Source organism: Heterocephalus glaber, unplaced genomic scaffold, assembly GCF_053883595.1.
Source record: "Heterocephalus glaber isolate CG9 unplaced genomic scaffold, H.glaber_assembly_v1.0 deba00001466, whole genome shotgun sequence".
Lineage (NCBI taxonomy): Eukaryota > Metazoa > Chordata > Mammalia > Rodentia > Bathyergidae > Heterocephalus > Heterocephalus glaber.
In genome coordinates this window covers 770093-842181 of record NW_028258313.1, presented here as the reverse complement: position 1 = coordinate 842181, position 72089 = coordinate 770093, and the positions used below count along the sequence as shown (strand labels likewise).

The 72089-nt window shown below is 39.3% G+C and overlaps 4 protein-coding genes and 1 pseudogene across 4 annotated transcripts; 4 read left to right on the top strand and 1 right to left on the bottom strand.

Annotated features, from left to right (window-relative positions):
- Positions 1–14263: 14263 nt before the first annotated feature.
- Positions 14264–17487, bottom strand: LOC147826516 (olfactory receptor 2C3-like). Its single transcript, XM_087181053.1, has 2 exons — positions 17443–17487; positions 14264–14788 (listed from the first exon to the last, which is right to left on the bottom strand). Exons 1-2 carry the CDS (start codon positions 17485–17487, stop codon positions 14264–14266), a joined length of 570 nt encoding a protein of 189 aa, XP_087037179.1.
- A 2085-nt stretch (positions 17488–19572) lies between these two features.
- On the top strand, positions 19573–23056 carry LOC106009150 (chromatin remodeler ATRX pseudogene; annotated as a pseudogene).
- Positions 23057–30796: 7740 nt separating this feature from the next.
- On the top strand, positions 30797–31777 carry LOC147826515 (olfactory receptor 14I1-like). Its single transcript, XM_087181052.1, has one exon. The coding sequence runs from the start codon at positions 30797–30799 to the stop codon at positions 31775–31777; it is 981 nt and encodes a 326-aa protein (XP_087037178.1).
- A 26899-nt stretch (positions 31778–58676) lies between these two features.
- LOC147826514 (olfactory receptor 14I1-like) lies at positions 58677–60076 on the top strand. The gene is made up of 2 exons (XM_087181051.1): positions 58677–59273; positions 59942–60076. The coding sequence occupies exons 1-2, from the start codon at positions 58677–58679 to the stop codon at positions 60074–60076; spliced, it is 732 nt and encodes a 243-aa protein (XP_087037177.1).
- A 10376-nt stretch (positions 60077–70452) lies between these two features.
- Positions 70453–71070, top strand: LOC101716106 (olfactory receptor 14I1). The gene has a single exon (XM_004841916.2). It carries the CDS (start codon positions 70453–70455, stop codon positions 71068–71070), a length of 618 nt encoding a protein of 205 aa, XP_004841973.2.
- Positions 71071–72089: the final 1019 nt, after the last annotated feature.

Below are 72089 nucleotides of genomic sequence, written 5' to 3'. Positions count from 1 at the left end.
TTTTACAGTTATCATAAAACTGTAATATTTGGTGAGGAGTTCTATAAGTTTATAGACATATACATTTATGTAATGATCCCCCAGATCAACATTTAGAGCAGTTCCACAACCCTGAAAGTCTCCCTGGTAACAGCCATTTGTTAATACCCTGAAAGTCACTGATTTATTTCCATCACTAGTTCTACCTTTTGGGCAATGACATAAAAGTAGTTGTAAAGTACCACGGTTGATTTAAGGTTGGCAACTGCTTGTGTGATTCAATGAATGGGTGTGTTCATGGTTTGTGCATTAGTTTTGCTGACAGAAGTCCAGGCACGGAAACTGGGCTTGCCCTCTTGTCACTGGTTAAAGATACAGGACTTGGGCTGCTTCCAGTTTGGGTCAACTGTTCACAGGGCTGCTCAAAACATTTCACTACCTGTTTCTGTGGAACGTGAAATTCCATTTTCCCAGGCGCGGGCCCAGGTCCTGCCTCAGGCCCTGCTCACCACAAGGCGGCCAGCCACTTCCGGGAGTGGGTGGCACATCCGGTGTCCACCCTTCAGCTCTCAGGGCCCCGGCCCCTGGACTGTGTCTCTGCAGGGTTCACTGCGTCACTGACAGCTGCGCAGTGGCGTTTCATACTGACCTCAGTTCCCTAGAGTTTAATGCTGTTGGACGTCTTTGCTTCTTTCTGTCCCCACTACATCTTGTTCTTTAAATCTCTACTCAATTTTTTGCACATTATTAAGACTGAGTCTTGCGTGTTCAGCAGGTATAGATACATAACCTGCGAATATTGTACCCCAGCCCTTTATCCCTGTGTTTTAACATGGCTTTCCATTCCTAGCAGTGTCTCTCAGCAAAACTTACTAACTTGTACTAAGCCAAGCTTGTCAGTTGTTCTATTACATGTTAGGTTTTTGGTGTCCTAAGAGCTGTTTGCCAAATCACAGGCCAAACTGAGTTTCTGTTTTCCCTTCTGTTAAGTCTTGTGATTTTACATTTATGATTCATTTTGAATTGATTTTTGTATAAGGTTCAAAGTTTAGTTGAGGGACTTTTTAAATTGCCTGTGGATGCCCAGTTGTTCCAATAATTCATTGAAAATGTTCTTTGAGTTACTTTTGCACCTTGGTCAAAAATCATCTGGCCATAACTTGTGTGTGCATTTCTGTGTTCCCATCTTATTCCATTGGTCCTTATGTCTATACTTTATGTCTATACTTTAATCAGCAGCACACTATTGTAATTACTTCATTTGGTAATATGTCTAAAATCAGACATGATTCTTTCAATTTTAGTCTTATTTAAAATTTCTTTTGAAGTTTCCTATTTGTAATAGAAGGAAGAACTAATTTGTCTGTGTCTCCAAAAGTCTTGCTAGGATTTTGATAGGAATTATATTAAATTAGTAGATAAATTGGGTGGATTAACCTCTTTCTTATTTTGGGTCTTCCAACTCGTGAACATGTTATATCTCTACATTAATTTGCCATCTTTCATTTAATCAATATTTTCAGTTTCCAGCATATACATTTTTTTCAATTTTTAACCAAATAGTTTATTTTTAGCTATTCTAGGTGGTATTGCTCTTAAGAATTTCCTTACTGACATGTAGAAATATGATAGATTTTTATTTGTTGGCATCCTTTGGCTTTGATAAATACACTTAGTCATTCTCTGACTTTTCACTTTCCTTCAGACTTTATATGTTGCTGGACTCTGTATGCTAGTCTTTTGTTAAGAATTTTAAAAAAAATTAATGAGAAATTTTGTTTAGTTTTCTATTTTGTTGTATTGATATTGGGTCTTCATATTTGGGTAATGTCTCACAAACTGAGTCAGAATATGTTTGTTCTCCCACATGCTACAAAAATTTCATGTAGAACTGATATTATTTCTTCTTAAAATATTTAGTAAAATTGGCTAGTCAGGAATTCTGGGCTTGGAGATTCTTTGGAAGGTATTTAAGTAAAATGAATTGTATTATTATTTATAAGATTATTCAAGCATGTACTTAATCATGGTGAGTTTGGTATTTTGTGTCCTTTTTGAAATTTTTGTATTCACCTATAGTTTAGAATTTATGCATGTTGTACAGTTATTTGTAGTAATTACTATTTATCCTTTTAATATCTGTGTGGTACAAATTTATATCCTTGCTATACTGATATGGAGAATTTTTGTCTTTATCTCTCTTTCTTGGTCAGTCTTACTCGACGTTTATCAATTTTTGGTCAGCAGATTTTCTCTTAGATTTTATAGAATTTCTCTCACTTTCCTTTTTAAAATATATTGATTTCTGCTTTGTTATTTAATTCTCCTTGTTTTTGTCTTATTTTCCCAGTTCCCTGATGCATAGTGCTCCACCAGATTTCTTGAATAAGGAAACAAGGCTGACATCAGGTGTTGACTGGCGGCCTGGTTGCATTCCCTGAGACTCGGGTCTGCCTTACACCACTAGGCAGAGCCATTCCTCTGAAACAGGAGCCACAGGTTTGCAGGCGGACTCCAGCCAGTAAACCATGCTCCAGAGTGAGGCCTCCCCATGCATTTCAGAACTGAGAAAGCCTTGGAAACATGGAGCCAGCCGGCTCTTCCTTACCACTGCGGTGGAAGTGCACGGAGGATGAGGGGTTTGTCTGTGTGCCCTCAGCTCATTACAGCCCTGCTGGAGAGGAGGAGAAGACCTAGGTCTGGGCCAGAAGACACACCCGAGCTGTCTGGGTGCTGGCAGCACCATGACTTCTGGCTTTTTCTCCCAGGGGATTTATGTGACTTTGTGTCAATGCTTCATTCTCTTAGAGGAGAAAATGACTTCAACTTGACTTCTTTAAATGTCAGTCTTTGACTTCCAGGGGGTGGATTATGTAAATAATTTTAAAAGAAGTTCAAGGAACTCTGATGAAGATTTGTTTTGTTATTGCTAATGCTTGGTTCCTGTGAATAAGTTTTTAACCTTAGGGAAATTCTCTGATGCAAATGTGACTTTAAACATTTTATTCATTCTCACCAGTAATGAATTAAGTAAGACTTTTTGTTGTTTAACTTGTTTTTTATTCTTCCAAGGAATTTGTGAGTGAAGAGGTTTGATAATCTGAACCCTACAAGGCCCTAGGATTTGATGCAATTTTGATTCCTACAAAGAAGATGGGAGAGAGAGATTAAAGAAAAAGGAGTTCAAAGAAGATATCAGAAAATGGAAAGATATCCCCTGTTCTGGGATAGGTAGAACCAATATAGTGAAAATGGCCATGCTTCTGAAATTGTTATACAGTTATAATGCAACCCCAATCAAAATACCAACAACATACCTCACAGAATTAGAGAAAACATTCTGAAATTCACTTAGAATCAGAAGAGACCTAGAATAGCACAAACAATTCTGAGCAACAAGGGCAAGGCAGGGAGGTATCACAATCTTCAATTTGAAGTTACACTACAAAGCTACCATGATAAAAACAGCATGGTACTGGCAAAGAAACAGACCTGGGGACCAATGGAATAGAATATAAAATGCAGAAACAACTCTAAACATACTCAGCCACCTTATCTTTCACAAAGCACTAAATGCCTTTAGTAGAAGAAAGATAGGCTCTTTAATAAATGGTGCTGGGAAAACTGTCTTTCCACATGCTGAATTTTAAAAATAACTCATAACTTTCACTGTGTACTAAACTAAGATCCAAATGGATCAGAGATCTAAATATTAAAAGAAAAACACTAAATCTGCTGGAAGATAGAATAGGTAGAAATCTTGAAGACATAGGTGTAAGCAAAGACTTCATGAACAAAACCCTGATCACAAAGAAATATAAATAATCAACAACTGTGGTTACATCAAATTAAAAAGCTTTCATAAAACAATAGAAACCACCAGCAGATAGATGAGATAACCCACAAAATAGTAAAAAATTTTTATCAGCTATTCCTCGGACAAAGGTCTAACATCTAGAATGTATAAAGAACTAAAAAAAAAGCATCAAACCTCCCAAATTTAAAGAACCATTCCAAAAATGGGCATCTGAAATAAACAGACAATTCTTAGATGAAGAAGAAGACACAACAAACAAATATGTGAAAAAATGCTGTACATCACAAGTCATTCTTGAAATGCACATTAAAACAACAATGAGATTCCATCTCATTCCAGAAAGAATGGCCATCTTCAAGAAATCAACCAATAGCAAATGCTGGTAAGGCTGTAGGGAGAAAGAATGCTTCTCCATTACTGATAAGAGTGTAAACTGGTAAAATTAATATGGAGATCAGTATGGAGATTCCTCAAAAAACTAAAACTGGAGGTTCCACTGGACCCACCTGTTCCCCTTCTAGGTATCTTCCCAAAAGAGTAAAGTATCATGCCACAGTAAAATATGCACACCCATGTTTATAGCAGCACAATTTATAATTGCTAAATCTTGGAAATAACCTATATGCCCATCAAAAGATCACTGGAATAAGGAAAATGTGCTACTTATATATAATGGAGTAGTAGTCTGCCATAAAGAAGGATAAATGAGTCATTTTTAGGTAAATGGATGCATTACCATTATTATTAAGTTTATGCAAGACAATGAAAAGTGAAATAGATTGAACACACATGTTTGTGTCACATTGTCTCTCTTGTGTAAGAAATACAAAGGGGAAATAAGGAGTGGAATAAGTAATAGAGGGTAGATATTGGGAACCAGGAAGAACATGTTCAAGTGGGAAGGGGAGCAAGGGAGAGGAGAAGGGGAGGGAAAGGGAAGGAAAAAGAGTGGAAAGAAAACAATGGAAGCAAAAGTTTCATAAATAAGGAAGGGAAAAAGGATTGAAAAGAGAGGGGATTGGGAAAAATAATTGAGATGTGATTTGTACAGATATAAATTCCCCATAATGAATGTGATCTTATGCATGGCAAGTGTGTACAAATAAAAAAATAAAGTGAAAAAAGAAACGTAGCTTGTGCATAGTCACAGAGCTCTGGGATCTAATCTGAGTCTGCAGAGATTGGGGCTACTACTGACTGTTCTGCCACTGAAGTGAGGAAATAATGAACTCATTTAGTTAAAATACTTAAAGTAGTGTTTAGAATAAGGAATGCTTTATAAATTTTAGTTAATATGCACACATTAAAATCATGAAATATTACCTCAAACTTCTTAGAATGGCTATAATTGAAAGATAAATTATGCTAAGTGCTGCCAAGCATGTAGAGAAAAGGAAACATCCTATACTGTTGGTGAGAATGTAAATTAGTATGATCATTTTGGAAAATAGTATAATGAGTGTTTCTTCAAAAACCTAAAACTTGAACTACCTTATGGCCCAGCAATCCTCCTATTGTATACACACGCATACACACACACAGACACACACACGCACACACACACGAATTGAGTATGTTGAAGGGGTATCTGCACTTCTATGTTTAGCTCAACTTTATTCACAACAGACACGTTATGGAAGCCATTGCTATGTCCATCAACAAATGAATGGATAAAGAAACAGAATCACATATACACAATTGAATAGTAACATGGATGAACCTAGAGTGGGTTCTGCTAAGTGAAACAGGTCAGGTACACAAACACAACTGGGCTGATCTATATCCTGGCTGTCGTGAGCCGCTCCACCATCTGGATGTCTGAGTGAATATCTCTATCAGATGATGACTTCATTTCCTATGGATCATAGGGAAGATCTAGTTGTAGTTTTCTGAGGAAATGTTGCATAATTTTTACATCAATTGCACTAATTTATTCATTTCCCTGTTCTTTTTTATTCTTTGGTTTTAAAGACTTAATGGAAAAATCATAGTTTATTGCCCATTTTTCCTTAAAATTTACTCAAAAAGTAAAGCAAAAATCTTTGATTATGTTGTAAAAATCAATAAAATTTCAACTACTTCCAGGAAGTACTTGGTCTCTGTGGTAGTTAATTTCATGCCCACTCAGACAGCCCACTGTACCGAGGCACTTGGTCAAACCTCAGTCTGGATGTTGCTGTGAAGGCGCCTTTTGGTTGAGATTGACATTTGGATCAGAAGACTCAGTTCCGTTTTGTTGTATCTGTGGTGCTGAGAATGGGACCCTGGGCCATGCACATCTAGGCAAGTGCTCACCACTGAGCACCACCCAAGCCAGAGCAGAGGACTTCAGGGGAAGCGGAGTGTGGTCTAAACAGCGTGTGGCACCTCCCATTCAGTGGTCAGTCTTAGGAAACAGACAGCAGCCCCCAGGGAGGGCATTCTGTGGTCCACTTTCCACTCAGCTGCTGTCTCACCTCCTCCCTGGGCCTCAACCTGCCCTGTGGGTTTCAGACTTGCCAGCCTCAAACTGAAACACCTCTCTCTCTCCTCTCTCTCTCTCCCTCTCTCTCTTCCCCTCTCTCCTTCTCTCTCTGTCCCTCTTATTTCCATTTCCTCAAAGAACTCAAAGTCTTAATTACTAATATCCAAAAAGGTTACAAGTAATTGGCTTACATCAGTTGTTTGGTTGCAGTGGCAGGGATTGAACCCAGGGTCTTGTGAGTGCCAGGTGAGAGCTCTGCCACTAAGCTATGCCCCCTGCCCTGTATTTGTCTTTTTTAAAATCAAAATCTTCAGATTATGTAGTTTTCATACTTCTTTCCTCAAACAGGATGATCAACCCTTATACATTCAGTTCAGATTTTCGTCATTTGATTGGCTTTAAGAGGTATATATGAAATTCTTTGTATTTCACTAAAAAGTCCTTATTTTCTACTCAATAAATATGGATATTAAAACAAGATACAGAATTATGCATCTAGTTTAATGGTTTATGTAGTTATACTCTAAATACTTCCCTTAAATTTCTAAAGAAAAAATAAACCCTTAGCCCAGTCTTAGTCAGTTTCCCATCACTGAGACAAAATATCTGACACCCATAATTTAAAGAAAGAGAGGTTTATTTGGGTTTGTGGTTTAAGTACATGGCTGGTTGGCTCCAAGGAAGAAACAGCTTCACAGAAGGCCATGGTAGTGGGAAAGCTGCTCATGTCAAGGTGGCCAAGAAGCAAGACAGAGGAGAAGAGAATATACCCTTCCAGGTGATGCTTCCACTGATCCCTTTCTGAATAGATGCACCTCTGAATGCTTTCGGGGGGAACATTTTAGATATGAACTATAACACTCTGCCCATAGTGACTCTTGTCTATCTCATTATACAAAATACACTTAGTCCATCTCTAAAAGTTGCCAAAGGCTTAACAGTTCCAACACTGTTGAAAAGTTCAAGTCAAAAGTCTTCTCTGAGACTCAAGGCAAACTCTTAGCTGTGCAGCCTTGTAAAAATCAAGAAGAATGTTAAACACTGGTGGCATTCAATGGCACAGGGTAAATATTCCCATTCCAAAAGGGAGGTAAAAAGGAATCAGAACAAACCAAGACTGAAACCCAGCAGGACAAACATTAAATCCTATAGCTCCATGTCCAGTACCTAGTGCACAAGTAGTGAGATGTGAGCTCCAAAGGACTTGGGCAGCCCTGTCTCTTGGGGTGACTGCACTCACTCCTGAGGCTTTCCCTGGCAGAGTTTATTTTGGCTCATGATTTCATCCATTGGTTGGTGGCTTCAAGGCAGAAACATCATGGCAGAGGGGCAAGAGCAGAGGAAAATCTGCTCACACACATCTTGAAGGCCAGAAAGCAGAGAGTGAAGGGATGAGTGAGGAGGAAGATGTACCCTTCCAAGTCATGCCCTCAGTGACACACCTCCAACCAGTCTCCACCTCTAAATGTGAGTCTTTTGTGGGTGTCTTACTTTATTTTTTCTTTGGTGATACAAAATACCCAAGACTCACAAGTTAAAAGAGGAAAGTTTTACTTTAGCTCATAGTTTGTTGATGTTTCAGGCCATAGTCAACAGGCTCCAAGGTAGGGTGGCATGAAAGAGGGGCATCACAAAAGAGAAACAGTCCATGCAGGACAGGCAGGATGCAGCAAGCATCAAGCAGAAGCAGCAGCAGCAGCAGCAGCAGCAGGAGTGAGCCTGCCTCCCATCTTTCCCTTTGTATTCCATCCAGGCTACAAGCCTATTGGTTGGTGTCACCTACACCAAGGATGGGTCTTCCATTATTCACACCCAGAATCATGCTACACCAGTTTAGTTATCACACACCTTTAATCCCATTTAATCCCACACACCCTAGATCCAGCCAGCTCTGAAAAGCCCCACCTATGAGTTCTTGGGGCTTTGGGAAACATCTAGATATAAGGCACAACAGGGGGACATTTTGATCTAAACTGTAGCACAGTCTTTTCTGATCCTAGAGGTTTTTGTGTTGATAATCTCCTCAAGATCCTTCACTAAACACAACAGCAGTCTGTGTGTGTGGTACAGAGAGAATTTCAGCTGAGATGTACTTTGATTTTATTCCACATAACTTCTTCACCTTTTGTCTTTATGGTTTCTTATTCATATCATGCACTTACCTAGATAATTTCTAATTTGATGATGACAATTGTAAGAGTGCCAATCTTGGTGATGATGATGACATTGTTGATAGGGATTAATAGTATTTCTTTCATATGTGGAGACACATATTCCTCCTCATCATCATCTTCCTCCTCCTTTAGCTCCTCCTCATCTTTGCTCCTCTTCCTCCTCCTCCTTCCCCTCCTCCTCCTCCTCCTCCTCCTCCTCCTCCTCCTCCTCTTCTTTTTCTTTGTTTACTGGTGCAAATGCAATAACAGTTTTGGGTCTTGAATTAAGGAAACCATGGGTAATGGGAGTAAGAATGGGAGTGCATATGTTATCACATGTTCAGAGCAAGGATGAAGCCACTTTTCTAGGGCCTAAGTGGAAGCTGAGGTGGCCCCATGGCAGTTCACACTATTGCAAGTAAAGTGTTATTTGAAGGTTAATGAATTTGTGCACACTGTGCTTGTCAGTTGTGCTCAGTCTTGCATGGCCTTTGTAAAGCTTGGGGATTGTTTTCCCTTTGTCTATTTATAGTTTAGACATGTATATTCTGGTGTCTGCCTCCTATGGTAGTGGTGCCTCTCAATCTGTGTGAATTTATCCCCTTGAAGTCTGGGAGTTTCTGTCCCTGTTGTAGCAGTGTGGCCCATACTGTAAGTAACAGCTACAGTCTGTGAAGAAAACTGGAAATCTTTTCTGAGGACACAAAAGACCTCAGAGAATACATAACTTAGGCAACAGTCCCAAAACAATATCAGTATTTTAGTTTCATTGCTACCTAGAAACTATACCCTTACCATATTAAAAATTTCATAGATGTAGGAACTTTCAAGGAATATCAGTTCTAGTGCATGGGTATTCACTCACTTATGTCCATGTGTAGCAGACTGGACATGATTTCTAGTGTACTGGGTTTTTCTAATGTGCTGGGTTTTAGGGTGCTATGTGCTGTGCTGTGTACTTTCCCAACTTTCAGCACTTTACTTCTTGAAGCAGCCTTATGAGTCTGGTGTCAGCACCTGCCTTGCAGGTAGAGACAGAGGGTTGCTTGGGGGTGGGGTGGATTGGGGGTGCTTGGTCATGAAGTGAGGGGCCAGGCCTGCAGCAAGCATGGCCTGTGCTGAGGCCAAGGGTCAGTAGCCAAGCTGCTTCTCTTGCCATGGAAAGGAGAGCATGTTTACCCCTGATGTGTGTCCCAGCAGGAGGCACCTCTGGGAGAGCAGGAAGGGAGCTTGTGACTTCACTTCAGTGGAGGAAAACATAGTAATACCCATAAAAATCTAAGTTTGACAAATAGAATAAAGGCAGATGTCGTGCTCTGTTAGATTACAAGGCGAGTTTTATATCCAGAGTTACTGCCAGTGCATTACACATGGCCACGGGTGAGCAAATTTCCATGTGATAGAACTGATGTTCCTCAGAAATTTGTGTGTCAATGAAATTGTGATTATGGCAGAGATATAGTTTCTAGGTAGTAATGAAACTACAAGTAGTGATATTGTTTGGGGGCTAACATGTAAGTATTTGGGAAGTATTGTATAACAGGCTGTGTCTCCTCTTTTCTCTATTTCCCTCCCTCTAATGCTCCCCCCCCCAAATGCAGACACACACACACACATACACACACACGCGTGTGCACATGAGAAAAAATAGATTGAAAACCTAATCCTAAGGTAAAAAGCCATAAAACAACAGGCTAAGAAATCTCAGGCACAGGAGACTTGGTATTTCTATGCATAACTTCACAAATGTACAAGGCATGATCAAAATATAGAGCAAAGATTTAAATTAAAGTTTATTACAGTACATACACATTGCCACAAACTTTTCAAACTCCTCCTTCACCCTGAAAAGCCTTATCACTCTTGCCACTTTCTGAAGCAGTCCTGGAAGTCCTCTTTCTTCAGCATCTTTATCAGGTTTTGTCAAGAATATAGTGAATTCCAGAGCCAAGTGCAAAGATAGCTCCCAAATGCACCATGCTGTGTCCTTGTCCATCTTATTCACCAGATCTGGGACTGTGTGGCTTCTGGTTCTTTTCCAAAGGCAAAATGACCATGAAAGCTAAATGTTTTGAATGGATTCAGCACATGGAGGCAGCTATGAAAGTGTAGCAAAGATACAAAAGAGGATGTCAACAGCTGCTTCTGAAAGTGGCAGGAATGATGGGATGAGCGTGTTCAAGGCAAGGGGGAGGATTTTGAGGAGGATCAATAGCAATGCATCTTTTACTGCAATGAGTATTTCAATCATTATACGTTTAAGTCACATCCTGCAAAGGTATTTCACGAGCTGCTCGTGCTCCTAAATGACCTGAAAACAAAACTCAGCTTCCTCCAGGTGCAACCTCCTCACCTGGAGTGTTGGGCTGAGACCCTGCTTCCTATGTTCAGTCTCTCCTGTTCAGGTGCACAGGCCTCCTCTTCTCAGCTACATGCTGGTGGCTCCCTGCCTAGGGCCAGGGGGCTCCTCCCTCTTCTGTCCCACTCTGTCCAAGACATTGAGTGCACCCTGCTGATAGCTATCATCAAGCCTGTCTGTGACCAGAGGGACCCCCATACCCCTCTCCTCTGGGACCCCACCACAGACCACACACACCATCTGCTTGCTCTGGGTCCCATGGGTGCAGGCTCCCCAGGATCAGTCCCCATATGGGCCCAGTAAGTGCTCTGTACACAGTCTGTGTGGACTTGACCAGGGTCCACCATCCCCAGGGGTTCGCTCCACAGTCATCAGTGATGACTCCAGCAGCACCACCTTCCCATCCATGTGCTCTATGCCTCTCTGCATGGACCAGTGGCACTGCAGGTGGCTGTGACTGGGTCCAGACAATAGGAGCACACATTGAGAGGCAGTGAGGGTGCCTGGAGCCAGCAAGTGTGCCACCCCTACCTTCCATCCTGAGATTTGTGCAGCTAGCATGGTCCTCTCTGAAGATCACAGCCCTGTTGGCATCTCTGCCTGCATAGCCCTTCCACTTTCACTTCTCCTCCCCTCCTTGCCCCGCAGTCCTGATCGTCCCCCTGGATTAGGTAGAGTCCTTGCCTTTGCATCCTCTCTGGCTTTAATTCCAATTTTCGTAATACCTGTGGTAGAGTCCCTAAACCTGCCTATGTCTTTGGAATTTTTCTCTTGACTAAATTATTCAAATGGGACACTTTGATGTCAGCATCATCTTGGGATCCTAATTATTTCACTAGCCCCACAGGTGATGGCAAAGATCAGCCTGGCTCTCCTGGAATCCAGACCCACTTCCTCCGGGGCTCATCATGTCCTCTGTGTGGAACAGCAGAGGGCAGTGGGCGGTGCTGCCCATCTCCTCAGGAGCTCAGGGAAGGAGCAGAGGCCCTGTGCTGCTCGCACACATGGAAGACAACTCTGTGCTCCAGGGCAGAGACTCAGTGCTGTGTGGGTGGTGAGGGCGATATTGGGAAACACGATTGGGTAGAAGTACGGAGGTGCAGTGCAGAGGTGGGAGCTGGCTGCAGTGCAGGCACTGAGGTGAGCAGGCCTGAGGCTTCTTCCTTCTGAAGGGAGGTGCTGAGGCGGTGGTTGCTCCACATCCAGCTTCCCCCTCCCCTGGTGACACCGGGGGAATGGGTCTAAGACAGAGGAAGTGGCTACAACACTTGTGCCAACAATAGACATTCTGAGGGTCATGGTAAGAAAACAATTCAATGAGAGAAAGACACCTATGCACATTCCAGATGGAAAAATAAACTGAAAACACAGCTCAAATGTCCACACACCACGGCAAACCAGGGCCTTCACCAGCTGGAAGGTCCTGCAGTGCTTTTGGGGTCACTCCAGAGACTGAGTCAGTGGGGACCTTCAGATTTTCATGGAGAAAGCACTCAGGAAGGGCATAGTGCTCTGAGCCTGGCATGAGCCTCTGGCAGCCGACACAGCTATATGGACCTCATTTTCCTCAGCTGCAAAATGGGGCTGTGACAGTGCCTAACTCATGCCCTACTGTGACAGTGTGTGAACAGATTCATATGAACTGCCCCAAATGTGCCTGGTGAAACTCAGCAGTGTGTGCAGATAAGTTATTGATATTAGTAAAGGAGATAAAATTATGGCCACTCCTCATCAACCCCACACATGAATAAGCAAATACATGGGAATTGGGCTGAGGAGGATGTGTGACTGGATCAGCATTTTGGCTGAACTTGGATCAGTACTTGATTGCATCAGCTTTTAATGCTGTTTTTATTTTACATCAACTACACACACATGTGAGAGATTGGTTCCCATGTTATACACACCTCCAGAGGCTTTACAAACATCAGAAATGCATATTGCTAAGGAGGGGTTTCACAGTTGCTAGGCTGAGCTCTTATTTGCCCAACACTGTATTTGCAGTTTTATCCAAATCCAAGTCTCCCAATATCTGCTGGTATTGACCAGAAAAGCCCTCTGTGAGCGCCAGTGTGACACTTAGGAATGTGTGCGATCAGAAAACCAGAAGTGTTTTCAGAGTACAGGACTTTGGGTGGGGGGAGGTGGCCTGAAGAATAACCACACACAATATTGTGAGTAGATGATTCCACGCATGCTGTGCTCAAAGATCAGTACCAGCACTACTTTCTCTCTGACCAGGATTTCTGATCTTTACACGGTCAACATCCTCAACTCTCTCAGACTGGTTTGAGCTTTAAATCAGCACAGCCAATGACAGCCCATGAACTTGATTTATCTCTCTCAGGATGGTACTGTGTGCTGAAATAGATTTCTTTCAGCAAGGGCCAGTGGTGTGTGGGTATAACAGAAGGGCAAGCCAAGATAAGAGTGCATAGTTAGACACTTCCTCACATGTCCTGGAAACAGGTCCAGAGCTGCCCTGGAGTGTCTAAGCCGTCACTGAGGAGCTGCAGATAAGCCAGTGCAGAGCATGACCCTGAGCATTCTCACTACTGATGATGCAGTTCTGCTCTGCTCCTGGGACACATGGATCTCCAGGGTGATGTCTCTGACCAAAACCAGTCCAACACCAAGTGCATGGGGCTCTCCCAGCAGTGACTGCATCTTCTGGAAGTTGGGCCCTTTCTGTCATCACTTACGTGGAGCTTGCTTCAGACCCCACAGGTTCCAGGGCTCCATCCTGCCCACCACCCTCCCTCAGAGGGAAGCCCAGCCCAGCAGCTTCTTGTCCTGTGCATGGGCTCTCCATCTGGGCATGTGTGGGAAAGTCTGCAGGGCTCAGGAAGATGCTTCCTGGGTTCAGGGACTTGTTATTCATAAGAGGAGACTCTGTCCCCACTCTTAGGCAGGTACAGGCTTTCAGGAGTTCTGTGTGCAAACTGGGACCAAATATGTGTTTCCCACTACACCTAAGGGGGCTGGGCAAAAATGTACCCACATCCACAGACAGATGTGGACTTACATCTCAGTCCAGGGCTCAGTGCTCCCGCAGTCACCTGATCTGTACAGGGTTGTGAATGTGAATCTCGCGGACTCACTGAGCACATTAGAAAAATATAAAATGCTTCCCACAGCTCAGGCACACTGCATGGCAGAGATTATTATGAACAACTAAGTCATGTAAAATTAACATATATATATATATATATATATATATCTCCCACAGATATGACAGCATTAACAAGATGACAATAACCTATATGTGACATATATAATGATAAAAACTCTTTAGCAAGGTTTGGATAATTAATGAGAAGTGAAAACAAAGCATGTTTTCTGCACCTTGGCCTGACATGATGCATGTACACTGGTGCCAGCTCCCCCTGGACTCCACCATGGCCCTGCTGGTGTCCTGTCTTGTTTGTCCCCTCGGCAGTGGCCAGCATCTCTGCTATTCTCTAGCCCCACATCCTGAGGCCTGCAGGGCCCTAACACCAGGTGGCCCAGCACCTCCTACAAGTCCTCTTCCTCAGGATGAGCAGGTTCAGAGCGGGCATGATCATCATGTAGAAGAGTGTCACAAACTTGCCCTGCTCATGGGAGCTGCTCTTGGCTGGCTGCAGGTACATGGAGATGATGCTCCCATAGAACAGGGATACCACAGCCTCATAGGATGAGCAGGTCTTGAAGGCCTTTTTCCTCCCCTGGGCCAACCTCATGCTCAGCACAGCCCTGGTGATGTGGCCATAGGACAGGAGGATCAGCCCCAGGGGCAGCACCACAAGGACGAAGCTGGCCAGGTACGTCTCCAGCTCATTCAGCCTGGTGTCCATGCAGGCCAGCTTCATGATAAGGGACAACTCGCAGAAGAAGTGGCCAGTGCAGTTGTTCCCACACAGGGCCAGCAGCATGGTGAGCATGGAGCCCACCAGGCTGGTGCTGAGACCACTGAACCAGGAGGTGCAGGCCAGGCCTGCACAGACCCTCAGGTGCATGAGGACTGCGTAATGCACCTGTTGAGATGATCTTGTGATTTTTGTCCTTGCTTTAGTTTATGTAATAGATTACACGTATTGATTTGCTAGTATTTTGTTGAGGAGTTTTGAATCTATGTGCAATAGGGATTGGCCTATGGTTTTCTGTTTAGTCTGCTCCTTGTCTGGTGTTGGAATCAGGGAGTTGCTAGCCCAGGGGATGACTGTGGACCTACTTCTCCTCTGTCACTTTCACTAGAGTGTGAGGAGGACTGGTGTTACATCCTCCCCGCAGGCCTTGTAGGATTCAGCACCGCATCCTGGGCCTTTCTTAGTTGCTAGGGCTGTGATTACAGCCTCAATTTCATCTCCTGTTATTTCCAGTTATTGTTTAGCATCTTTACATCTTCTGGATTCAATTTTGCTAATTCATATGTGTCTAGAAATCTGTCCGTTTGTCAAGATTCTCCAGTTTGTGGGAGTAGTTTTCATACCAGTTGTCAATGATTTTCTGGATTTCAGCGGTGTCTGCTGTGATTTCCCCGTTTTCACTCTAGATGCGTTGAGGTGGGTCTGTTCTAACTTTGGTGATTTGGGCTAAGGGTTTTCTATTTTGTTTATTCTCTGGAATAACCGGCTCTGGGATCTATTCATTCTTTATATTGTCTTTTTAGCTTCAGTTTTACTATTTTCTGCTCTGATCTTTGTTTTCCCTCCTTGGACTAGGTTTGGGTTTGGACTGTTCTCCTTATTCCTGAGGTACCTTCACAGTCACCTAGTTCCAGAACTTTTCATGGCCCCTAATAGAAAAACCTACCTATATGGATTGTGACAGCCACTGCCGTTGGCCTGCTCTCTTCAGCCCCCAGCCACCCCTCTCTGCTTTCTGCCCCTGTGGATCTCCCCACTTTAGATAGTCCACGTAAATGGAACCACACCACATGTGGCTTTGGTGTCTGGTTTCTTTCTCTCCGCACACGTTTTCCAGGTTCCACACAGTGTGGTCCACATCAGGGGTTCGCTCTGACTTTCAGCTGAGCATTTCACACTGGACAGCTCTGCCTCCTTGAGTTTGTTCCCCTCTTTGGGGGCATCATGCTGTTCCCACCTTTCTGCCTCTGTAAATGCAGCGACTCCAAATGCTCCCCCGCCGCCATGGCTTGAGTGCTTCTCTTCAGTGGTCTGGTGCACACCCAGGGCAGGGCAGCTGGGCTGTGCAGTCCTGAGCCCCGTTACTGCCACAGATTCCTCTGCAGCAGCACCATTCACTGCCACAGGCCATGTGTGGTCCCCTTCCCCACACCGCCACCAGCACTTGTGACTTCCTGTTTCAATTTTCTCTCATGGCCATTGCAGCAGGTGTGAAGTGAGTTCTAGGTTAGTTTTGATTCACATTTCCTAAAGACTACTAAGGCTGTGTGTTTCCCGCTGTATGTGGGTCATGTGCTGATCTTCAAAGAAATGTCTACTTAATCCTTTGTCCATTTTTAGTTTTTTATTTCTTTGCTGTTGAGATGTAAGAATTCTTTTTATATTGATTTTCTTTCACACTTTCTAAATATTGTCTTTTTACTCTTGGTGGACAAGAAGATTCAATTTTTTGTTAATGCCCTTATTTGCAGTACATTCTGATCATGTTCATCACTGACTATGGGGAGTTTGTCCAGGCACATAATGCATCTTAATTCTATGTTCCCCTCCCTCCCCCAATCCCTCTTTCCCTCTCCTTGTGAAGGTCATCCATTTGACCCAGCTATTCCCCTGCTAGGCATCTTCCCAAAAGAGTTAAAGTCCTCATACCACAAGGTTTCAATTGTGAGGAAGTTCAACTCATCTATTTCATTTCTTTTGTTGTTTTCTTTTTGCTGTCATGTTTAAGAATCCATTGACTAATCCAAATAATCAGTATCTGCTACTATGTTTTACGTATGAGTTTTGTATAAATTTAGGTCTCTAACCTATTTGAATTAAGTTTTGTATGTGGGTTAATAGAGGGAATCAGTCTTTATTTTCTAGAAGATATACTTCCAGTTATCACTTTTCCCACTGATACTTTGTCAAAATCAATGAAAATAGATGTATAGATTTATCTATGCACCCCAATTCTCTTACATTGATCTAGTTTTATATGACCAGCTTTAGAGTAAGTTTTGAAATTTGGAAGTGTGAGCCATAAAAATTTGTTGTTGTAGTTGGCTTTTAAAATTATGTTGGCTAGTCAGGTTCAAATGAATTTGAGAATTAAATTTTTCATTCATAAAAACAGCCATTGAGAAATCATATATATGCTATACATACTCACTCATAAAGAGAATAAATTAGAGTTATTTGTGGGAAAAAGGATGGATTTTAAGACCATAATGCTAAGTGAAATATGTCCTACACAGGAGGTTAAATATCATATGGCTCTTCTAATATGAGAAATTTAAAATATAAACAATTTTAAGAGCCAAATAAAAGAGAAGTAGCAGGAAACAGGGAGGCAGGCTCAGTGGAGTTGGGAAGGGATCTGGGAGGAAGAAGAGGGGAGGGGAAATGGGGAGAAAAATGTTCAGCATGTGACATAGACACATGCCCATTATTTGATGGCTTTTCTGAACACACTAAGTTCTCCTTGACTAACTGAGGTCTAAAGAAAGCAAGCTGATCTGTACTCCAGGGAGTGGGGTTCTGTGTCCCCTTTCCAGTGTTACTCTTTCCCTGAGAACCTTTCCTTCGAGTTCATCCATACGGATCATCGTCTCATGGCCATCCACAGACACACTGAGAAGCACCCTGTCTCAGCCACATTCCCAGCAGTGGGACAAAATACCTGCCACCTGCTTCTTAAAGGAAGAGGCTTTTTTTGTGCCTCATGGCTTCAGTGGGTTCAATCCATGGTTGGTTGGCTTCAAGGCAGAAATGGCCTGGTGGGAAAAGGCTGCTCCCTTCGGGGTTAGCAGAAATGGAGGGAGAAGTGAGGAGCCATGGTCAGTCCCAGTGACCACTGCAACAGGGCCCCATGCCCTCATGGCTCATTCAGCCAGGAACTCATCCATGGATGCCTCCAGGATGGGTACTGTGCCCGCGAGGATCTTAGGGAACATCTTCGATGGGAATCATGAGAGACCTCCAACTCAGACCCATCATGATGCTGGGTGGGCTGTCTGGAGCGACCCCATGAATCTTGAATCCTGTCTGTGGGGCTCAGCTCAGGGGTTGACCCTCCTGGCCCCAGCTGGGGCGGTGGTGAGTGCCCCACTGGTCAAGCTCCCTGTCTGTGGCCTACTGTCCTTTGCCCTGGGCACCATCACTGTGTTTAATGCTTCCCCAAGGGCAGTGTGAGAGGCACAGGGCCTGGGCTTCCCCGGGGGAGATTGTCTTTGCCGGTGGATGAAGCAGGAAGGAACACAGGCATGTTCACACACACAAGGACATGGTCAAAGTCATGAGCAAGCCCACCACATTCTCCACCTGTCTGGTAAAAGATTCCACATGCTCCCGGCTCGCTTCTCGAGATACACATCACATTGTTGTCGACCACGACGCCAACCTGACAGCACAGACCCGGGACTCCCTCCTGTGTCTAAGGACAGCGCTGCTCCCCTGCCTCACGCTGTGTCCCTGTCTCCTCCATCCTCCCCAGGATCTCTGACCCCCCATCTGTCCTCCCCAGCCGCTGCTGACTGCTTTCCAGTCTCAGCTTCTAGAAGGCCAACTTTCAGTATCGCATGTCAATTAAAGACAACATTAAATTTTAAAAAATAAAGGAGTTTTGCATACTTCTATTGTAAAGAACATGGAAGGGCTGGGTATTCAGCTTAGTGGCACCGTGTCTGCCTTGCAAGTGCACGGTCCTGAGTTCAATCCCCAGTACTGGAAAAAATAGAAAAAAGAACATGGAGACATTGCTGCATGGGAAGTAGGTGGTACTAATGAGGCAGGGTAGTTACAGCACTTTGATTCTGTGTCAAAATTGCCTACTCTTGAAGCCGAGCCAAATGAATAACTGAGGTTGATCCAATCAGAGGTGAAGGCACCCCCAGGCCTTTCTTACAATGTCATGTCCACTTAGTAAATGTCATTTCCTACATCATTTGATTTTCATGTAACACAAGTAGATATTAAGAAAGAAAATATAAAAACCACTATTTATACTTCTATGAAAAATAAAACAAAATTTCGTACCAAAATAATTAAAGAGGAAGTAGTTAATACAGTGACTGCCGATGAGAAGTGAACGCATCCTGGCCGCGCAGCAGTGGAGTACATCCTACTGATGCTCACACGTGTGAAAAACTAAAAGCCAAATACAATTTAACTCAGTTCACATATTTACCTCAAGCCCTTCCTAAGCAGTGGGTATGGAGTACAAAACCACTTCTGAGGCGCAGCCCTGCTGCAGGGAGGGCATCCTGTGAGCCCCAGGGAAGGGCGGGTCCCGGGGTGCCAGGGTGGCCCACTCAGGCTCACAGCTGGAGCCAGGGACTGGAAACGGGGCAGAGGGAAGGGCGTCCTCAGGCCTACCCAGACCCTGTCTTCAGCCAGAAGTGTCCATGCGCACAGAGTGCCCCGGGTCTCTTGCTTGGGCCAGTGCAGGGGATCAAACCCCGGGCCTGGCAAGTGTCCAGCACCGGCCACAGCCCAGGCTTCAGCGTCACGGGGAGCTGGTGGGAAGCGCTCTCCAGCGCACGGGAAGCCTGCGAGCCTGCGGGCCGGGCCGGCGGCCTCTCTCTTAGTTTTTATTTTACATCCGTCCGCTGCGGTCTGGGTCTGGGTGTCCCTCAAAGGCTCCTGTGGTCGCAGGCTGGGTCTGGAGGGTGTGAAGCTGGAATTGATTCGGGATGCGATGCGGGGCCCAAGGCCCTGGGGTTAAGGGTGTGAGTGCTGCCGCCCTAAGCGGTCTGAAGGAGACCGAAGGGCAGCAGAGGCCGGTGACTCCCGCTGCCTCCTGCGCACCGTGCTGTTTCTCCTCTGACGCTCCTTTGCCCTCCCAGCCTGGAGCCGGCTGGTTATGGACTGAAACCTCTGGGAACCGTAAGCTACACAAACCCTTCCCCTTCCCCTTTGGGTGTCCCAGGGCCGGGAGAAAGGTAACAAGACAGTCACCGTCCCGTTCCCGAGGGAGCTGGTGCGCGGACACAGCACTGTCTTCCCTCCTGGTCACCCTCTTCGGTCCTTAGCCCTTCTTATGTGCAAAGGCCTGTCTCCTTGCTTCCTGTTACCTCTCTCGTCCTTTGCTCTTTGTTTATTTACACTCTGGCTTCCCATCTAAGAGAAACCATGTGAGGGCGATGGCGAGGCTTGTGTGTCCGATTTCCCTTCGCATCCTGGTCTCCAGGCGCACGCATCTCCCTGTAAGTGCCCTTCTTTAAGGCACAGGAGTACTCCACGGTGTGGGAATACCACATTCTTCATCCTGTCACCTCCCAGAGGGCACACAGGCCTCCTGCTAGCTCTCACAGCCTTGCTGCTGTCCACGCCGGTGTGCATGTGTCACTGTGATAGGATGCCTCACGCCTCCGGAAGAGTCCCAGAAGGGGAGCAGCTGGCCAGGTGATGGTTTGACTCCAAGATGAGAGTTGGGGGAGGCGGCTGTGAAGCAGATCAAACACTGCAGAGGCCGCTAGGAAACCAGCATCTGCTGTTGCAAAAGTGATGAATTCTATCCGATCAAGGAGGAGGAGGAATATTTTAACAGGAAGACCACTTCAAAATAACTTAATTGAGGATCATTTTATGGTTAACTTTATCAAGGAAAATTTGCTTGAATCCATTAAGGAGTTCAGGAGTAGATTTATAAATCCAATCCAAAATGGTCAGTCTGCAGATTCTACCATGGTAGATGTCAGAGTGATGAAAAAACATGGTCACATTCTCTATGAGATGTTAGCCGGATGTGTTCAGAGGGGAGATTTTACAGCATTAACAAAGTGCTTGCCTCCAAACCATGAACATGTCATAGCTGTGAGAATGAGTCCTACACAGTGCACGCTGTCTCAGTACTACTTAGATCGCTTAACAGGAGTAGGTAAGAGCAGTGAAGGTGGAAGAGGAAAGGCAGGTGCAAAATTTTTCCAAGATTTTCGAATGTTAAGTAGAATCTGGACTCATCCTTGGTGTTTACAGCTGGACCACATTAGCAAAGAAAATAAGGGATATTTTGAGAAGATAGTATGGACAATTTTCTAGCTTCAGTCTGATGAAACCTCCATGAGTTTAAGCTCTGATGATTATACAAAAAAAAAGGAAAAAAGGGCAAAAAGGATAGTAGCTCAAGTGGTAGCGGCAGTGACATTGATGCTGAAGTCATCAAAGTCTGGAATTCAAGATCTCCTGGAGGTGGTGAAGGAAATGTGGATGAAACAGGAAATAACCCTTCAGTTTCCTTAAAGCTGGAAGAAAGTAAAGTCACTTCATCTTCTAATCCAAGCAGCCCACCTCTAGATTGGTACAAAGATTTTGCTACAGATGCTGCTGCTGAAGATTTAGAGCATTCTGGAAAAATGGGACTTCTCTTTGAAATTCTTCAAATGGCAGAAGAAATTGGGGATAAAGTTCTTGTTTTTAGCCAGTCCCTCATATCTCTGGACTTGACTGAAGATTTTTTTAGCATTGGCCAGTAGGGATAAAACAGAAGATAAAGATAAACCTCTTATTTATAAAGGTGAAGGGAAGTGTCTCTGAAATACGGACTACTACCATTTAGATGATTCTACTACTGCATAGTCAAGGAAGAAGTGGGCTGAAGAATTTAATGATGAAACTAATGTGATACTAACGATGATACTAATGTTTATCATTTCTATCAAAGCAGGATCTCTTGGAATTAATCTGGTAGCTGCTAACTTAGTAATCATATTTGATGCTTCTTGGAACCAATCTTATGATATCCAGGGTATATTCAGAGTTTATTCCTTTGGACAACTAAGCCTGTTTATTGGTAGATTTCCCTCCAATTTAGGGTGGCTGCTTGATATAATAGCTACCTTCTTTCCAAAAGGCCTCTACTCCCACCAAAAGAGTAGCCTAATACTTGCTCTCCTCCTAAAAGCTAGTGACGTCACAGGCTCCTCCAGTCCCTAGTCACTATCTCACTCAACCCCACCTCAGCTCCTAAAAGCCCCCCCCCCTCCTATAAAAGGCACTTCCTGTCCTGGCCATATTGCTTTTATCTCTCTTTTGTTCAGAGACAGCCCGACAGATTGTCCCTGCAGTAAAGGGTTGTCGTGGCCTGGTCTGGTCTTGGTTTTTGGGCTTTTACCTGACATTTCTGTGTACAGGTTCTTAGCTCAGGGAACCATGGAAGATAAAATTTATGATTGGCAAGTAATTAAGCAATCACTATCTTTTTTAGTTGTTGATCAACAGCAGGTTGAGTGTCATTTTGCTATGAATGAGCTTACCGAACTTTATACTTTCAGCCAGACTTACTAGATGACCCCAACTCAGAAAAAAAAAGTGGGATTCTCCCATGCTGCCAAAGGATACTGTACTTGCAGAACTTCTTCAGATACATAAAGAACACATTGTAGGATACCATGAACAGGATTCTCTTTTGGACCACAAAGAGGAAGAAAAGTTAACTGAAGAAGAAAGCAAAGCCGCTTGGGCAGAATATGAAGCAGAAAACATGGGACTGACCAGTCATTTCAACAAACCAACTGGGGCCAGTTTAGCTCCTGTCACTTTCAGCTGTCAAACTCCTATATTCCTTTCAATTTGGGAGCCCTGTCAGCAATGAGTAAGCAACAGGTTGAGGATCTCATTAATCAAGGAAGAGAAAAAGTTGTGGAAGCAACAAATACTGTGACAGCAGTGAGGATTCAACCTCTTGATGATATGATTTCAGCTATATGGAAGGAAAACATGAATCTCTCAGAGGCGCAAGTACAGGCATTAGCATTAAATAGGCAAGCCAGTCAGGAGCTTGATGTTAAAGGAAGAGAAGCAATCTACAATGATGTACTGACGAAACAACAGATGTTAATCAGCTGTGTTCAGCAAATACTTATGAACAGAAGGCTCCAGCAGCAGTACAATCAGCAGCAACAGCAACAGCAACACATGACTTACCAACAAGTGACAATGGGTCACCTCATGATGCCAAAGCCTCCAAATTTAAATATGAGTCCTTCTAACTACCAGCAGATTGATATGAAAGCAATGTGTCAGTCAGTGTCTGGCGCTGTGCAGCCACTACCATTACAGCATGCACCACCTCCAATGAGAAGCAAAAGTCAGGACCTTCCCAAGGGAAATCAATGTGCTTTTGCACTAAAAGCTTACAGGATAGTTAAAAATCATAGAAAGATCTTTTATTTTTAGGAATCAATGACAACAAAACTCAACTGTATAAATAGTTTGGTCTCTTAAATGCCAATCTTCCATATTAGTTTTAAATTTTTTTAAATAGAGGATACCTTTTCTCCCTGACATTTGTCAGTGATGTTGCCTAGAATCTTCTTACACACTTGGAGTACAGAAGATATTTCAAATTGTTTTCAGTGAAAACAAATCCTTCTATAACAGTAGCAGCTCACAGATTTCCTCTATAAATTTTTATGCCTGCTTTTAGCAACCATAAAATTGTCATAAAAGTTATGAATTTAGGAAAAATAAAGATTTATATATCCATTCTTCACATATAAAAATACACAGCTGAATTCTTACAGTTGATTCCTCAATTTATGAAATACATTATACTTAATCCATTTCTTGATTAGAGCAATTGAAATGGTCTTTTTTTTGAAATGGTCTTAATGTTCTTTTGACTGAAGTCTGAAATTGGACTGCTCTATTGTCTCTTATGATTGAAAGTCAGAAACTAAGGTTTATCTTTGACACAGAATTGTGTGCAATATTCTTAATCACTACTGCTGTAAAGTTGGAGGAGACTTGCAGTTATCTTAGCATTGTATAAACAGCCTTAAGTACAGCCTAAGAAGAGAATTCCTTTTTCTCCTTTAGTCTGCTGCTTTTTCTGTTTAATTTTCAGTTATATGTGCTGAAATAATTACTGGAGAAATTTCAGGGCTGTGGATCACCTTTACTCTCTCCAGGCACTAATATAAAGCACATCTCTTAACTGCATGGTGCCAGTGCTAATGCTTCATCCTGTTGTTGGCAGTGGGATGTGGGCTAAGAAAATCAAGTTCTAGCATGTTAGGAGGTGAATGCTGAAGTTGTTGCTAGGTTCACACCCCCCTATTTTCTAAACAACATCAAAATGGCAGAGCTGTGGTTGACTCTAAGTTTCCATAAGGAATGTGCTTTGACAATTTCCAGGACTGTCAGTATTGTGAAGTAATTCCCTTAAAGATGAGGATCACTGGCTTCTCTCCTCTCAGTACTATATTCTCCTCACCACCCCACCCCACCCTGTTTCCTTACATTTTTCTTTGATTGTTTTAAAGTTTGATTTTTTTCCCCAAGCCTATATCTGAGGGAATTTTCTGATCCAAATTACTTTTAACATCCCTTTTTGAGGTTTTACTAAAAATCATTACATTTCTTTTTCTTAATCCAGGTGTGTAAAAGTGAACTATAATTTTATTCATTTTCAATTTTGTTGTTTGAATTTTTTTTTGTACCAGGGATTGAACTCTGGTCCTTGCACTTGTGGAGCAGGCAGCAGAACCACTGAGCTAAATCCCTGGCCCTTGCTTTTGTTTCTTGAAGAAAAAGGTTGTTTTTAACTATGGAAGTCAACATGGTAAAACCATTTTTGAGATGATGACAACAGTAGAAAAGCTAAAGAATTCCTATAAAAAGAAAGCTGATTGGAGGATTTATTCTAGGTATCACTGGATTAGAATGACTTTAGCATTACCTAGAACTGTTTTGAGTTTTTTGGATAATAAAGATATTTCCATTTTTATCTCGGAAGAACTAGTGGTAAAATATCCAAGATCACTAGGTTTATGATACATAATTGATGAGGTTGGTGGATCCACCTCCTACTTTCTTATGATAAACTATCACTAACAAATTCCATATATTTGGATACTATGCTAGCCATATAATCAGATTTGTTTAATTGGGGTGCGAGGCAGATGTGTTTATTTTAGAAAAAAATGAAAACAACAAGATTGAGAAGATGAATATTTGAAGGCAGTGTACTCTGGCCAAATGTTATCAGTTGGTATTTCTGCAAGTGCAGAGTACTTTAAACCTGACTTACTAGATCTAGGGATTTTCAACATGGTCTCTAATTACTAACTCAGAGACATAGATATAAAAACATTAGGCAAACTTTTAAACCTTTTTCACTATGGATGAAATAGGAAATCAGAGTTTGAAATAAAACTTGGACCACTTTGCATACACTCTTCTCACTTGACATATTAGCTACATAATATGTACTTTGAGTATAACATCAAATTTTAATAAATACTTAAAGACAAAAATCACATCAGTAAAGTACTAAAAAGCTCATTTTTATATTTTTTAGATGTTTTAAATAGTTGCAATGGCTTAAAAATGACAATTTAAAATGTTGCTTTTAATACAGCTTTGCCTGCTAATTCTCCTTTTTGTAACCTGTTTTATTTCTTTGGGTTTAAAGCATTTTTGTTTAGTATTGTGATATTGTATATGTTGTATCACCATGATATAGTAATGTTTCAGTCCATCATCCAGCTTTGGCTGCTGAAATCATACAGCTCTGAAGACTCACCTTTGCTTCAGTTAGACTGCTTTTCAGTTCTGTATTTAGTATCTTAGATACTGTAGAAAAGATGCCACTTCTTCTTTAAGGCTGATTTGTAAGCCTGGAATTGTGTTTTTAAAGAAAAGCATTCACGTATGCCAATATACTATCTGTGTTTTCACAACTCAAAGTGCTGTTTAGTAGTTGAAACTTAAACTATTTAATGTCATTTAGTGAAGTAACCAAAATGTCAAAAAAAAAAAAAAAAAAGACTATGAAAATCCGGAAAACATAGCAGGGAAATAGCATCAGAGAAGAAGGAACCAGGGACCATATATGGACTATAAGGACACACCTCCAAGACCCAGCCAGATACACAGAAGTGAGATTAACTAATCACACTGGTGGCTCTCAACCAAGTCAAGTTGACACTTAAGCTTAATGCCAGTCAGGTCCTCCCGTTGGAAAGATTGCCCAAATATTTGAGCATTGATGCCATTTTCTATCACCATTATAATTTACCTATTTGCTTCTACCTTGGAATTTACAATTCATGATGTCAAATTAGTTTGATGATTCCTTATATTATTATTTTCATCTTTATCATAAACATAGTGAGACCACCTGACATGTAACAGATGGCTATATATGAGCATGCAACACTCTAGGGTGACAGCACACAAAGCAGACAATTAGAATGTTTAGGGTGAAGGTACTAACTAAGTAACTGAGCCAACTCATTCAGAGCATTCATAAATCAACCAAGCAAAGGGAAATACACCCTAAATGAGACAGAAAGACTTGCATTGTTGACAAAATAGCTGGGGTGTTGGTTTCTTTCAATAGAGATTCTACCACACCAGATGTATTTATCCTACTCTAGCAGGAGGTGTTTAGTTTCACCTCATTCTTCCCTATTCACCCAACAGATGGTGCAAAAGATCATGTTATCTAAAACAAACTTCTCAAGAGAATTAAAGTTTTCTATGAAACCATAGTTTCTCCAATAGGTTGTTAGGCTGTAGTAGCCAATGTTGGAGATAGATTTCTTATTATAATTTTATTTACACTTATGCAAAGCAAACAGGAGCATTTTACAAAAAGATGCCCGTTTAGATGGGTTTATATCTGAGGCCACATTCTTCTTCACACACTACTGCAATTTAAGAGTTGCCCAGTAATGTTTAGGTTCAATTAGCTGTAGAGTGAAAATGGTACTAACCAAATCTCTTTCCCCTTATTGCAATATGAACTTGCCCACACCTATGGTGGATCATTAATTCCTTCACCTTTCAAATGTATCCTGAAGATCCACAGTAGAAAGCTTCCTGTGGAATGCTTAGGACATTTGTTTCCACCATTAGGGAAGCACTAGTTATATACATGTCTGAGGCTCCTTTATAAAAGTGTAAGATGAACTTGAATGGTACTGAAGACCAAAAGATCAGGATCATGAATTTGTCTAAATGTTCCATTATCTTGCATTTTGTTTTTTATTCAATTTGTGGCATAAGTTAGTTATAAAATTCTCAATGTAGCTTTTGTCTAGCACTAAGTTAAAACCAGCAATTTGAAGGTGTAAACATAAATGTCTCATAACAAAGGATCAAATACTACGCTTGATACATTAATGAAATCTGTTAAAAGATAAATCAGAGACAGAAGTTTAGTTCAGTGGTGCCACCACCTGCCTCGCAAGTGCAAGCTCCTAAGTTTGATTCCCAGTCCAAACAAAGATAGATCAGAGAACCTTTAATATGAAAATACTTAATGACTGATAAGATACTGTGATCAAGAGGTTCACATCGTGAAGGCAGGTTCCCCAATGTAGGGGTAACAAGAGATGATAGAACCTTAAGAAGTGCAGTGTATGGAGAGGTAAGGGAATTATGGGGTAAAATCCTCAGAAAAGATTAATTTACTTCTCACAGAAATGAACTTTTTAGCAAAAGAGGAGGCTCCTTCAAAAGACCGAGCTGCTGGGACCAGGACCCACCTTCTCCACTCCCCTCTCTTCCTTTATCTTTAGTCACATTATCCATTTTCTGTGTGTGTGTGTCTCTGTCTCTGTCTCTCTCTGTCTCTGTTTCTCTCTTTCCCTCTCCATGTGATACTTTCTACCATTAGCTGCTCACCAATGCGTGTGCCATTCCTTTGGCCCTTCAAAACCATTTGTTAAAATAATTCATTAAAAAATAAAGAATTTTGCTACATTAAGCAAAAAGCAGACCAAGACACTGCATGTGTAGTGTTCACCTAAGCTTCCTGAAGAAGCTAGTCATTACAAAGTCCTAGGTATGCATTGTCTTTCCATGTACAAACTTAAAACCTACACTGAGGACAAGGGAGCTCTGTGACAATAGAGGAGACGCACCTCGGTCCACGAGCTTGGGAGAGGTGTGCAGGATTCATCTGCTTCTGAGGAGAAACCTCCTGGCCAGGGGAGTCAATGAGTTTGGATGAACAACAAGAAAAATACTGCTTTGCATTGATATAGGATTAGAAAGGGGAGGAGTTTCATCATATAATCATTTAATCCTGATATTCATAATTTATTCCACCATGATACAAAACAACTTAGGATTTCTTAAAGAATAATTGAAGGTAAGGAACTGAAGCCCTATGAATGAATTTATCATACTCTGATTTTAATTTTTCTGGCCCTTTGTGTGACTCATGCACAATTTTGTATTATTGTGTATTGGTTTTTGCAAAACTTCAACCCACAGAGTGCCATCCTTCTTCTAGTCACAGAATGCTGACTACAAGGCCAACGTTTTAGGGATTTATTATAATGTAAGCAAATTAATTTTAAAATAAATTGTGACCTGGAAAATTTGCTGAATATCTAGCAACATACAAATCATATCTGAATGCTTCCTCTTTATTAAGTGTCACATGAATAAACTACTTCCAAAAACTCTCTTTGAAATGTAATTAGTCTCAATGGTGTGGCCAAGAATGCTCTCCAATTAGAGGCTGGAGGAAACATGGGATGACCAGGTCCCCAGAGCCCATCAGAAGTGTAACCCCCATGTGTCCTTGGTGAAGACTCAGCAGGCTCACAGGTATTTCAGAAGCAGGGCTGCCCGCATGGTCCACACTGGGAGTCTCACTGAGAAGTGAGTTTGCATTTACTCACTGAAGAAGGGATCAAGGATCCCATTAAGTCTCTTGACAATGAACACAAGCAACATTCGTGCTAGTGAGGTTAGAATCATTACTCCACTGCTCAGGTAATTTCGTTAGTGTTAATTTCTGTATTTCTGTTAACATTAGTAATGTATAAGACAAATACCAGTATATTTCAAAGTCTTAAGCTAATGTAACTATTTCAGCCACATCTGAGGTATGTGTACTATAAAATAGACAGATTATTTCAGATTCTACTGTTTGTCTTCAGCAGTTACTTTTTCAAATGATCCAGGAGGAACCGTGTTTCATTTAAGGCCCAAGTCAGAAGATAGAAATCATAGTGATTGGAAATTATGGTGGAACAGAGCACCAGGACATGCTAACTTAATAATGACTTGAAGTGGTTTGTAAAGAGTAATGAAGAAATGGACAAATGTATAAGCAGATGAAATTTATAGGAGCATTTCATGGAAATCAAACCATAGTGTTTGTTTAAACATAGTGTTTAAATTAGCAGAAACAAAATGGTTGAGAGGTCTATTGTGATCACTATTATGTTCAATTTGATGATAACTTGAAGTCATACAGTATTAAAATGATATTGCTGCTTCTTTAAATAAAATGTGGTATTTCACTGATTTAATAACTTATTGGGTATGATCTGCCTGACCTGCTCTGTTGCTCACATTTTTAAGTTGTGGCCAAATAATTTCAACACATCAGGATCAGAGTGCACTGTGCAGACTGGAAAGGTAAGGTGAATTCAGCTCAGGGAAACTTGAGAATTTGTTTACACTGAGAGGAAAGACATGTAGTAAGAAGAGATGGAGAATGAAACTAATTGATGACGATGATCCCAATCTGTCATTTTGACACAGGAAATTCAATCACTATAGTGTGGTTTGTATCTGTGATCCTCACCCTGTCATCAGTAGCAGCTTCATCAATTAATTTGCTTTAGATTGTGACATTCTGTGCCCAAATGATTGTCTTTTTATTGCAAATACAGCTAAGAGAAGAAACCACATGTAAGTCAAAGAATTACCAGAGAAAACAATTCCAATAAAATATATTGTAAAACACTCAAAAGCCACATGAATGTACCCCTGTAAGCAAATCATTATTATTACACAATTACAAGGCAGAAAAATGAAAAATTTTTTTATGGGAAAGTAATTATCTACAAAATATTACAAATGCCAAAGAAAATGTTTTTAATTTTATAATAATGAAATTCTCTTTTTACCAATGGAAATAAAACAAAACAAAGATGAGATCTCTCGGTATGACTAATTTAAATACTGAAAACCAAACTAGTAAGCAATTTTTTTTTTAATTATTTGAATGCTTCAAAACAAGCAGAGGTAAATGAATTAAGGTTAAAATAATTTTAGAATAAAGAGATTTTAGACAAACTCTAAAATCAAGCAAAGGGGAGGTCTGCAGAGAAAGTTGTCACCTCATTAAATATTAGAATCCATATCCAGTGGAAGGTTGCATCTAGGAGATTTCAATTTTTTTAATAAAATGTGCAGACAAGGACATATCAGAATGAAATAGGAAATATACGGCCAGTAGGAAAATAGAACTTTGCATCCAGTATGACATCACTCCTTGCATAAATAACAGCGCAAAGAGTGGAAAAAAGGGATCACACACTAGACTTGAAGATCATCTGAAGAGAGAGAAATGTGCAGTGTGACCGGCCTGGTGTCCTTTAGATCAAAGTCATTGTCAAAGGAAGCTCAAGTTCATGGATGAGATCTGTTAGGGAAACTGAGGAGAGCATGAGCCACAGAAGGACCGCATCTCAGTCATTCTCCAGGCCAGGACCTAGAAAATGAGGAGGAGGTGAAGAATTTCCAAACCCAATGGCTGACAGAGAATCACTCCTACAATGGGTCTGGCATCACCTCACAAGATTAAAGCAAATGGGAAAAATATTTGAGATGTCCAGGTAAAATTTAAAAAGTTATTTTGAAAGAACTGGGAAAAATGAAATATTTCTGGTACTTGATTTCATTTTAAATACTGTATTGCTTAATTCTCTCATCCTATGAGTGTAGAAATTAAAAGATATCAACAGTTTGGGGAAAGAAAATCAAAACAGAAACAGATATATTCATTAGATTACAAGATATTTTATTTTATCAAATTATTGTCTCCTGAGTTCCTGACTAGAAGACACAGCGTAGGCCTAATGGGTGCTCAGCGTACTGCTCATAGCATCCTCTGCTCACTGTAACCTCTGACTCTACAGAGACCACAGCAGGTGGGCAGACATGGACAACCTCACCATCTTCACAGAATTCATCCTCATGGATGTCACAGGCACCCGGGAGCTCCAGGTTCTGCAAGGTGTGCTGTTCTTAGTGATTTATCTGGGAGCACTAACAGGGAATCTTGTGACTGCCACTGTCATCATGACAGACACACGTCTGCACTCTCCCATGTACTTTTTTATATGTAACATGGCCCTCCTAGACCTCAGCAGCATCTCAGTTGTTGTTCCCAAGGCTGTAGTAAATTCCCTGACAGGCAGTAAGACCATATCCCTGGCAGAGTGTGCTGCACAGATTTTCCTATATATACTTTTTGCAGAGGTGGAGATTGCCCTCCTGGTAGTCATGTCCTATGACCGCTACGTGGCCATTTGCCACCCTCTGCACTATGGGCTCATCATCACCCCGAGTCTGTGCTCCCAGGCTGCAGCTGGCTCCTGGGCCTCTGGTCTGGTCTACTCTGCTATCCACACAGGCTGTATGTTCAGGCTTCCCTTCATCAGGACCAGTTTGATCCAGCAATATTTCTGTGACGTTCCTCAAATTCTGAGGATTTCATCTTCAGATGTCCAGTTTTCTGAATTTGTACTCCTTGCTGTAAGTGTTTGCTTTACCTCGGTATGTTTTGCCTTTATGTTTGTGTCATATATTAATATATTTTCAACTGTACTTAAGACCTGTTCAGTGGAAGCCCGTAACAAAGCCATGTCCACCTGTACCCCACAGCTGGCCATTCTCCTTTTGTTTCTCATGTCTGGGGCTGTGGCTGTCTTAGGTCCCATTGCAAAGAAAGCATCCCTTAAGAATCTGCTGACTGCCATGTTCTACACCATGGTGCCCCCATTTGTGAACCCCATCATCTACTGTCTACGCAACAGAGAGATGAATGCTGCTCTGCAACGAATGTTCCAGAGATTCCCTGAGCTTTCAGTGAAAAATTTCTTGACCAAAACAAAAACATCATCTATTGTTGTAAAGTAGTTTTATTCATTAACGATGTATATTCTTAAATTTTGGCCTACACCTGTGCACTGTGCATTTTTAGCTAACTGTATTTTTGTTGTCTGTATGTGTCTCTGTATATGTTTTTTATGCTAAAGTACAAATGTATATCTCAATTTTCTTGCTGAGTACTTTTTATATTTTATATCCCTTTCCTGAAACACTAGAAGTCTTTTCTATTTTGACAAAATGTTTTAAAAATATTTTCAATATATGAAGTTAAGAGCAGAAATAAGCACCATAATGAACAAGGCATGAGTCATGTGTTCAACCTTAAGAGACGCCTGTGCTGTTGAGAGAACTTCAGGTGCTGGACCTGACCCACCTGGGGAAGCGCACTGAGGGGTCCTGAGAGAAGACCCTGCTGTCTGCACTGTGCCCTTGCACTCGCTCTTCCACTCAGGCTGGGATCAGTAACAAGGGGATTAGACAGGGGGACAACTCAGGCCTGAGCCACAATGGGGTGATCCACACTGAGATCCTCACAGGCCCCTTTGCTGCATTTGCTAAAAACATATTGATTCACTCAGTGAAAAGTAGGACACAAAACAACTAAACTTCTAAAAAGCTTTTTTTTTTTTTTGGAAGGTTTGTTTTCTCCTTGTGTTCTGAATGAATAGATGAACCTGATGGTTTATTTACTCAAATTTGTGCATAAAGGAAAAAAATATCACATTGTAGCATGGAGACAGATGGAAAGGTGACTGCTCCTGGACTTTACCTGGGGAGTGACAGGTAATGCTTGCATGCGTGGTACATTTTTCTCATCAAATACTGCACACAAATTCATTGATAAACAATGGAAACAGTTTTATTTTTCTGACACTCAAGAGTAGAACCTGCAACCTAGTGTTTAAATTAAGCACAGTGTTGGAAATTTTGTGTCTCATAACTGAATCAAAAATTTGCCTAGATTTTTTTTGAGATGCCCTGCCTAGGAAAACCTCAGCATAGAGGCACTGGTGCCCATTGAGCCCCAGTCCAGCCCTGGAACAACAGGTGCATCAGGCTCTGTGAGTCTCCACATTTATTGCTCTTGGCAGAAACTAGTAGTGTTCAGCCGCATGGACCTCACGTCCTGGTGAAGGGCTGGACATGGCTCACCCTCTTCTGATTCCTGAGATACATCAACATTCTTTCTTTTTTATTGAACAGTTATTTTAACATTTATCTCACTACTATGCTGTTATTTCACCATGTGTCTTTTACAAGGTTGATCCCAATTATATATTTTTTATTTTTTTGTATATCATTTTATTGGTACATTTTATGTTTACAGTATAATGACATTCATCATTGGAGATATCCAGCTTTACATACTCTCTTGGTTCTTATTTTTTTCCCCTTCTCCTGCCCTCCCTTCAACCCCTCTATCCCTCCCTATTTACAAAGACTTTGTTTCCTTTTTTCCATTTTCTTTTATTAATTCCATTCCCTTCTTTCCTTTCCCCTACCCCTCCCACTTCCCCTTTTCTTTGCCCCTTTTCTTCCTATTTCACATTACCTATTATACCTTTTAGTCCTTATTTACACTTTCAGTTTCTCACATCATAGAAATGATCCAGTATTTACACGTGCGCCCTGTGTAATTCACTTAAGAGTATCACCGCAATGTGCATCCATTTAGTAATACATGTCTCTAATTTCTCATTTCTGATGGCTGAGTAGTACTTCATTTTATTTAAAAAAACACATTCTCTTTATCCAGTCTCCAGTTGATGGGCATTTGGGCTATCTCCAAGGTTTAACTATTACAGACTGTGCTGGTATGAACATAGGTGCACATATATCACTGTGGTATGATTCTTTTAATTCTTTGGGGAAGATACCCAGCAGGGGAATAGCTGGGTCAAATGGGACTTCCAGTCCTAGTTCTTTGAGGTATCTCCATACTGATTTCCACAGTGCTTGCACCAGTCAACACTACCACCAGCAATGGAGCAGTGTTCCTCTTTCCCCTCAGCCCCACCAGCATTTGTTATTGGTTGATTTCATGATAGCAGCCATTCTTTCTGGAGTGAGGTGGAATCTCAGTGTTGTTTTCATTTGCATCTCTCGAATGACCAGTGATGTTGAACATTTTTTCATATGTTTATTTGCCATGTCTACTTGTATGAGAAATGTCTGTTCACTTCAGATTCCCAGTTTTGGATCTGGGAGGTCTGATTTTTGTTAAGTTCTTTCTAGATTCAAGATAGTAGACCTTTGTCTAAGGGACCACTGATGAAGATTTTTTCCCACGTAATGGGTTGTCTCTTCACACTGCTGGAGTTTTCTCTTGCTGTGCAGAAGCTTTTTAGTAAAAAGAGATCCTATTTGTTGATTGTTTGTGCTAGTTCATGGGCAACTGTGGTTTTGTTCATAAAATCTTTTCCTACACCGATGTCTTCAAGAGTTCTACCTAACCTCTGTTTCAGCTGGTTCAGCACTTCTGTTTTTATATTTAGATCCTTAATCCATTTCAATTTTACTTTAGTGCATTGTGAGAGATATAGGTCTAGTTTTAGTCTTTGGCAAGTTGTAACCCAATTTCTCCAGCACAATTTATTAAAGAGACTATCTTTCCTCCAGCGAGGGTGTTTGGCTCATTTGTAAAAGATGAGATGGCTGAGTGTGTCTGGAGTTCTTTCTGCATCTTCTAATCTGTTCCACTGGTCTTCAGGTCTGTTTCTTTGAGTACTATGCTGTTTCTATCACAATAGCTTTGTAGTATAGTTTCAAGTTGGGGGTTGTAATATTCCCTGCCATGTCTCTGTTACCTAGAATTGCTTTTGCTATTCTGGGTCTCTTCTTGTTCCAAATGAATTTTTGGTTTTCTCAAGGTCCATGAAGTATGTTGCTGGGATTTCAATTGGGATTGCACTGAATCTATGTAGCAATTTTGGAAGTATGGCCATTTTCACTATGTGGATCCTTCCTACCCAGGACCAAGGGATGTCTTTCCATTTTCTGATATCCCCTTCAATATCTTTTTTCAAAATTCTATAGTTTTTAGAGAAGAGGTCTTTGATTTCTTTTGTTAGGTTGATTCCTCGGTATTTCAGATTTCTGATGCTATCGTGAAAGGAATTTTTTGCCCTTTTTCTCTCTCAGTGAGTCTGTTGTATGTGTAGAGGAAAACTATTGATTTTTGTGTGTTGACCTTGTATCCAGCTACATTACTGAATTTGGTTAATTCTAGAAGTCTTTTGGTGGAATTCTTGGGGTTTTCTATGTAGAGTATCATGTCGCCTGCAAGAAATGACAATTTGACTTCTTCATTTCCTATCTTTATTCCTTTTATTTCTATCTCTTGTCTAATTGCTGTGGCTAATGTTTCCAAAACTATATTGAACAGGAGTGGTGATACTGGACATCCTTGTTCCTGATTTCAGTGTGAAGGATTTCAGGTTTTGACCATTTAGTATGATATTGGCTCTTGGTTTATCATAGATGGCTTTTATCAGATTGAGGTAGAGAATATCTATTCCAATTTTTGTAGGGTGTTTATCATAAATACATGTTGGATTTTGTCAAATGCTTTTTCTTCATCTATTGAGATGATCACATGTTTTTTGTCCCTGGCTCTATTGATGTAGTGTATTACATTGATTGATTTGTGTATGTTGAAACATCCCTGCTTCCCTGGGATGAATCCTACTTGGTGAGGGTGTAGGATCTTCTTGATGATCTTCTGCATTCTGTTTGTTAGTATCTTATTAAGAATTTTAGCATCTATGTTCATTAGTGAGATTGGCCTATAGTTCTCTTTTTTGGTTGGGTCTTTCTGTGCTTTTGAGACCAAGGTGATGCTTGCTTCCAGGAATGAATTTGGGGTATTGCTTCCCTTTCAATTTCATTGAAGAGTTTAAACAGTAGTGGCAGCAGTTTCTCTCTAAATGTCTTGTAGAATTCAGTGGTGAAGCCATCAGGACCCGGGCTTTTCTTGGTTGGTAAGTTTTTAATTACATTTTCAATTTCATTGATTGATATTGGTTTGTGTACAATTTTTAGGTCTTCTTCATCAACTTTGGGAATTCAAACATGTCTAGGAATCTGTCCATTTCTTCTGTGTTTTCTTTCTTATTGGCATATAGGTTCTGGAAGTAGGTATTATTGATTCTCTGGATTTCTGCTGGGTCTGTTGTAATTTCATTCCTTTTCATTCCTAATTGCATGGATTTGGGCCTTTTCTTTCCTTTTTCTGATAAGGTTGGCTAAGGGCTTGTCAATTTTGTTGATTCTTTCAAAGAACCAACTCTTGGCTTCATTGATTATTTGTATTGTTTTCTTAGTCTCCATTGCATTGATTTCTGTCCTGATCTTTATAATTTCCTTCCTTCTTTGAGCTTTGGGTTTGTCTTGCTCTTCTCTTTATAGAATCTTGAGGTTCACCATCAGGTTGTTTCATTGGGCTCTCTCTGTTTTCCTAATATGATTATTCACTGCTATATATTTCCCTCATAAGACTGCTTTCATTGTTTCCCGTAGATTCTATGTTGCATTGTCATTGTCATTTATTTGAAGGAACTGTCTGATTTCTTCTTTAATTTCCTCTGTGACCCATTGGTTATTCAGAAGTGTGTTGTTCAATTTTCATGTGTCTATGAAATTTTTGCAGTTTCTTTTGCTGTTGATCTCCAATTTCATCACGCTATTTTCTGATAATATACAGGGGATAATTTCAATTCATTTGCACTTACCTAAATATGTTCTATGAGTGAGTATGTGGTTTATTTAGGAGAATGACCCCTGGGCAGCTGAACAGAATGTGTGCTCTGATTTTGTGGGGTGAAACACTTTGTAAACATCTGTTAAGTTCATATGTTCAAGAATTAGATTGAATTCTAGTATTTCATTGCTTGTTTTTTGTCTAGTTGATCTATCTATTTGTGACAATGAAGTATGGAGGTCCCCCACCACTATTGTGTTAGTGCATATATGACTTTTCATGTCCATTAGTATTTGTTTTATATAGTTGGGTGCACTAGTGTTTCGTGCATAGATATTTATGATTGTCATCTCTTCCTCTTTGGTTGTTCCTTTTACACAGATATAGTGTCCTTCTTTGTCTCTCTTAATCAGTTTGGGTTTGAAATCCACTTGGTCTGCAAAGAGTATAGCTACTCCTGCTTTTTTTTTGGGTTCCTATCAGATGAAGTATTGTTTTCCACCCTTTAACTTTCAGTCTATAAGTTTCTTTTTGAATTAAGTGTGTTTCTTGTATGTGGCATATTGTTTGATCTGGCTTATTGACCCATTCTGCCAGTCTATTTCTTTTGATTGGTGAGTTGAGACCATTAACATTGATGGTTATAAGTGATACGTATTGAGTTATCATTGTCATACATTTTCTTTTTGTTGATCCTCCCCCTCTGCTTTTAATTTCTTGTCGTGTCTGGTGGATTCATTCTGCTGGGCTTCCTGGAGATGTGATCCTCTTTGTCTTTTCCTAGGATTTTGTCTAAAACTCTTTTGGAGTGCTGGTTTAGTATTCATGAAGTTCCTAAGGTGATCTTTTTCATGGAAGTACCTTATTTCACCATCCATTTTGAAAGATAGTTTTGCATGGTATATCAATCTGGGTTGGAGGTTGTTTTCCTTTAGGGCTTGAGACACAGCACTCCAAGCTCTTCTTGCCTTGAGGGTTTGCACTGAGAAGTCTGCTGTGATTCTGATGGGCTTTCCTTTGTATGTGATTTGTTTCTTTTTTCTAACTACTTGTAGAATGTTGTTCTTCTTTTGGGTTTCTGGAATCTTAATAATTATATGCCTATCTGTAGGTTTTTTGATCAAGGCTATTTGGAGTCCTATATGCCTCGATTATCTACATGTCAAATTCTTTCCCCCTGCTTGAGAACTTTTCTGCCATCACTTCTGTAAACAGTTTTTTTATATCATCTGCATCCTCTCCTGTTTCTTCATTGACTCCAATCAGTCTTATGTTATTTTTCTTTGCATCATCTAGCAGCTGCTGGATTGATTTCTTGTGGTCCCTTAAAATTTTTAAGAAGTTTTTCTTTTCCTGGTCACTAATTGCAATCACATCTTCTGTACCTGAAAATCTGTCTTCACATTGGCTCATTCTGCTGCATAGACTTTCAATGGAGTTTTTAATCTCCTGGAAATCTGTCTGCATCTGTTTTATGGATTTAATTTGTTTCCTATGTTGGCATTTCATCATGTTTCTCAGCTCCTCTATTTTCTTATCTGTATCCTCTCCAGATTTATTAATCATGTCTTGCACTATGGTCACAACTGTTTAGTATTAGAGTGTTCCATCTCTTTTCCCTTTGGGGTTGCTGTAGGTGATCTGCAAGTCTGATTCTGTAGCTTGTTTACCTGTCTTCTCATTTTGACCCAGGGGGCAGTGTGGGGGGGTTAGGGTGTGTGTATTCCTGCTGCCCACATGGCTCACCTCTTCTGTGCTGGGAGCTGTGGCACACCTACCCGGAGGCCTCCTCTGTGCTGGGAGCTGCTGGACATCTACCTGGAAGCCTTCTCTATGCTGGGAGCTGCAGTATGCCTACCCAGAAGTCTCCTCCTGCCTGCGAGCCATAGCACTTTGATCTCGAGATACATCAACTTCCAATGTTTCATCACAGAGGAGTCTACATCTTTTCTTCTCCAGCTTTATCTAGTTATAGGTGACAATTACATATTTATATAAGGTGCCATGACTTCCCTGATTTTAAGAGTGTATAATTACATTCCATTAGTGTATATGCTGAATTTTTCTGCCCTTATCTGATGAGGGACACCTAGGTTGCTTCCATGTCAACAGAGCTGCATTGACCAAGAGATGAAGGTATTTCTCCAGTAGCTTGATATGTGTATTTCTTATACACCAGGGATGGGTTTGCTCTATTATATATCCTTTATATGTGCTTTGGTTTGTAACACTTTGTCCTCACAAAGCCTCATGCTTCACATGGGGGCTTTTTGAAGTTGCCTGGAACTAGGGTGTGTGAATATGTATTTGTGGGTGTATGGTGACTGGATTGTTTATTGTGGAGAATTTTTTTTGCTTAAATTATTTTATTGGTACATTTTGGGTATACAATAAGTTTACATTTATCATTGGGTGCTTATACCTGTACATGATGTATCTTGGTTATTTTTCCCCCATTCCCTGAGTGCCCTTCACCCCCTCCACCCTTCCCTATTTATGTAGACTTTGTTTCCATTTCTTTCTTTTCTCATAATTTTTCCTTTCCCTTCTTTCCTTTCCCCATCCCCTCCCACCACCCCTACACCTCTGGACCTTTTCCTACTTCAAATTATCAATTATTCATTTTAATCATTTTAATCCTTATTTATACTTTCAGTTTCTCACACTAGAGAAACTATTCAGTATTTACACATGCGCCTTATTTATTTCAATTAAGAGTATGGCCTCAATATGCATCCATTTAGCTATAAATGTCTCTAGTTTCTCATTCTTTATGGCTGAGCAGTAGTCCATTTTATAGAAAAACCACATCTTCTTTAACCAGTTTTCAGTTGATAGGCACTTAGGCTGTGGAGAATTTTGATCATGAAAGTTTGTTGAATTTTGTCAAATGATTTTCTGCATCTATTGAGATGATCTATAAATCTGTCCTTCATCCTGTCAGTCCATTGTATCACATACATTGATTTCCATGCATTCAAACAAATTTGCCTCCCAAGAGTAACTCCCATGTGATTATGCTAAAACTTACTTTTAATGTGCTGTTAAATTTGTTTTGCCTGTGTTTTGCTGGGAATATTAGATGTAAGTTCATGAGGAACACTGGCTGGCAATTTCTTTTCTTGTTCTGTCCTTTATTTGCTCGGGATACTGCAAGATATGTAACTTGAATTTGAAAGAATTGCTCCCCGAACCTGGCCCAGCAAGCACAATGTAAGCTTAGAAAGAACCTGCAGCCCCAGTGATAAACAACAGACCAGCAGCAGCGCCAAGAAAAACAATGGTTCTTGCAAGCTGCAAAGCAGAGAATATTTTACTCTGAAAGTGACTCTTTCAGCATGGTATGCTAGCTTTGAAGAATAAATCCACTGCAGTGCCTCCATATTTGGATGTGGTCTAATCAGAAGCAAATTTGAGAAGAGGTTTACAGGTTAAGACTGAATTCCTATGGGAATCAAAAGTCACAGAACAAGCACTTCAGTGTCTCTGGTTCACCCTACACCAGGGATGTGGTAGGAGATGCTCACAAGAGCTGGTTGTGCAAAGGGGTGCTATTCACAGACTGCCTGAGAAGCTCAGGATGCACAGACCTCAGATTGTGCAGGATTTAGTAGTGGCAGCAGCAGAGTCTTCTGTAGTGTGGACCCAGGCCTGTTACATGGGGTTCTCTGAGGGGGCTGGGTCATGGTGCTGGGCTGATGTTCTCACTCACATAAAGCCCTTTACCAGCACAGCTGTCTTCTCTCTCTGCATGCTGCCTTACAGAACTGAGCCCAGTGATCTGTTGAAGAGTTGGACTGAGGTTTTTCCTCTTTGGTACTACAGAATAAAAAATAACATTCTCTAATAAATCTTAAGTTAAATGACCTCTCAAGCTCTTTGCATAATCCAATGATTTTAAAACACTGATTTTTTACATAAAACAATGAAATTTCTAGGTATATCTGTAATACTCACCATGCACAAGTGTGACCTTTGGTAACACACACACACACACACACACACACACTGTGCATTACATGGCACATTGATTATACTTCCAGTGGCTCCTACTCGTAGTTTTATGATCACATCAAAAACCCTTTGGTAGTTTAGATCTAAACTGTCCCTTTAGAACCTCATATGTTTGGATCTCGACTGGATCATGGGTGCTGTCCTCATCAGTGCATTCATCTTGGGGAGTTCAGTACCTGACTGTCCTGTTGGGAGGTGGGGCTGGGTTGGAGGTGATCACTACAGAAAAACTTTCCTCCCAGTGCCTCCTCTCTGTCTGTTTCCTGGCTGCCATGGGGTGAGCACTTATCCTTTGAGATCACTTCTGCATTAGTATTTTTCCTTGGAGCCAGGGAAACATGGACTGAATCATTTCAAATCGAAGGGTAAAATAAATTTCTCCTCTATGCTGTGCATGTTGAGTATTTTGTTCCAGCAATGGGAAAGTTGACATTTCTTCCTTTCAAGAATTTGTTTTCCCTTCTCACTAAGTTTCTACTACAGATAAAATTATTACAAATGAACACTGTATACAGGAAACTGTGTTCTAATTGGTCCTGGGAGACAGGAAGGGAGTGGTTGGCCTGTTGTGGCAGAGGACCTAGGAACTATGAAACTCAAGTGCATAGCTCATTCTGAGAGATATTATACTTTTCCAATTACCATTCATGAAAAAGTAAATTTTATAGCATCCAAATAGCAACACTTCCTGGAAAGCCTGATAAATTGCATCATTACATTAAGGAACTGTATTCTAGGTTATGAGAAATTATATTAAAATGCTCACTGTAGAAATTTTTTGAACTTGTATAAGAGAAATTCATACATTCCCTTCATTCCTCAAGTTTCTCATTTCAACTGAACCTTCTTTATTCAGTCAAAATTAACTTCCCATTTCCCTCTGCAATATTAGTGAAAACAGTTAACATGTTAATTTATTTATATTCAACATTTCTGTTTATTAACTTTTCTCATAGTTTATATAATAATAATATAGTTTATCAAATTATCTCCCTTTTGAATTGTGGACAATAAGAGAATTTCCCTAAGTAAAACATCAGTTTATATTAATTTATTTTAGAAAATAATTCAATGAGATACATGCAATGTTTTCTGAAGTACTGGAATTTATATTTTAGGTAAAATCAGGAGTGCTTTTCTATGCTACTGTTGCTCTCTATCTTATAAATAGTAATGCTCATTCATTACAGGATTGATTTTTAAAATATTTTACAATCATTTCTTCAAGGATCTTTCACATTTGGAAAAATACACATTATTCTTATTTTAGATTTTAAATCACTAATTACAGTACAATGAACGGGCTCAATGGGAATCCTCCAAGTGGAGTTCAGTGCCAATATGAAAATTCAAAATTTTTTATACAATTCTCATTCTAGCTTCTTTTGTCAAAAAGAAATTGTCTCTACAATTATCACAACATTGTGCAATAATATGGTCAAGAAACTTACACTATAAGAACAAGAACAGTTGTCACCAACCTCTGCACGATGCCATGATCCATAGTATTTGCTATAAAATAACAATGTCAGTGAGATAGCAATGTCTTATATCATAGTGATATTCTTCTACTGTATGATGTACAAAAATTCACTTTCCCAAAGCCAAAGTTTTTGTAACAGATTGATTCAATGATTTAATTAATCCTTTAATTACATAATATAATTATTTTTCTAGTTGGAATACAAAGCACCTCAAAAAAAATTCTAGCTATACTCTGAAGAGTTGCTTCAATTTGTCCTTCTGTTTATTAGTAATTCTCTATCACCAACTGTTACTTAAGGCCCATGTAATAGTGAACATGTGTTTAATTCATAACTTCAAGGGTTTTTTTGTTCTTTTATTGGTACATTTTAGGTATGCAATTCATTTACATTTATCATTGGGTGTTTGTACCTGTACATGATATATCTTGGTTCTTATTTTTTTTCCCCATTACCTGTGTGCCCTTCACCACCTCTGCTCTTCCCTATTTACATAGATTTCATTTCCACTTTTTTATTTTCTCATCATTTTTCCCTTCCCTCTTTTCCTTTCCCCTTCCCCTTTCTTCACTCCTTCGTCTTTGAAGAAAATATATTGGATGAAATTTCACAAAGCCCACGTGCTAACCCTTGTTTTAGATGAAAAGTCTTGAGACCCTCAGTAAACTATGAGCCCTAGATACTATTTATAATAAATAGGAACAGTAAAGAAATTAGACATCACTTCTATACATAATAATTACCAGTTACTTTTTTGGTGCAGTTTCTACTGCCCTTCTTCCTGATTAATGTACTCATTAAGCTCATCCTAAAAATCCCACGATTTAAAAAAAACTATGAGAAATCATCACAATATATGATAAGTTCTTAATTCTAAAAATTTACAGTGATCAATCCTCTCTAAATACCTCCCTCATTTTGAACAAAATCACCTCATCCTTGCCACTTTCTGCAAGTCCTCTTTTGTGTCTCTATGGATGTGATCAAATGCACAGTGAATGAATTCCTGATGGATGTCATCCAATGGAAATGCAGGAAATGCAGACTCACGGAAATATGACGGTGCATCCTCTTCCACCTGATCACTCAGCTGGTCCAGTGTGGCCCAGAGTCAAAATGACTATGAAAGGGAAGCATGTTGAATAGATTCATGTCATCAAGGTAGATGTGACCTTACAACTAAAGACACCCATGAAATGAGACTCCAGAAACTACTTCAGAAAGAGACAGTTTTGATGGGATGAGTGTGCTGGAAGCTAGTTGGAGTGTTTTGAGGACAGTGAATGGTAATGTGACTTTTACTGTATTCTTTAAATTAGAGATTCACTGTATATTTTGACCAGAGCTTGTATAATTTGAGAAAGTATTTAAGTAGCTTTCTACACTTTATAATGAACCAGACTCTCAAAATATAATTTGGGATCTCAATATAAAAAGATATGAAGGGGCATATGTTCTGGGAGAACATGGTCTTGTGACCCTAGAATCTTGAACAATGAGAATGTCATTGGCAAATCCAAGGCACCTTAGAAGTGAATATTCCGATCATTTCATGATTGAAAGTGTTTCAATACTTAATCATGTAACTGTGTTTCCTGCTCTCTTGTGAGCATAGTATGATTCCTACCATGTTAGCTGTGTTCCCCTCAATGTATGAGTTTCAGGAATCTCTAGAGATGCTAAATGGCTTATTTAATAAATCCAAATAGTATATAATAAAGAAATATTCTGAACTTATCACCCAATGTCCATGTATGAGTCCTGCTGTTCATCGAATTTACTCCCAAGTTCTGACTGGAAGTCTGCTTTTAGGATTTCTGGTGCAGTCTAGTTATAGAAGTGCAATGGAATTCTTGCTAAGGGAAAGAATATAGAAGGAGATGGGAGGAGAGTGAACAGAATTAAATGTGTTATTTCAGTGTGCGACTTCCTATGGCAAGTGCAATCATACCTACCGCAAATGTGTACTTTTAAAATTTTAAATTCCAAATTACATAGGTTTATTAATATTCTGCACTGTCTTTCCCCACAGTGAAAGTATTAGTGACTATAGGGAAGTGAGACAGATACTTTAAAACCAATAAAATTTTCTGCAAATGGAAGAATAGAGGTAAAAAAGAGAATAAAAAGTCTATCTCCCCATTTCTCAAGTGCCTAGCATCAGAATTGCTATGTTTATCAGGTATGCTATTTGCAGCAAATATTTTAATTTATTAAGTACATATGATTCTTGAATATAGATAGTTAAGATGGTCAGAATATTCTAATTACACAGTCATGACACCAGAGAGGGAATTGACAGTCATGAGTCCAATCAGGGTAATTAGTATAGTGTATGGTGAATAAATTCCTGATTTTTTCTTCTTCAAAAAATAGTGCAACACAGAACCAAAGTATGGTTATGAGTGCCTCTTTTTCTTATTACTGTAGACAGTGAGATGCTATTTTATGGGGCATAACTAGCAGATATGGAGAGCAGGGTTGGGAAATGTTTCTCCCCAAAGCTGAGTCTCAGACCTCCATGGAGGGCTTTGGCCACATTCTGGGCAGTGCAAGATAACTGTCTCCTCTTGAACACAGAGAGAAACCCATGGAAACCTCTGTGGAGTCCCTGGAGCAACTCTCTGCCTGCCCACTCTCAAAGTTATCATGAAGTAGTCACTGCTGAGGCAAGAATGAGGTTGCTTGTATGGATGCATTAGCAACTATTGCTAACAAGACAGTCCAAGATTTCAAGTGATGGAATGCAAATGTTCACTGAATCCCCCTTGATTGTCACACAACAGCTCAAAGGAGGATGAGCTGGAGTGAGGGTGAAGCTGAGAAACCAAATTATGAGAAGTAACCAACCCACACTCCCATCCTTTCTCTGTCTACTACTTAAACTCTCAGATACCACATGCTCAGCACTCCATGGAACCAAGTAAGAAATCAAATGACCAATAGGAAAATATCTCAAAACAAATTATTACTATTCATCTCTGATATCATCTTATTACTCTGTCCATTGGCTACAGGTCATGTGGCAGAGCTGCAGACATGGACAGCCTCACGATCATCACAGAATTCCTCCTCCTGGGCATTGCAAGCTCCCAGAAGCTCCACACCTGGCCTGGTCTGATGTTCTTCGTGCTCTGTGTGGGAGCTCCTGCCAGGCATCTGCCAACTATTTCTGCCCTTGTGATGGATCCAAGACCACGCTATCCAATGTGTTTCTTTATACAGAGTTCTTCTCTCATTGATTTCAGTTACATTTCTGTTCCTATTTTTAAATCAATGATGAATTTTCTGACATGAAGCAAATAGATGTCTCTTGCAGCTTGTGGCACTCAGACTTTCCTACTTTGTTATTTTTTCTCCTGTGCTTATGAGCTACTCCTGCTCTGATATCCTTGCTCTCCTATCCACTAGGCCTGCTGTGACCTTAGGGCTGTGCACACAGGCAGCAGGGAGCTCATGGGCAGGCAGCTGGGTTATTCTGCTGTCCACACAGGACCATAACCAGATGCTCTCCATGAAGTCAAGTGGGATCCATTAATATTTCTGAGGCAGACTTAGGTCCTAAGCATCTCACTACAGACTGCAAAGATTCCTGAGTGAGTGGCCCTTGCTTTAAGCACTTGCATTTCACTCTGTTCTGTCAACTTATTAATTTCCTGTGTTTTCTTATTTTACTTTTTATTTTCAGTAGGGTATATTTGAAGTATATAATGATGGCATTTTTCCTGATAAGTAGGTACATGCACATAACATCTTTCTTTTCTTTTAATTCAGTTCCCCTACACCCCTTTTTCATCCCTCTATTTCTTGGTCCCATTGTCTGCAAAAGATTTATCTTCTTATTTTATAGAACCAATTTTTATCTTTCTTCATTATCTTTTGGGGTTTTCATTTAAGAGAAACCATGTGATATTTACACTGTGAGTCTGATGACTTCACTTAACACAATGCTCTCAAGGTGCATTCATTTTCCTCTACATAACTAAGGTTCATCCTTCTTTATGGCAGGGTGGTACTCCATGAGTACACAAGTCTCATATTCTTTATCCATTCATCTATTGATGGACATGTAGGCTGATTCCAAGATTTAGCTATTATGAGCACTGCTGCTATATACACAGGTATGCATATATTAACTGTAATAGGATGTAGTTAGCTCTTTCAGGAAGATGTCTAGAAGGGAAATAGCTGGATCAAATACAATTTTAATTTTTTTTACTAATAGCCATACTGATTTTGATAGTGGTTGTAGTAGTTGACATTACCACCTAAAATGTTATTACATGATTTCTTGATGATACCTACTCTTTCTGAGGTAACATGGGATCTCAGTATTATTTTCATTTTCATTTTTAATGGACAGAGATGGTGAACCTTTTTCACATATCTATTGGCCATTTATAATTCTTCAGAGAAGTATCTATTCATTTCCATTTCCTATTTTTATTTGCAAACTTATTTGGGGATGATCTAATATTTTTTAGTTTTTTATATATCATAGATATTGCTCCTCTGTCTGCAAATTAGCTGGCAAAATATTTCCCCACTCTACACATTGTCTCTTCAGTTTGTTTGATGTTTCTTTTACTGTCCAGAAGCTTTAAAATTCGCAATGGTTTCATTTGTTAATTCCTGGTATTGTATCATGTGCAATTGATGTTGTGTTCAAAATGTACTTACCTATTCCTATGTTTTCAAGAACTTTACATATTATTTTAGTTTTAGGTGCTTCAGTTTTAACATTTAGATCTTTTCCCCAAGTTAATTTTAGTTTGGCACATTATATGAGTTATGTGTATCAATCGACCTTCTGAATATGTATAACCAGCTTATCCATTATAATTTATTACAGAGGGTATCTTTCCCCCAAAGTATGATCTTGGTTCCTTCATCAAACATCAGATAGCTGAAAGTCCCTGGAGTTTCTACACCCTATATTTTGTTACATGGAGCCATGTGTATGTTTTTAATTCTCTATCATGTTATATTTATTATAAGAGGTTTGTAGTATAACTTGAAGTCCTGGATTGTGATGCCTGCCTTTGGTTTGATTTTGTTACCCAGGATTACTTTTGCTATTCTGGGCTCCTTCTGATTCCATAATTTTAGAATTCATTTCTCTTTGCAGTGAGCAATGATATTTAGTTTTTTTATTGGAATGGATATAAATCTGTGCATAAATTTTGGAAGTATGGCCATTTTGATCATTTTGTTTCAGCTTATGCAGTAACTGAACCTAATTTCTATTTTCTGACTGTCTTTGATCTCCCTTTTCAGAGTGCTGGAGTTTTTGATATAGAGAGCTCTCACTTGCTGGTTAAAATTTATTTAGCTACTTTTTTGTTTCACAGCACAGGATCCTATTTATGTAGAGAGGGATCCTCTTGTATTTTATTAAATATGTACCACTCTTTTTCCAATTTGAAATTATATATTTGCTGAAAGAAGCCTGCATACCAAATTTTCTTTGTAATACATGCATTGCAGATATTTTTCTTCTTCTGCCTTAATTTTAATTTTACAATTTATTCAATCATGACTTTTTGAATATATGTTATGATCATAGTTAAATTCATTAAGACCTATATTTCTGATTTTGTACATAGCACACATGGTGATAGTGAGGTCCATCAGGCTTGGGCAGCCCCACCACCATGACTTTGCCCAATTGCAGCCCACACAGCCTCTCCTTTGGGCTGATGCTGCTTGTTCCTAGTGGCTTCCCTTGATCGTTATTTACATTCTTGGCCTCTCTCACTTCCAGTGATCTCCATTGCAACTTTGGCTTCATTCCCACAGCTTCATACAACCACCTCTGAGAGGCTTCATGTCTGGCCTCTGACTAGAAGCCCTCTGGCCCCATAATCCTGAATTCTGCATCCTAAACAACTAGCAGCACATGGATGATGCCATGGGCTATCATCAGGCTGTGAAGTAGCATGGCTCATGGATCATGGGTCCAGGAGCCTCTGACCACTAGGATAGGCAAGTATCATGAAATAACACTGAGAGAAGCAATTATCTACCCAGCCATTCTTCATCAGGGGGATCAAGAGCTCACTTCTCAAATGACAAGTTTATACTTAGCATCCTTTTGGCAGCAATAAATGGGGTTTTGCCAATTCAGAGTGTGCATTGATGTCATCTTTCTACTTGTTCCTGTTCAAAGTACTTAATTTCTTTAGAATGGCACTAGTCTCTACTGCAACCAAACTTTCTTTGATGCCAACAGTACATGTGCTTTAATTTGGGCCAAAATTTAAGATTTTAAACTTTTTCTGTTCTACATTTTACCCTAGATTCTCATTATACATTGGATTAAAAGCAGCCAGCGGTACTTATGACACACTGTGAATATTGCACTGCCGTAAAACTTCCTACACTAGGACAATTAGTCCCCCTGCTTTAATCTCAGCCTCATAAAAAGCCTCAGGACATGGGCAGAATACAAAGTGATATTTTGATGAATGTGTAACATTAATGCTTCTGGTTTACCTCCCTAAACCATTCTTCACTTGATCTTAGCCAAAAGGCTGAGAACTAATCCCTAAACCATTCTTATTCCATGTGAAACTTTCTGAGCCTGGCCTCTATTCTCCCCATTCCTATTAGTCTGCTCCACTGAACTCTAAGAAGAATCACCATCAATTTCTGCATACAAAATATAGGGCTCCTCTGTCCCTTTAAACCTTTCCAATCTCCTCCATCTAACCAATTATAAACTTCATGGTCAGGCACAGTCCCAGCAATGAATCTGCACCTGGTCCATTTTTTCTGGTATGGTCCCATCTCTGGGACCAAACATATGACACCCACAAGTTAAAACAGCAGATGTTTAACTTGGCTAATGGTTTCAGAGGATTTTGTCCTGGGAAGTTGCCTCCAAGGCAGGAACATTGTGATCAAAGGCTATGATGAAGCCAAGGTCTAGAGCAAGGAAGTAGTGCCAGAAAGAAAGGCATTAGAGATCAAGTATAGAACTTAAGGTCATGTCTCTATGACCCAGACAGATACACCCATAACCACACTTTACTCTTCCCATAGGTGGCTCCCAGCCCAGTCAAACTGACAATAAAGCCAAATTATCACACTCAGTATCCCATATTAGAATGATTGTCCAAATCCTTCAGCATTGGTACCACTCTCTGTTATTGTCAAAATTTATTTATTTGGTCCTAGAGCAGAAATTGCAATTCATGATGTCAAGTTACCTAGATGATTCTTTATACTATAATTTCCTTATTATTCTAACCAGAGTGTGACCATTTGACAGGTGGTAGATGTCCATATATGAGCATGTAACTGTCTTGAGAATTACAGAACATGGGGGAGAAAATTAGAATGGATGAGGGAAGATAATAGTAAGTGACTGAGTATATTATTCATGAAGAACCCTCAGCAATCCAACCAACCAAAGTGAATACATCATAAATGAGCCATCTGAAGGATTTGCATTACCTCAGTAGCTCATATGTCAATGTTTTTCAGCAGAGTTTCCATCACATGAGGTGGATTTATCCAAGTGCAACATTAGGTGTTGACAGTCATTACAATTTCTGATGTTCATCTAACAAATGGCACAAGGAAATCCTATTGTCTATATCAATTTTGAAAGAGAAGGGGTGTCTTCTGAGCAATGAGAGCTTTAGCTGAAGTAGATAATGTTTGAGCTAGTTTTCTTGTCATAACTTCATTTAAATTTATATCAAGCCAATGTAGTATCATTTTCCAAAAAGGTGGACACTTAGGTGTGCTTGTGCCCATGCCAAATTCTTCTTTGTGCTTTAGTTCAAATTAAAATTTATAGATAAATATTGAGCATCAATTAGCTATGAGTGATCCTGGTACCAATAGAGTTACTTTCCACTTTCTGTAACATGAAATTGCTCACATGTAAGCTAGCTCAATAAATCCTTCACAGATAAAATTATGGTCTGAACACACACAGAAGAGAGGTCCCTGCAGGATGCTGTGGGTCTCTGTTTGCACCATTAGGGTAGGACCAGTAATATGCATTTCTGAGGCTCCATTATTAAAGATTAAGATATTTTTGAATGTTAGTAATCAGTAGAAAATGAGTTATGAATTTGTCTCTGAACTGTTGAATTATCTATTTAATTTTCTTATTCAATCTGTGGCACAATTTAACTATAAAACCCTCACTGTACATTTTGTGTAGCACTACATTCAAGTTGCCATTCTGAAAGAGTGAAAATAACCCTAAAGAGTCAATTGGTATATCTAATACTTTGATTAAATTTCATTACAAGGTGAAGCAGAGAATCTTAAAGATTGTGAAAATACTCTTGTTTAGTATGATGTTGTGGCTTCTCTATGGTCCAACTCCTAACACAGGTTCCCCAATGTGAGGAGAATGAAGGATGATGTAAGCTTTAACAGGTGGGCCTACTGAGAGGCAAATAAATTTTGGGTTTAAATCCTCAGAAGTTTCATACATTGCCTCCAGGAGTGACCTGTTTACCAAAAGTTTGCTTCAATAGAGCCATCTGCTGTCAGCCACTCACCAGCACCAGTATCTATGCCATGATCTTGAAATCCAGAACTGTGTGATAAATAAATACATTGAAAAAGTAAATTCATCACCATAGGCATTTTGTTGTGCTGTGGAATGTTGAGCTAGATTTCCTGAGTCTAGCTGAAGGATTGCAAGTTCCTACTTACTGCTCTCTTTCCATGTACCATCATAAAAGCTACGCTGAGGACAAGGAAGCTTTGTGGCAACAGGGGAGAGGAGCTTTGGTCTGTGAGCCTGGGAAAGCTATGCAGCAGTCATCTGCTTCTGAGGAGAAACCTCCTGCCCAGGGCAGCTTGTGGGATTGGTTGAACAAGAAAGAAACAACCTTGCATCAATATAGGACCAAAAGGGTCACAACTGTAATTGTACTTTTATACATTGCTGGTATTCTTCATTTATTCCACAAAACAACATCCGATTTCTTAAAGAATAATTTAAGGTCTGGAAGTAAAGCCCTATAAGTGAATTTTTCATGCTCTGATTTTAAATGTTTAGCCTTGCAATGGGTTGTGTGTGATTTCGTAACATTTTGTATTGAATCTCTGGAAAACATGGGCACAGAGGATGTGTCCTCTTCCAATCACAGTACAGTGAATGTGAAATGCTGACACTTCAGGAATTTACTATAATGTAAGTAAATTAATTTTATAATCAGTTCTGAACTTGAAAATTCATTGAAACTCCACTGATGCATGAAAAATATTTCTTTTTCAATAAGCGTCATACACATGAACTATGTCTTAACAAACTCTATTAGAAATTTAATTAGTTTCAATGGTGTGGCAAAAGAATCCTGGCCAATTACAGCGTGGAGGAAATGTGGGCTCCTTGGAGTTGGGATTACCAGGTCCCCAGGGCTCATCAGAAGTGTGAACCCCATGCATCCTTGGTGAACACTCACCAGGCTCACAGGTATTTCAGAAGCAGGGCTGCCCACATGATCCACACTGGAGTCTCACTGAGAAATGACTTTGCATGCACTCACTGAAGAAAGAAGCAGGGGCAAGGATCTCATAAATTCTTTTCCTATCAAGTAAAATCAACATTCATGTTAGTGGGTGAGGTTAGACCCAGTGCTTCACTGCTCAGGTAACTTTATACATGTGAATTTCTGTATTTCCACTAACATTAGTAATGCATAAGTCACACACTAAAACCTGTGAAATGCAGATTTCAAAATCTTAAACTAAGGTAACTATTTCAGTTCCATACGATGTATGTGTACTTGTCGAATAGACAGATTGTATCAGATTCTGGTGTGTATTTTAGGTAATTGCTTCTTCCAATGTTTTCTTAGGTGCTGTGTTTCATATGTGGCCCAGGTCCAAAGGCAGAATTTATAGTGAGGGAAATTTACCCTGTAATAGAGCATCAACACATGCAAATTTAGTATTTCCTTGAGCTGGATTTAAGAAGGTAACTAAAAAATCCTTAAGCTAATGAAATTTATTGGGACATTTCATGAAAATAAATTCTTGCAAGCAAACATAGTCTTTACATTAACAAAAAATGTTAAGATATCTAGTATAGTCATTATTATGGTCAATTTTTATAAAAAACTGGATTTCATATATAAAATCATAAAGCTGATTTTTAGATATATTATCGTATTTCACCCATTTCACAATTTATGGGGAATTAGCAACCATGCTCATTCTGTCATCCACATTTTAAAATTGTGGGCCAAACATTTCAGTATATCACTAAGAACATAAACAAGAGGGAATAATCCTTAGATTTCCTCTTTTGCACAGGATCAGGATGCACTGTGCAGAATGGAAATGTAAGGTGAATTCAGCTCAGGGAAACTTGAGAATTTGTTTGCACTGAGAAGGAGGGACATGTAATAAGAAGAGATGGAAAAATGAAACCAGGTTTTGAATGACCCCATTTGTTATTTTGATGAAGGAAATTAAAACAGTGATGTACACCACGTCACAGTATCAGCCTCATCATGTAGCACTGGCTTTGAGATTGACATTCTGTGCTCAGTTTTTCTTTAGAGAAATAAAGCTACTGGGAAAAAAAATGTAATTCAAAGAATAACCAGACAAAAAAATTCCTATAAAATATTTGAAAACATTTAAAGCCATATGAATGAACCACTGTCAGGAAATCATTATTTTTATGCACATAAAAAGCATAATTGTTGGGCTGGGGATTTAGCTCAGTGGTTTTGCTGCCTGCTGTGCAAGTGCAAGGTCCTGAGTTCAATCCCAGGTACCAAAAAAAAAAAAAGCATAATTGTGAATTTGTAATGACAAAGTAATTATGTATAAAGTATTAAAGGTGCAGATGTTAATATTTTCAATACTATAATCTCTCAGTTCTGCTTTTTACCAATGAAAATAAAATTATACTGAGATTAAACCTCTTTTTATAACTAATTTTCACGCAGAAAAGTTAATTTCTAAACAGAACATTTGTGATTTGAATGCTTCAAAATAAGCACAGGTAAATAAATTAATTTTAAAATAATGATTTAAGAATAATGAGATTTTTGCCAAAGACGTAAAAGCAAACAGAGGGAAATTCTGAGTAGAAAGTTGGCACCTCACTAATTATTAGAATCCATTTGAGGAGAGGTTTACAGGTAGGAAAACTACTTCAGATTTTCTTTCTTTCTTTCTTTCTTTTTCTGTCTTCTTTTTATAAAATACACAGACAAGGCTGTACAAGATGGGAACAAACTATACATGCTATACATTGTCAATATAAAATAAAATTTTTACTTCCTACATGAAATAACACCTTGCATAGATAATGGGAAATGAAATGCAAATGGGAAAGAAAGGGCTCAAACACAGGTCTGGAAGAGCATCTGCAGTGAAAGAATGTTGCAGTATGACTGCCCTGGTATCATTTAAATCAAAGTCATCATCAAACATGACCAAGTTCATGCATTAAAACTGTTAGGGAAAAATTGACTAGAGCATCAGCTCCAAGAGGGGCTGCATCACAGGTCTCTTGTAGGGCCTAGAGGATGAGGAACAGATGTGGGATTTTGAATACCTGGAGTTGTTACAGCTCTCATAGAGTAGGTCAGGGAAAGCCACACAAAAGTGAAGCAAATGGAAGAAACACTCGAGGTGTCCTGTAGAACTATAAAGGTCTTAAATATGCCAAATAAGAGATTGCTGGTTCTTGGCTGCACTTTAAGTGCTTTACTGATTAGTTCTCACATTTTATAATCCTACACACTAATAGAATATGGATCAGCAGTTTGGGAAAGGAAAATGAAATGGAAAATGTGAATTACTGTATTTCAAGATAACTATATCCATTTAGTCTCTCCCGAGTTCCTGATTAGAAGCCACTTTGTAGGTCTCATGAGTGGTCTACACTCTGCTGGTAACATCACCTTCTCACTTTAACCTCTGACTCTGCAGAGACCACGGCAGGTGGGCAGACATGCTGAGGTTTTCCCAGACAAGATTTCTAGATGAAAGAGGAGAATTTGGATTCAGTTCTGAGACACAATATGGCCAACATGTGCATTAGCTACAATGCATCTGGTTCAGATCTTGGAATTAGAAAAATAAAACTCTTGGTATTGGGTGAATTCTGTATTTCCACACATTCTGTAGAAAACACTGTTTTGTTCATTAGTGTGTTTCTTGCTTTTGTGTCATTGGAAAATTTTTGTTGTTTGTAGCTCAATGAGGTTCTGTCAGTTTTTATTTTTGTTTTGTTTTGTTTAAACTCTTCCACAGGAAATTCACAGATCTCCCTTTGTTGCAGGTCAGCTACAGGAGCTCAGTTTTGTTTCTTTTGTGTTTCTCTACCCTCTTGATTGCCCATGTTCCTTGGAGCCTTGAGCTGCTGCCTTATTTGAAGAATGCCCCTGCTCTAGGGTTTGGCAGAGGATACCTTCAACAGATGCTCTCCTGGAGATTTAGTGGACATTCAGAACTTTTGCATGAATAGACTTTCCCCACTCCTGTTGCTTTCTCTTGGGGTTGGGGCTGGATCTTAGAATGTGTGCCTTAGCCTAATCCCAGAGGCATATTGGATACCAAAACTTGTCTTTTATTTTTGCCAGGGACAAAACTTTCCAAATCTTCAGAGGGATACAGACATAAATTTTCAGGAAGTGCCAAGACACCAACCATGACCAAACCAAAAAAAAAAAAAAAGCATACTGAAAAACCTATCATAAATTGTAAAAAGGAAAAAGAGAATCTTGAAACCAGCCAAGAGAAAAGAAAGCCATAGAAGTGAAAAATCTCACACAAGCTGAGCAAAATTCTGATTAGAAAATTTTCAAGCCTAGAGAGAATGGGATGATGGCCTCGAAGTGCTGAAGGAGAAAAGAATATCCATCATAAGTATTTTACAGTGCAATTCTCTCCATTAGAAATGAAGAAGAGATAAATACATTACAACTCCACCAAAGCAGAAGGGATCACAAACCCAAGGAAGGCCTGACAAGACAGCCTCAGAGAGTTCTGTACATTGGAACAAAACTATGGGAAGTAAAGACAGGACAGCAGCAGTGGGGATACATCAACGTAGCTTCTTAGAGAAAACAAGAAAAAGCCCTTGCCAGCTGAGGCAGCTCCAGGGCAGGCAGCCACTGAGACACCAAGCACAAGGCTTTCTATGCAGACTTCAGTGGGCTGTGTTGCTGGGCATGTGAAAATGAAACCCTGTGGTTGCCAATTTCAGCCAGGCCTCTGGTGTCAGGAGAACAGACTCTGTCCATGCTCATGTCTGGGCAGACTTTAGTGAGGTTCCATCCCATGTGCTCCCACTTTCTCAGGGTTTGTCTCAGTTTCCTCAGGTCCCTGTCCTCCCTGTCCACTCTTTCTCCAATCCTGGTTTCGGTTCCATCCAACAGACACAGCATACATTGGTCTCAGTACCTCATGGAAGATTCTCAAAAGGGATCATATTTTAGTCCTCAAAAATATTAGAAGGTTTTGGAATACTAAAATCATATAAGCTATCATTTCTTGATATAAAAGAATGAAACCACAAATTGAAAACAGGGAATTTTGGATACCCACAAATACTTGGAAGTTAAAATGTATGTTGCCAAGTACCCAAAATTTCAAGGAGGAAATTAAAATCCAAATTTTAAAATACTATTGTCAATGAAAATAGAAATATAGCACATAAAATAGAGAATGCCGCAAAGGCAATCTATACTAGAATTTTTAACACCTATATCAAAAAACCCTCAAATAAATTATTATGCATCTCAGCTATAAATATGAAATGAACTAAGCCCAAAATTAAAAGGTATAATAAAACAAAAAGAATAAACCTTAAATAAGTAAAACAGAGAAAATGAAGGAAATAGAAAACAGAAAATAGGTAAGAATTTATTATTTGGAAAGATAAACAATATTCATCAAACTTTCATCCAAAATGATTTTCAAAGAAGAAAAAAGTGAAATTCATAAAATCAGAAATAAAAGACAAGATATTGACAGTAATAGAACATAAATACAAAATAACCCCGTAGTACTGTGGATAATTATACTCCAACACACTGGATAAACTAGAAGAAATGGACATATTCCTACAAACACACAGTCCACAAGATTCAGATGAGGAAGATATGAAAGATCTGAATAGACAAATAAGGAGTAAAGAGATCTAATCAACAATAAAAAGTATCCCATAAGACAAAAGCCCAGGACCAGGTAGGTTCAAGCCACAACTCTTCAGAAAATGTAACCAAGTAACACCAAATCTTCTGAAACAACGCTTCATTTAACAAATACAAGGAATCCTGTCACATAATCCCAGAGATAGATTTTATGGAAAGTGCATTTTATCCCAAAACTAACATTAAATTAGTGCGAAGGATGAAACTTCCATTCTTTTGAGAATGTGTTTGATTCCTGACTCTGTAGATGGCAAATGAAGTCCCATGATAAAAATCTTCATTCACTGTGTAGCATTGTGTGGATTTGGTTGAACACAACACACACACACACACACACACACACACACACACACACAGACAACCTGCCTTGTAGTGATATACACGTAGAAAGATGAAGGGGCATTTTGATTGCACTTTCATATAAGTGGAAGTATTCTTCATTTATTCCATACAAGAACAAAACGACTTTTAATTATTAAAAAAAATAGCAAATTGAGAACTGAGAGCTATTGAAGAATATTTAAAACTCTGACTTAAATTTTTAAATTTCCGGTATGACTTTCTGCAACACATACTGGTTCTCTGAACCATATTAACCCACAGAGCAGTCACTCTCCCAAACACAGTATATTGGACTATGTGATACCAAAAGTATAGTATAGTATAAGTGAGTTCCTTTCACAATAAGAAGTGAACTTGAACATTTATTGAATCTCCAGTGATGTGTGAAACATTTTTTAATGATTCTGTGTTACTAAATGCCACACCTTTAAACTACCTTGTAAAAATCTCTTTTGGAAATTTAATTAGTCTCAATGGTGTGGCCAAAGCATTGTGGCCAATTAGAGGCTGCAGGAAATGTGGGCTCCTTGGAGGCTGGGATCACCAGATCCCCAGAGCTCATCAGAAGTGTGACCCTCATGTGTCCTTGGTGAAGACTCACTGGGCTCACAGCTACTTCAGAAGCAGGGCTGAGTGTGGGCTGTACTGGGAGTCTCACTGAGAAGAGGAGCTTGTGTTTCACTCAGAAGAAAGAAGCAGGAGCAAGGATCCTGCCAAGTTTCTTAACATTGTGCAAAACAATATTCATGTCAGTGAGGTCAGACCCTTTACTCCACTACCCTGGTAAGTTTTTACATATTGATTAATGTATTTTCCCTAACACTAGTAATGAATAAATCATACATGAATACCTGTGAAATACTTCAAAGTCTTAAGTCTGCTTAACTATTTCAGCCCCATATGATGTATGTGAGCTTATAGAATAGGTGCATGGTTCTGTATTCTAATGTTTGTTTTAGGCAGTTTGTTCTCAAATGCTCTTCAAAGATCTGTGTTTCATGTATGGTCCCATCAGAGGACAGAAATCATAGTGGTTTGAAATTATCTTGGATTTAAGCAGTAGGCCTCATGAATTAAATATTTTTTGAGCTGGATTTAAAAGGGTAATGAAAATATCTACAAGCTCATGCAAATCATGAGACTTTCCCAGAGATCAGGTCATATAGCAAAAATATTCTTTGAATTGGAAAAAAGTTGAGATTTGTAATGTGCTCATCATTATGGATGATTTAATAACAGCTCAATTTTGTAAAGTATTAAATCATAATGCTGATATTCTTGATATTATGTCACCCATTTAATAATTTATGGGAAATTAACCATCACACTCATCCCATTTACAATTGTGAGCCAAATAATTTCAAAATATCACTGGGAAAAAGCAGAAGGAGGAGGGAGCCTCAGATATTTTCTCTTCTGGAGAGAATTGTCATGCACTGTGAGAAGCAGAAATGTCAGGTGAATTTAACACAGGGAACCTGAGACTTTGTTTGGGCTGCAGAGAAAGGACAGAGGATAAGGAGAAATGGAGATGGAAAGGAGACTATGAATGACCATATCTAAGCTGTTACTTTGATAAAGGAAATTAACAATAGCCAGAAGTGTGGTTGCATCTGTGATCTACACCAGGTAAGCCCTGTTAACTTAGTCAATCAGCACTGGTTTCCATAGTAATATCCTGTGCTCAGAGGATTTTCTCTTCATGCAGAGCAATAAGGTTAAGAGAAGAAACTGCTGGTAATTCAGAGGATGAGGAGGGAAAGCAGTTCATGGAAAATGCTTAGGTAAAACCATGCAAAGACATATGAGAAGATCACTGAAGGAAACCATTAGTATTATGTATATGAAAGAGAAAAAATGTGAATGATTTACAATGGAAATTAATTACATTTAAAGTGTTAACAAAAAGTGATGATGTTAATATTTTCAATCTTATAATCTCACAATTCTGTTTTTTTCAAATAAAATAAAATAATGACATTCAACCCTCAATACAATTATTTTTCATATTGGAAAAATAATCTGAAAATCAAAATATAAATATGCACATTCACTAGATTTCAAGATACTTTATTTTATCCATTCATTTATGCTGAGTTCATGATTAGAGTCCACACACTGGTCCCAACGTCAGCATTTTATCATAGCTCTGAAGGGTGCTCAGCATTCTGCTTGTAGCATCCTCTGCTCGCTGTAACCTCTGACTCTGTAGAGATAACAGCAGGTAGGGAGACATGGACAACCTCACCATCTTCACAGAATTCCTCCTCATGGATGTCGCAACCTCGCGGGAGCTCCAGGTTCTGCAAGGTGTGCTGTTCTTAGTGATTTATCTGGGAGCACTAACAGGAAATTTGGTGACTGTCACTGTCATCATCACAGATCCACGTCTGCACTCTCCCATGTACTTTTTTATAAGCAACGTGGCCCTCATAGACCTCGGCAGCATCTCAGTTATTGTTCCCAAGGCAGTACTGAATTTGATGAGGGGCAATAAGAGGATCTCCCTGATGCAGTGTGCCACACAGTTTTTTCTATATGCACTGTTTGCACCTTTAGAGATTGCTCTCCTGGTGGTCATGTCCTATGACCGTTACATGGCCATTTGCCACCCTCTGCACTACAGGCTCATCATCACCCCAAGTCTGTGCTCCCAGGCTGCAGCTGGCTCCTGGGTCTCTGGTCTGGTCTACTCTGCTATCCACACAGGGGCTCTGTTCAGGCTTCCCTTCACCAAGACCAATGTGATCCAGCAATATTTCTGTGATATGCCTCAAATCCTGAGGATATCATCACCAGATGTCCAATTTTCTGAATTTGTAGTGATTGTTGTAAGTGTTTGCATTGTCTTAGTATGTTTTAAATTTATGTTTGTGTCATATGTTAATATATTTTCAACTGTGCTTAAGATGCTTTCCATGGAAGCCCGTAACAAAGCCATATCCACCTGTACCCCACAGCTGGCCATTCTCCTTTTATTTCTCATCTCTGGGGTGGTTGCTGTCTTCAGTCCTAGTGCAAACAAACCATCCCTTAAGAATCTGCTGACTGCCATGTTCTACAGCATGGTGCCCCCATTCGTGAACCCCATCATCTACTGTCTACGCAACAGGGAGATCAATGCTGCTCTGCAAAGGATGTTCAACAGATATTCTTGGTTCCCAGTCAAAGGTTTTCTCAAATAAAACATAAATATCAATCTACCAGTTCAAAGTAATTTTATTCATATTTGCTGTATATTTAAAAATTGAGATCTAACCTGTGCATATCTTGTTTTAGATGTCTCTGTATATTTTTGTTGTCTGTACTTGTTATGATGGAGTATAAATTGTGTTCTACTTTTCATGCTGCATTTGCTATATATTTCATGCTTTATAAAACACTAGAAGTCTAGTCTATGCAGACAAAATGTTTTGAAAATATTTGGATGATGTTGAATGAAAAATAAAGACAGGCACCATAAGGAGCAGGGTGGGAGTTATGTGTTCCCCCTTAACAGATGCCTGTGCTGTTGAGAGAACCTCAGATGCTGGATCTGACCAACCTGGAGAAGTTCACTGAGTGGTTCTATGAGAAGACTGCTGTCTGCACTGTTCTTGTGCCCTCATTCTTCCACTCAAGGTGGGATGAGTAACACAGTAATTAGACAGGGGGACAATTCAGGCGTGAGGACACTGAGATCCTTTCTAGCCCCTTTTGCTGCATCTCCTAAAATCCTTTCCTTAGTCAATGAAAATCAAGACCCAAAACAACTCACCTTCAAAAAATTGTAGTTTAGATGTTTGTGTTTTCTTTCTGTGCTCTGAATGAAAAGATGCAAGCTATGGTTGATGCATTCAAACTTTGTGGAAAAACAACTCAGAGTGTAGCCTGGAGACAAATGAAATGATAACTTCTACTGGAATCTCCTTGGAGAACAGCAGATAATGCTTGCACTGTGTGGTGCACTTTTTGCATCAATAGCACATACAGATGGATTCCCGCAAAACCAAGAGTTTTATTTTTATGACTTCCAAGAGCTGAACCTGCAGTGTTTGGCTAACACATACATTGGCGATATTGTGTCTCAGAATTTAATCCAATTTTTCCTTGTTTTTCATTGAGAGGCCCTGTCTGGGAGAACCTCAGCACTGAGGCACTTGGTGTCCATTTTCCCCCCATCCAGCTCTAGAACAACAGGCGCATCAGGCTCCCTATGTATTCATACTTATTGCTCCTGGCAGAAGCAAGTGGTGTTTGGCACCATGGACCTCCTGTCATCCAGAACTCATGTCCTGCTGCAGGTCTGGACAGGGCTCACCCTCCTCTGATCCCTGAGATTCCTCAATTTAATGTTTCATTACTGAGGCAGCTATATCTGTTCTCTAGCTTTATCTAGGTATAGGTGACATAGAAAATTGCGAGCCTAAGTTAAATATCTTGTTTTAATTTTTGCATTTGTTGTGAAATATTTGCCCCATGCAAACTTACCAACTTATCCACGTCTTTTCAAAATATGTCTCTCCTAAGGTCATTTTCATAGCTGTTTTTAAGAGAAGAAATCACTTTCAAATTTATATTTAATAGCACTCTTATAAAAGTAGGGAGTTAACAATTCTGAATCTTTGAATGTTTCATAGGAATTTATTTTGCCCTATTCCTTTATTTCCATCTACATTTATATGTACAATTTTGGTCCAGTTTTTTTAATTGCAAATATTTGAATGAACAAACAAATTCATTTATAATTTCCAATGTTAATTTGGAAAACATTGTCATTATAGTTCTTCTTTATTTTGACTTTCTAACTAGAACTTATGTTTATATTAAGAGATTTTAAAAATTCCATACTAATTTTGTGTTTGTATATTTTCAGGTAAGGTACTATTATGACTTAATCTTCTTCCTTGGTTAATTCTTATTTGTAATTTTTTCATTTTTTGTAATTTTATTTGCTTATTAATCATTGACAAATAACAATTTTATGCAGTGTAATACTTTGACATAAAATTTACCAAGTGGAATGTTTAAATTTGGCAAATTAACATATCTATCACTGATTATGTTTACCATTTTGGGGTATGAAACCTTGAAAATTTACTTTCATCAATAATTGAGAAATATAAAATTTTTTACTCTTATAGTGGTCATTCTGTGCAGGAGATCACTAAAATAATTTTTCCTGTTTAATTTAAATTTTGTGCACTTTGATCAATATTTCCCCATTGCTATCAAACCCCCTTTGCAAGGATATGGTCAAATTAATTTTACTCTAGATTTATGAATTCACACTTATTAGATTCCACATTTCATGAGCTCATGGAGTGTTTGTCTTCTTGTGCCTGGCTTATGTTACATAGAGGAATGTCCTCCAAGTGCAGTCAAGGTGGTGCAAATGAAAGCAATACTCCTACTGATTTTTGTTTGTTTGTTTTTGAGACAGGGTCTTGCTATATAATTCAGACTGCCCTTGAACTCACTAGGTAGCCTAGGATGGCCTCAAACTCAGCCATCCTCCAGCCTCAGGCTCTCAAGCCCCTGCAATGCTATTCCCACACCCACCCATCAACACTTCCCCCTGATTGGCTAACCCACACTCACCACCATTGGAGGGTGACCTCCATCCTCAGATGAGACCTTCCTGACCTCCCCTCTCTAACTCATCAAGCCATGTTTCTCTGTTCCTGGCCCTCCTGGCACCCCTACTTCCCTCTGGAGCACTCAGTACAAGAAGAATAAAGCATGCAATTCCTGATCTGACACATTAGATTGTAAACTCCAAAAGGGGATGAGTCTGTCCTGTGCAGCACTGCATCCTCTGCCTGAACCCATGCTTGGTGCACAGTGAGTACTCAATACATACTAGCTAGTTGAATGAACAACACACAGTGGAATTATCCCTTTCCACAACCTGGACATTATTCTACTACATGTTAGCTTTATCCTCCAGAAACCACAACACCCTCTTCATTCAGCAGTGGTCTCTTCATGCTGAAGATTCAATCCTGAAAGATTAGCCAAGTTCTTGAGGAAGTAATATAGAAGACAGAAGTGCAGAGTCATAAATCCCAGGCTTTGGGTACCAGAAGAGGCACATGCTGAGGGAAGAAAGGAAAGGAAATAAACTCCCTGTTTATGCTAAGGTGACTTTTGAGCAGAGAGAAAGTAAGGACATATCTGGATCTGCTAAAAATTACCTGTGTGACATTAAACAAGTCACTTTCCTGAATCTGTTCATGTACCTGTGAAAGAAAGGGACTACTGCAGATGATCTCTAGGGCCCACCCAGCCAAGAGTCTAAGGTGCCAAGCCTTTGAAATTAATAAACTTACTGAGCAGCTAGTACATGCCAGGCAATATACTAAGTATTTACATCAATTTCTCATTTGTTAATATAGAGTGTGGCATCATTCTAAGATGATGGCATTCAGGCACAGATGTTATGCTCACTGAAGTAACCAGGCTTTGCCTAGGCATTACAGATTGACACCCCAGGTTCCTGATAACAATACTATCATGCCTCTTAGCTGCATTCTGTTTTATTATTAAACATCATGCAAGCCAGGCATGGCATTGCATGCCTATAATCCCAGCACTTGGGACACAGAGGCAGGAGGATTGCAGAGTTTAGCTTCCACCTCCTGGCCACTTAAGGGACTGTGGGAGGGACTTTAGCCAGCCTGACTATTCCAGTGGTCATCATCTGTTACTCCACACATTCTATTTCCTGGAAGAAAAATTTCCATTAAGCGTGGGCACCAATACTACTAATAGTGGTTATTGTATTCATTTCCAGCCCCAATAATATATGAATAATTTTAATACCTCTGAATTAAACATTCTTCAGAGTATGGTAATTTGAAAATGAGCCCAAACTTGGCACCCCACCAATCTAACCCAGGAGTGGATGGGAAGTTTCACTCTTAAACACATCACCTGGGTGCTTAGAGATATCAGATGAAAACACTTTCTAGGCATTTTGATTGCAGCTATTGTTGCTGCTTCTACATTGACTGCTACTGTGGCTATGGCATTGGTTACCTTGATTCACTCTATACAAACTGCTCAGATAGTGAATGGCTATTTACAAAATATTACCTCAGAATTACTGACTCAGACCAGTACTGACAAAGAAATTCTACAAGGACTTGCTGCCTTTGGAGCACCTGTCATCTGACACCATGAAAACCAATAGGCCCTATGGACATGGAATCCACTTAGTGGTGATGCTGGGCTGTGCTCAATGTGCATTACTGCTATTCCTTTTAATCATTCTGAATCTTGGGAGGCATTCCAGTACCACATGTGCCTTTCACACAAAGCTAGAAAGACACATTAATAATCTTGAGGACCGAATACAAGCTTAACTTTACAAGCTTCAAATGGAGGTTTGCAACTTAAATTTAGTTCATCTCAATGATATTACGTACTGCTTCAACACTGGAAACTGTTTCTCTGGCCTCAACATTCACATATGTGTTCTTATAGTTAATGGAATAATCTTTTTTTCTTCTCTTCTTTGAAGTCTTAAGAGTATTCAAAACTGTGTTCCAATCCTCCCTCTGTGCAGAAGCCCTGATGAACTCTCTACGTGAAGCCCAATAATGCTCTTCCCTGTATCCCCTCTCCTCTCCTCAATTGAGTTATAAGACAAAAAAGGGGGAAACGTGGTGATGCTGACTGGAGGAGTTATTGGATTGAATGTAAAAACAAAAGGACCCTTAGAGCAATACCACAAGTCTCCTGGAGTGCACAATTAAAGATTACAGCAAATCTGCAGGGCAACAGCTAAGCAGAATCAACAGTGATATATTCTTAGAGATATTTGTACCAGTTATTTTGCTTGTTGTGCCCTAATGAGCTGCTTAACCTAGTACTATCCTGTTTCTTCCCTTCCCCAGACAAAAACTCCTATATGAGTGTTTTTCTTCTGTATCTTTATTCTCACATCCTTGAGTTGCAAATGAAAGGCCAGGAATTTCTCAGCTTGGCACTGTTTTTCTGAGAGTGTATCATGCTGATGTGTCTTGGTAAAGCAGTCCTTCTTGGCCTCTTGGAATAATGGGTGAACTTCAACTCAGAGTAATTTTACATTCTCTGTGCTCCCATAGTCATACATTGCCAGAGGGACCAAGCAAAGGTCACTGAAAAATAAGACAAGTGAATAAACAATAGAAAGAAATCAAGTATCAGAAAAAATCCAAATGACAGGAATTAGTACACCAATTTTAATGATAACAATATGTGTTTTCTCACCTGTACAGTTAAAGGACATGAATTGGAAGACTGGACTAAAAAAATACTGATCCTCATGTGATTTGAAAGAAACACACCTCATCTTCAAAGACATACAGAGACTCAAAGTGTTAGGATAAAAATAATACTCCAAGATACTAGAGCACTAAATATCTATAGCAGAAATATCTATATTCATATCTAGCAAGGTAGATTTCAACTGAAAACTGGGCAGAAGAGAAAAAGAAGGCCATCAAATACTGGTAAGTGTAAGAACTCCCCAAGAAGGGATAGAAATCATAAATATATATACATTGAACTTTTACACACTTACTTTATAAAGGAAATATTATTTAACATTAAAGAACTAATAAAAACCAAGTTAATCATGGTGGAGGACACCAACAGTTCCTTATCACAAATATATGGATCTCATGGACAAAAATATCTGAAAGGACCATCAGAATTATACCATAGCAAGGATCAAATGTACTAGCTGATAGCTATAGAATATTTCATTTAATGTTAGCAGAGTACACTTTCATTTTAGTATACCATAGAACCTTCTACAAAAGATAGCAAACTTTTGGCCATTAAGTCTCAACATTTAAAGAAAACAAACAAACAATCTCATGCATCCTGTCAGAATGAAATAAGTCGACAGTAAAAGAAACTATAGAAACCTCATGAACATTAGAGGATGAATGATGCACTCTTAACTGATTGATGGGATTTTGAAGAAATTGGAGAAATTAAAAATATACTTCAATCAAGTGATACTCGGATAATTACTTATCAAAATGTGAAAGACAGAATACAATCAGTACTAAGAGGAAAGTTTATAGCTGTGGGTACATACATTACAAAAATAGAGCAGGCCCAATTACGTGACATAATGATGCACCTTTCAAGCACCTTAAAACAATTAGAGGTGAAATTCTTCCTCATGGGTTCTACATGCCAGCTCTGGCCATCCACCAATTCTAAGCCCACTCTGTATTTGTTTCTCCTTGACATTGGGCAGTAGAGTTGCCAATCAATCAACTGACTTGATCATGGAGTTGGTCATTCATTGTTCTAGAAAGTCAGCAACTCCAGGAAGAAATAATGGCCTGGACCATTAGTGCTCACCCTAACAGATATTATAAGCTACAAAAACAGTGTGGGGTTTTACAACAAAACTGACTCCTTCATGGCAGGCTAAAATTGGAAAAAAAAAACACAGTGCAATGCCCACCACATTGCCGGAGAGGATTTAATCAGACATCATTTTGGAAGTCGTTAACTGAGACTGAGCCACAGAACAGCTATAGAACAACTCCACTTCAGGGTTTCCATTGGTACCTTCCCACAGTGACTGCGTGAAAGAAATTTAGGAACTGGAGACTGTGAAAGTTTTAAGAATCTTCGTATAATTAGCTAAATTTGTTATTACTGTTGAATGATGTTCTATTGTTAGTTTAATTACAGTTGTCAAAATTAGCAGCTATTTACTGTGTGGTAACATTTGGTTTGTATTGGTGTTTGCACTATGATTATAAAAATTATTTTTTCACTATAAATATTATTTATAATTAACTGTACAGTACTTGTTCTTAGGGCATGTCAATATATACTTTATCTTTGTTGCTACTACTGTTGCTGATCATGTTGCTGTTGTCCAGGTGGCATAGATTTCACTATTAGATTTTTTATGCCACAATCCAGATTGCGTTTTGTGGCAATAACAGTACTATGGTTCATCCCTGCAGAACTAGGTGCTGGGCAAAATACACTCAGATTCACCTCTCAAATAAATGCAGGCAGTTGAATCTTATGAGATTTACAGGGCTACAGTGAGCAACTACCAGAATGCATCACTGAAAAGCAGATACTAGCTAAAGGGTTCTCTGTACTAGTAATGCTTTCAAAGTGACCAATGAACAGACTTCTTCACAGACACACACACACACACACACACATACACACACACACACTAATAACTGCCCCCCATACTTAGAAACCCACACAAATCATACCTCCAAAAATATTAGGAACATGAGAAGACAAGCCAACTTATGTGTCCAAATACACCAAAGCCAATGCATGGGGCACATGAAGAAATCAAAACCCACAGCCAAATTAGTACAAAAGACATACAGGAGATAAACATAAATAAGGTGCCTAGAGCTCAAAGAGCACATAACGAAACAAATAATAGATGTAATAATGAAATGATGCATGGTTTTACAGAAGACACCAATGTGAAGGTAGCTGAGTTTAACAAAAAGCAAAAACATGAATCATCTGTATAGCAATGAATTAGAGTCCATCAAGATGTACCAAACAGAAATTCGGGAATATGAGGACAGAGTATGAGAGCTAGAAAAAACAACTGCTGTTGGGAAGCAATTATTCAGAGACACCTTAAAAAGAAAAGAACATGAAAACTGGATGCAGCAACTGCTACACGACACAGTGAGGATTAATCTGAGATTAATGTGAATTAGGAAAAAATCAGAAGAAAGCAAAAAAGGTTTAAAACATCTCTTTACAGAAATAATAGCAGAACACTTTCCAAATATGGTGAAAAATTGAACATGCAGATAAGTAAGGCTTGTGTGACCCCAAACAGCCACAATCAGAAAATAACTTCTCAAAGACACATCATAGTTAAAATTCCAAATTCCAACTTAAAGACTGAATTTTAAAAGCTGTTAGAGAAAAGCAGCAAGTCACTTATAAAGTTAGAACTATAGTGGGCTTCTCAACACATACTTTAAAGGCAGGAGATCTTGAAGTGAAGTGTTTCAATCCTTAAAAAATATTCTAACCTAGTATGATAATATCCTTCAAAATTATCTCTAAAAATTTTTGGAGAAATAAGGTATCTCCATGATAGAGAGAATCTTAAAATTCATGACATAGAAGAGAGTAGAAGCAATAATAGAATGTTGTTATTATGGCAGGGTCTTTAGGCATTGTTTCAGACACAATTTTCACACATTTAAATAAATAAAACTTAAATACATCTAATGACATTGAACAACTAGATGCAATCCTGTAACACAATCCAGCAGTCAGATTTTTATGGAAAATGCATTGTATCCCAAAAACCAAAATTAGTGAGAATGGAGAAACATTTATTTATTTGAAAATATATTTATTTTCTGGCTCAGTAAAATGCAAGTGAAACCCTTTATCCCTTTATTTATCCTGTTGCCGTATTGCATTTGGTTGAACTACCAGAAAATTATTGCCTTGTATTGATATTTGATTAGAAAGGGAAGGAGTACTTTAATCATGCTTTCATTTAAGTTCTTACAGTAACACAGAAATATTTATGAAGGATAAATGAAGCTTGGAAACTGAAGCCATATTAGTAAATTTTTCATGGTTTGATTTAAATTGTTTCAGACTGCAGTATTGGTCATCTGAAAAATACCAACTCACAGAGAGAAGCCACTCTTCCAAATATAGCACACGTGACTATTTGATGTCAAAAGTTTTGGATTTAATAATGTAAGTAAATTATTTTTGTAATCAGATGTTAACTTGAAAATGTATTGCTTATCCAGTAAAATATGAAGCATTATTAATGCTTCTATATTTAATAATTGTCTATCACACAAAATTTAGTTATTAAGAGCTCTGTTGGAAATTTAGTCTCAATTGTATGGCCAGGAATACTCACTGATTAGAGGCTGGAGGAATCATGGACTCCTTGGAGCTAGGATCCTCAAGTTCCCAGAGCTCATCAGAAGTGTGACCCCCATGTGTGCTTGGTGAAGATTTGGTAGGCTCATAGGTATTTCAGAAGCAGTGCTGCATGTGTGCTCCACACTGGGAATCTCAATCAGAAGTCAGTTTGCATCTTACTCATTGAAGAAAGAAGCAGAAGCAAGGATCTCATCAAGTACCCTAGTGTGCAAAAGTAATATTCCTGTAGTGAGGCCTGACTCATCACTGCTCAGGTAAAGTTTTACATATTAGTATATGTATTTTGATTAATGTTAGAACTGCATAAGTCATACACCAGCACCTATTAAATACTTTAAATTTTAAGCCAGTGTGATAGTTTCATTTGCTTATGATCTTTGTGTGCTTGAATAATAGACAGATTGTTTCAGATTCTAGAGTTCATATCAGAAAATTAGTTCTGAAACATTCTCCAAAGATCCTTGTTTCATATTTGGTCCAGGTCATAGGAAGAAATCATAGTGATTGGATATTTATTACTTTGAAATGGAGCATAAGTCCATGTAAATTCAATATTTTCTTGACCTGTAGTTAAAAGGATAACATAGAAATCTATAAGCAGATGAAATTGAATGGGCATTTCATGCAAATCAAATCAGAAATAGTCTTTAGCAAACAATGTTGAGATGTCTACCATTAGTATTATAGGAAATTGTTAACAATAGCTGCATTTTAAAGATAATTAATGATATTAAATCTTCACATTATTATCTATCACTCATTTAATAATTTCTGAAGAATTCGTATACACAATCATTATCTTGTTCACAATTTAAATTATGAGCTAAATAATTTCAAAATGCTACTGGGAAAATGAAGGAGATTTAAAAGGATTAATCCTTGAATTTCCTCTGCTACACTGGACCACAATGCTTGTGAAGAATATAAATTAATTTAGCAATTATTATATGTAATAAGAAGAGATGGAGAATGAGAAAAAGAATTTTATGGCCCATATCTGGTATTTCGATAAAGGAAAGTAACAATAGGTATAAGTGTGGTTTGCAGGAGCAACCTACCACATGTTAATAGGATCAACTTTATCAGTTAATACTGATTTAGATAGTAACTTTCTTCACTCAAAAGATTTTCTCCTTATTTAGAGAAATGAAGCAAATAGAAGTAACCACATGCAATTCAGAGAAATCCAGTCATATGAAATATTCTATAAAGAACTGGAAAGCCATATAAATATGTGACTATGCAAATAATTATTATTTTGCCTGGAAAGGAAAGAAAAATTATAAATGTTTCTGTAATGTTGTTACAAATATAGAATTAACAAATATATAGATACTAGTAGTCTATATATCAGATTTCAATTCTGTTTCTCAACAATGAAAAGAAAATAACACTGAGACAAGATCACTATGTAACTAATTCTAGCACTGAAAGATAATTTCTAAACAAATTACTTATGATTTGGAATCCTTCAAACAAGCTCAGGTAAGTAAGTTAAATTTACAATAATGACTATATAATGAGGATATTTTAGCAAAACTTTGAAAGTAGAGGGAAGGGCAAGAGAGAAAATTGGCACCTAAACACACATTAGAATCAATACATAGCAGAAGGTTGCATTTCAGAGGAGTATTCAAGAAGTTTTTTGCTTGTTTGTTTCAAGCTAAAACATAAAGCCAAGAAATCACAAGATGGGAACAAGACACGTCCAACAGGAAAAGAGAATTTCCATGACCTGAATCAAATGTCATAGATGATGATGCAAAAAAAGTGCGCACACACACACACACACACACACACACACACACACACCTTGAAAGCACCTGAAGGGGGAAAATGGTGTAGGGAGACCGGCTTGGTGCCATTCTCAGGCTATGCATGTAGAACCTAACAGGATATCTCTCAGCAGCTTAGCAAAGCAAAGAGAAATAGACACTTTCACTGTTTTTCAGGATACTTTATTTTATCTATGTATTTTATTCGATTTCCTGATTAGGAGCCATGCTCTAGTTTCAGTGGGTGCTCCACAATTTTGTTGTAGCATTATCAGCTCAATTTAACCTCTTACTCTGCAGAGAACATGGCAGGTGAGCAGACATGGACAACCTCACCATCTTCACAGAATTCTTCCTCATGGATATCATAAGCTCCCGGAAGCTCCAGGTTCTGCAAGGTGTGCTGTTCTTAGTAATTTATCTGGGTGCACTAACAGGGAATCTTGTGTTTGTCACTGTCATTGTGACAGACACATGTCTGCACTCTCCCATGTACTTTTTTATAAGCAATGTGGTCCTCCTAGACTTTGGCAGCATCTCAGTTATTGTTCCCAAAATAATAGTGAATTGCATGAAATACAGTAAGACCATATCCCTGACAGAGTGTGCTGTGTACATTGTCTTCTATATTCTTTTTGCAGAGGTAGAACTTGCCTTCCTGGTGGTCATGTCCTGTGACCACTACCTGGAAATTTGCTACCTTCTTCACTGTGGGCTGATCATCTCCTTGAGTCTGTACTCCCAGGCCACAGCTGCCTCTTGGGCCTCTGGTCTGATCTACTCTGCTATCCACACAGCTGCTCTGTTCAGGCTTCTCTTCATCAAGATCAATGTGATCCAGCAATATTTCTGTGATATTCCTCAAATCCTGAGGATATCATCATCAGATGTGCAGATTTCAGAATTTGTAAATATTGCTATAAACATTTGTCTTGAGTAACTATGTTTCTCCTTTATGTTTATGTCGTACATTAATATATTTTTAAATGTGCTTAAAATGCATTCTGTGGAAGCCCAAAAGAAAGCCATATCCACCTCTACCCACAGTTGGCCATTCTCCTGGTGTTTGTCATTTTGGGAGTAATAGCTGTCTTAGGTCCCATTGCAAAGAAACCATCCCTTAAGAATCTGCTTCCTGCCATGTTCTACACCATGGTGCCCCCATTCATGAACCCCATCTTCTACTGTCTACACAACAGGGAGATCAATACTGCTCTACAAAGGATGTTCAACAGGTATTCTCAGTTCACAGTCAAAGGTTTTCTTGATTGAAACCTAAGTATCAACATATCAGCTGAAAGTGATTTAATTTATATTTTCTTGTCTGTTCTTGTTATGGTGAAGTAGTTATTTTCCTTGCTGGATATTTTGTATATATTGCATATTTTATAACCATTTCCTGAAACACTAGATATCTGGTGCACATTGACATATGTTTTGAAAATATTTGGGATCACTCTCAGCTAAGAACAAAGTCAAGCACCATAAAGAGAAGAGCAAGCATTACATGTTCGAACCTTAACAGATGCCTGTGCTGTGCAGAGAACCTCAGGATCTGGGCCTGACCAACCTGAAGAATCACACTGAGTGGTCCTGAGAGAAGACCCTGCTGTCTGCACTGTGCTCTTTGCACTCGCTCTTTTACTCAGGCTGGGATAAGTGAGAAGGTGATTAGACAGGGGGACAACTCAGGCCTGAGGGGACAATGGGGTGATGAACACTGAGATCCTCACCAGCTCCTTCTGCTGCATCTTCTAAAATGCTTTTGATTCATTCAATGAAAATTAGGACACAAAACAACTGACCCTCAAAGTATTGTAGTTTGGCAGCTTTTGGGATCTCCCTTCGCTCTAGATGAAAAGATGCATCATGTTGATCCTCTCAAACCTTGGCTGTAATGAAGAATAAGAATCAGAGTGTAACACAGAGACAGATGGAACAATGACTGCTATTGGGATT

Excerpts from the sequence above, each read along its gene's own strand:
- LOC147826516 (XM_087181053.1), bottom strand. The coding sequence starts at position 17,487 with ATGATCCGTATGGATGAACTCGAAGGAAAGGTTCTCAGGGAAAGA. Across the intron at positions 14,789-17,442 it reads GAAAGGTTCTCAGGGAAAGA|GTGCATTACGCAGTCCTCAT; the intron begins GTAACACTGGAA and ends TCATCTCAACAG.
- LOC147826515 (XM_087181052.1), top strand. The coding sequence starts at position 30,797 with ATGGACAACCTCACCATCTTCACAGAATTCATCCTCATGGATGTCACA.
- LOC147826514 (XM_087181051.1), top strand. The coding sequence starts at position 58,677 with ATGGACAACCTCACCATCTTCACAGAATTCCTCCTCATGGATGTCGCA. Across the intron at positions 59,274-59,941 it reads CTGAATTTGTAGTGATTGTT|ATGCCTGTGCTGTTGAGAGA; the intron begins GTAAGTGTTTGC and ends CCCCCTTAACAG.
- LOC101716106 (XM_004841916.2), top strand. The coding sequence starts at position 70,453 with ATGGACAACCTCACCATCTTCACAGAATTCTTCCTCATGGATATCATA.